At 38.1% G+C, this 65,587-nt stretch overlaps 2 protein-coding genes across 10 annotated transcripts; both read left to right on the top strand.

The window, feature by feature from the left end:
- Positions 1-7,066: 7,066 nt before the first annotated feature.
- Positions 7,067-14,860, top strand: endou2 (endonuclease, polyU-specific 2). The gene is made up of 7 exons (XM_052588489.1): positions 7,067-7,324; positions 7,574-7,685; positions 8,253-8,358; positions 12,291-12,412; positions 12,590-12,702; positions 13,267-13,420; positions 14,540-14,860. Exons 1-7 carry the CDS (start codon positions 7,212-7,214, stop codon positions 14,789-14,791), a joined length of 972 nt encoding a protein of 323 aa, XP_052444449.1. The 5' UTR covers positions 7,067-7,211; the 3' UTR covers positions 14,792-14,860.
- A 420-nt stretch (positions 14,861-15,280) lies between these two features.
- On the top strand, positions 15,281-60,544 carry LOC127985815 (E3 ubiquitin-protein ligase RNF14-like). 9 transcript variants are annotated; one of them, XM_052587988.1, is made up of 8 exons: positions 18,305-18,462; positions 42,248-42,277; positions 42,430-42,590; positions 48,716-48,846; positions 49,896-50,387; positions 53,997-54,225; positions 56,237-56,391; positions 59,293-60,544. In XM_052587988.1, exons 3-8 carry the CDS (start codon positions 42,440-42,442, stop codon positions 59,425-59,427), a joined length of 1,293 nt encoding a protein of 430 aa, XP_052443948.1. In that variant the 5' UTR covers positions 18,305-18,462; positions 42,248-42,277; positions 42,430-42,439; the 3' UTR covers positions 59,428-60,544. The 9 variants fall into 9 exon arrangements, with proteins under 9 accessions (XP_052443950.1, XP_052443944.1, XP_052443943.1 ...); XM_052587985.1 differs by lacking the exons at positions 42,248-42,277; positions 42,430-42,590; positions 48,716-48,846; ... (2 more) ...; positions 56,237-56,391; positions 59,293-60,544 and adding exons at positions 18,650-18,810; positions 25,524-25,654; positions 33,158-33,649; ... (2 more) ...; positions 38,164-38,294; positions 38,980-40,138 and having other exon boundaries at positions 18,309-18,497; XM_052587990.1 differs by lacking the exons at positions 18,305-18,462; positions 42,248-42,277 and adding an exon at positions 15,281-15,429.
- The last annotated feature ends 5,043 nt before the right edge of the window (positions 60,545-65,587 follow it).

Raw genomic sequence — 65,587 nt, 5'->3', positions numbered from 1 at the left:
TATAAATAGGAAGGGACTTTATTATATTTACAAGATAAAGAATGGGTCATACGTATCTTAATGCAATTCTTCATATAATCGGCAAACATAATTCTGGTTTATGCTATGCATAATTGAAACTGTAGAGAATGTTTTGATAATACATAAAATAAATAAAAAATAAAAAAACTAATACAAAACGGAAAAAAAATTACCTTATAAGAGTTATGCAAGCTTTGGGTATTATAGAATTTACCTTATATAATATGTTAAAGGCAGGAGTAGAATTTGATAAAACAATTACAGCTTCCTGAGAAATCGTGGTCTAAAGAACAGAATATAGAAATATCTATAGACTATATAGAATATCTTCCTTCTGTTCCATCGTCGACACACTCCAGTACAGTAGGTGGCAGTACGCTCTTTTCAAGTTGGTTTGCAACCTGCCAATAAATCCACAGAAGAAGAAGGTTATGGAGAAGGGACAGAGCGGTGCAGAATGAAGGCAAATTATGTAAAAAATAATGAAAAAAAAAAAAATTACAGAAAGCATTAACATGTTAGACTGCACCCTGTAAACACAATCAAGCCTCGGAGAGAAAAAAAAAAGGTCAACTGTTTGAATTTGATTCAATGACTCGCTCATAAATACTTGACTTATTTCATTACTAAGTGAATCGAACAAATGAATGAATCTTTTGAATGAATAATAAAATAGATACAAATACAACTACAAATACAAAATCAACACAATTTTTATTTAAAGCATAAATAGTGATCTGCTCCATTTTGATCGCCACCATGGACATCAGTGTTTGTATGCATAAACTTTTATTCCTTTTCTTCTGTGATAATATGAATGATTGTAAGAGTCTACCTGAAAAGCTTCACATTTTGAGCTTTTTAAATGACAAACATTAAAACACTCAAAGTCAGATGAAAACTTTGAACATAAAACCAGAAAAAAGAGCTTGCTTCAGATGATTGTCCTTTGAGAATCACACACTACAGCTCGACCACAGCATCTAAAAACACTCAGTTGCATTTTAACTGTACACAGAACGACTGGATTGGCCCCTTATAGTCCAACATACCCTAAAGCTAAAAGTAGACATCATGTCCTTCGAGATGATTGAGTGTCCAGCAACAATGAATTCTGAGCACAACTGCAGAAACTTCCCAGAAGCACACTCCCAATGAACAGACACATTGTGCTAATCTCTATAACCGCAGGGTCAGAGGTTCACCCAACATAACCTTGAGTGGAAAATAAGAGCTTTAATGGCCAGCCATGAGGACACAGGCAGGAAGAAAGTTATAGCAAATTTTCATTTTTCAGTGCACTGTCCTTTTAAGTGTTTTTTCCAGCTGGCAGAGAAAGGATTGTGCATAAGGACCTGCTGTTTCCATTTAGTATTTTGTTTATTTCATGTCGTGTTTGTCCCAGGTCCTATTAAAGAAAATTGAGCAACTATCCACTTGATCTCAAGTTAATCTTTACACACAGTGACACATTCAGTGTACGCCAATGGGTGCCAGTATTGTAAAAATTAAATCTTTTGTGTTCCACAGAGGAAAGAAATGCATTTAGACAGAACTGTGTTTTTGTTGTTGTTGTTGTTTTTATGGGTGTATTATTGAATTAATTGTATGCATGTCCACATCTCCACTCCCACTTACAAGCAATTTCCCATGATTACTCTTATTATGAAAAACCGTGGTGTTTTATACTCCAATTATTCACTTGTATACTTGATGCTAAACCAAAAAAAAAAAAGAAAAACAATTTTTTTTTACTGAAATTTAAATGCAGACGGCCTGTTCATTTTAAATCACCTTCTTCAAATGCAAAATGCAATCATGAAGAGTAATCTGATGACCATGGCCAATCCTATGTATCACTCTGAATCATGTTAACACAGCCGCAGTATCTGATTTGATAACATCCACAAGAGATTTGATCTAAATGTAGTGTTCCCCATCCATGTTAAACAGTTGCACACACCCATCTTTACAGCCTGTTCTATAATTCATCCAAAATGCTGTGACCTTGACTGATTATCACTCGGCTTGCAACATTTTTTCGTCCCAGTGGCTGTTGACTTGAGAAGAATATTAAAATCCCTCTTCAGGGCTCTGTGGATTTGACTGCCAGGGTTTGTCAGCGGTGTCTAACGGAGCCGGAGCAGACCACAAACACCTTCCTCTCACTGCTCTCTACAGGAACAGGGGAAGTCTGAGAACACATGAAAACACTGACCTTCGCTTGCTTCAACAACAACAACAAACAAAAAAAACTAATAATTTGATCAAATGTTGACATGGATTTTATTTCATTCAATCAGAAAATGATGATTTATGTGTGAATTCTGCTGAAGTTTGACCATAACTCTATCACATTGATCAATGTCATCTTCTGGACAGCTATCATCCATTGCTGCAGGACATGCTCGGTCATTCAACAGAATTGCAAACAACTGCATTTCTCAAGCTAATAAGTCACCAAGGTCATTCTGAAGATGCACAGCAGATGTGCGCCACCAAGTGGATAAAAATAGTATTGCTGACAAAATGTGACATTAATATTGCTCTTCAGCATTAATTTCCCCTGCTGAGTAAAAACTTATATATTTATATATATATATATATATATATATATATATATATATATATATATATATATATATATATATATATATATATATATATATATATTGTTATTAAATTACTTAAAAGGTGTGGGAAGCATTGCACAACACTGCACAGCCTGCTATTGAACTATAACTATAACTCTATTGTATTACACTTACTGAAATTGGCTTATTTTGGAATGAATTGCCACATGAAAGATAAACATAAAATAAACATAAATATAAACATACAAAGAAAATGTTTTTTTGTGTTATTTGTGCACTACAGAATACAACAACGTCAGCAGAGCTTCATCTGTGCTGTAAATCTTAAGAATCACTAGATGGCACTGCAGTTGTGTTTAAGACAAAGAGTCAAAGCACAAGACACTCCTCTTTAAATGCAAATGAGGCTTTCATGAACTATTCAAATATATGTAAACACATAAATGCAAACGCTCATATTCCCACAAGTGAAAGAAAGAAAGAAAGAAAGAAAGAAAGAAAGAAAGAAAGAAAGAAAGAAAGAAAGAAAGAAAGAAAGCAAGCTAGGATCAGCTCAGAAACTGTACAGGGCCCGGTTGCATAAAAGGTCTTTTTTTTTTCAATTCAGTTGAACCTTACACTAACCCTAAACAAAAATATATTTTTATAACAATTTCTGTAATGAGGTTTCAATTAAGAGTTCTTTACATTTGGACCTTTTTAGAAAAGTAAACGGTAGAGACATGTTACTGTGCTCAGAGGACTGGACTGTGACCTGTGACCCTGGCCAGCTGGGAGTCGAGGGATGGAGCACACAGTGCATGTGTTATCAGTTACCAGGCACTTCATTAAAACAGCAAACATGAAATCGTGCTTGAGACACAAAACAAGGCAATTGTGCCTAGTGTGAGGACATCCTAAATATGTGTGTTCCTACAGACCCTCTACATTAGGAGTGAATCACTCGCATGTGCAACAGTTTTGCACTAGTCAGCTGTCACGAATCTTGACGGTGGTTTTCCATCTGCTCGCCACCAGAGGGCGCCTTCTGTCTACATGTCTACGTCACTGTGTGGGAAGATTTGCATAACACCAAATGTTCACGCAAAGAAAGAAGACATAACTTTTATTCTCTCTGTTGCCGCCAGCACCATGTCGTGGAGTCGCTGTGTGTTTCGTTGTGAAAGTTAAACTACTTTGTTTGGTCTTCCAAACAAAGAGGACACGACTAGAAATCAGTGGTTAAGTTGTATTTCAACACTGTTCCAGATCCTCTTAGTGAACGAATCGAACCAGTTCACCAAATCGAACTGAATCGTTTGAAAGACTTCACGTCTCCAGTATGCACTAATACACAAATGACTTAAGTTATTCGGTTTATAAATGTGCCTAACACTCCCTCTGATGTGAAATAAACCAATATCCCGAGATATTCAGTTACCCCAAACAGTACATTGACCGAACTGCTAAAAGTGAACCGATGATGGGTTGTGCTCGAGCGGAGCAGCTGGACTGAGTCTCGTGCTGTTGGGACCAGAGATGTATAAAGTACTAGAGAACCATACTTGAGTAAAAGTACAAGTGCTCTATCAAAAAAGTGACTTGAGTAGAAGTAGAAGTGCTCTTTAAGCACCACACTTAAGTAGAAGTACTAAAGTATTCAACATTTTTTGTACTTAAGTATTGCAAGTAGTCTATTTTAAAATGTACTACTCAAGTACTGAAAGTAAAAGTAGAAGTATTGTGTTATGTAGCTATTAAAGAAAATAGTCAAAAGTTTGAACATATTGTTTTTACTATTTCAAATGATTAACCTAAAGGACAATCACAATTCCTTTGACTGTAACTTCTTGTAAACAAAAAACAGTTACTAGGGTTAGTTAGCCCAATTTGCAAAATGATGTCATTAATAACTTACCCTCATGTTGTTTCAAACCCGTAAGACATCAGAGGGTCATTTATAATTTTTTGAAGCATCGAAAATACATTTTGGTCCAAAAATAGCAAAAACTAGACTTTATTCAGCATTGTCTTCTCTTCCGTGTCTGTTGTAAGACAGTTAAAAACAAAGCAGTTAGTGATATCCGGTTCGCAAACGAATCATTCGATGTAACCGGATCTTTTTGAAACAGTCCACCAAATCGAACTGAATCGTTTTAAACAGTTCGCGTCTCCAATACGCATTAATCCACAGATGAATTAAGCTGTTAACTTGTTTAATGTGTCTGACACTCCCTCGGAGTTAAAACAAACCAATATCCCGGAGTAATTCATTGACTCAAACAGTGACTGACTGAACTGCTGTGAAGAGAGAACTGAAGATGAACACCGAGCCGAGCCAGATAATGACTCGTTCACGAGTCAAGAACCGTTTCTGTCCGATTCGTGAACCGAGGAGCTGATGATACTGCGCATGTGTGATTTAGCGTGAAGCAAACCGACACACAGAGCGTCTGGAACCGAACTGATTCTTTTGGTGATTGATTCTGAACTGATTCTGTGTTAATGTTATGAGCCCATGTGCAGTCAACGCCAATGACGCCATTGCATCGAGCGCAAAAGAATCGGTGAACTGTTTTCTTCAACTGGTTTATTGAATCGAACTGTCAGAAAGAACTAACGTTACTGGTCATCCGAAAACCGATGCAACCGGTTCTTGACTCGTGAACGAGTCATTATCTGGCTCGGCTCGGTGTTCATCTCTCTCTTCACAGCAGTTCAGTCAGCACGCGCAGTCTCGCTTGATTCGCTCAATGATGTGCCAGCTTCATCAAATCTGCCATCTACAGTTCTGGCAGTGGTTTGTAATGGAATGATTCGTAACATTATTATAATTGTAACGAGTAACGATGCAGCACATAAAAAAAATATCGGAGTAAAAGTATTAAACTCAGCGAAAATATGTACCGAAGTAAAAGTGGAAGTAGGAGAAAAAAATAATACTCTAGTAAAGTACAGATACCGCCTTTTAGTACTTAAGTACAGTAGTGAAGTAGTTCTACTTCGTTACTATACATCTCTGGTTGGGACACACATCACAGTACGGTGAGGGACATAACATTTCTGTCACACGCTTGAGGCATTCAGCCAATCACAACACACTGGATAGCTGGCCAATCAGAGCACACCTCACTTTTCAGAAAGATGAGCTTTGTAAAATCACTGTGTTTCAGAAGTCGGGTCATAGAGGAGCAACAATAATGTACATTATATGGAAAATAATGTGTTTTTAAACCTTAAACCACATAAACACATTGCATTACACCAAATACACAAAATAATGTTCTTTATAGCAGCAACATATGACCCCTTTAAATGGTCCAGATTGGTATATCCTTGAAAGCTGCTGGACTTGTTAGTTTTGACTGTGAAAAGTTCTGGAATGAATGAACTTCACTGAAGACTTCCTCTAGTTCTGTGTGAAATTCTAGAGCGACACGAAGGGAAGCATATTATTTTAGATGTTTATTGTCGGAATATCATACAGTATATATTAACAAATAACACAGTTTTGACTATCATGGTGTGCATAAATGAGTGTGAAATAGGCTAATTACTTTGTTTTGGATTATCTTAATCCGTTGCTTTTCCCGATCACTTATATTTTTTTTTTTTTTTTTTTGACTGATTTAACATTTAACATTAAAATTGATGCACGTGTCTTTTTCGAGGGTTTCAGTTAATTTCTGTATTGCCAGTTTAAAAGGGTCTGCTTGAATATTTTAATCATATTTTATCCATGGGAAATTTATTTATGGTTATATTATTTTGTCGTCATTGTTTTGTTTTAAGGAGTTACAAACAGCTCTCATCAACCTTAACTGACATATTATATCACATTCATTTGACAGGTTTGGCCATTTTTTATTTTCTGTTGTTGGAGTGAGAGGGTTTTGTGAGATTTTGGGCTGGAAATCATCCAATCTGGCAACACTGTGCATGCTAAACACATACGTGACGTCACCGTGCTACAGTCTGCAGTGAGGGGTGTCTCCATATTATTGTCTTATTCTACAAGAAAATATTTTAGATCCTTAATTCTGACCCTATACCTAAATCTAAAGGGGACATAACACATTATTGATTATAGCATCCTTCATCTCTCTAAAGAGTGTTTAGTTTTATCAGATTATAAAAGAAAGATACAGCTTTGAGCTGTGGCCAGAGTCACAATATAGCATTCCCTCCCATTTCTTATTGATTAAATGTTGATTATATGCTGGCGGTAACCTTTTCTAGAAGATTTTGAGGATTCCTGATCCTACTGGCCCCTGTTCTTCCAATAATATCCTGTTATGACTGTACTTTTGTGTAATAAATATGACCAAAATCATAAGAAAAAACTTCTGGAAGCTGAAACATTATGTTGATTTCACCAAAAGGTAAATATTAACCCTTTAAGACTGATAGACAATCGCTTGCATTTGAAATGAAGTTTGAATGTTTTGGGGGTTTGGTCAGGCTTTAGAAGATGTACACAGCATCAGGTAATGAGACAATACCTCAGGAAAACAAACACAAAGCGCTGGTCTGCTCTGTAGAAGCACATTCACCCTGCTCTAATCCCTTTGGCTAGAGTTGCTGACACTGGCTAACCCTTTAGAATAGGCCTCTCTCATGATGTGGGAAGGCCATGCATCTTACCAACCAGTCCATGTTCAGCAGCACCACTGCACTATTAAGAAAACAATACAAAATAAACCACTAACCCACATCGCTGAGAGGAGCAGGTATGTCTTTTTTATATAAATATTGAATAGTTAAAGTTTCAGTTCAGAATGTGATGTTTAGAAATGTATTAGTGTAAAAAACTGAAGTAGGTGTTATGAAAAAAAAAAGTTTCAGTTTATTTTCTTGGATTTGATATATTTATTACATTTTTTTCTCAGTTTTTAATTGAATATTGTCACTGTATTTTGAGTTAAGCTGTTCATTTAAAAATGTAAAAGTATATTTTAACACCTGTCGTGAATCCTCAGGAATTCAAAAATGATTGAAGGTGATCGAGAACTTTCAGCTTTGATTCAGGAGCTCTGGGACAACGACATAAATCGGCTGAGACCTGGGATGGATTATCGCATATCTCTGCAGGTAATTCTCACATCTTTCCCGTGTGAATTTCACATGTTCACTAGAAATATCTAAACGATAAATAGTGAACTCTGAATAATAGTTAACACTTGGTTTCTGTTTCAACCTTTACATTTTACTTTAATAAAGTGACATTTATTTGCTATTATATGTTTGTTGACCTAAGGTGTTAAGGTCAGAGAAAGCGCAAACAGACTGAAATAAGCATTGTTCTTCAGTGTGGTGTTTAGAAAATGATTCACAATGACACTTTTGGGCGTAATGTAAACTTCAATGCTTACTATACCATTAATGATAGAGTAATTACATGGTTTAATCACAAGTAATTGACTGCAGACTGCAAGTTAGTTAACTTTAGTTTTAGTTAGAATACACAACATATTCTGATTAAACCTCTATTCTGGTATTTACATACTAAACATCAACTGAAACTTTTGTGTGTGTGTGTGTGTGTGTGTGTGTATGTATGTTAAACTCCCTGTCTAAAGTTATTTATGCCAGGCACGCATGTAAAAACAGACAGAAAATACCTTTTGGGAGTTCCTCAAGGTTTGCTTTGTGTCACAGGGTAAAGCGGGTGATCTGGCAGGTTTTGCGGATGACAATGATGGAGCAGGACTGCCTTTGTTCACATTTGTTGATGAAAACATTTTCAAAAAGGAGACTTTCTTGGGTAAGAAATAAGCTAATACCTTAACGTTTTGTTTATTTAAAAGTAGACTGTGGAAAACATTTCACAAAAGAAAAGAAAATCTGGGTTTTAAAACGTGTTCTTGCCTCTTCCACACACAACTCAGAAAGTGACATCATCCAATTAATTTTTAATGAGAGTTTAAGACTTTTGGCGAAAAGTTTAAGTTTTCTTCTACTTTTTTTCAAAACTCTAAATCAACTGAACCAATTGATTTGCAAAATGATACATTGTTTTGATGCGCTCAACACACCAGTATTATATATATAGCCTATTTTTATTTTATTTATTTTTTTGTAGGGCTTGTTTTATGTGTTTTACGGAGGACTTGGCTAATCAGTCCATTGACAATTAATGGGGTCATGACATGGATTTTTTTCTTGTAATTTAATGTTCTGAGGTTTACTTATAATGTCAGTTTTTTGTACAAATTAATATGTGGAAAAATGCTTATGCTAAACCCTCATTCTGACCCGAGCTGTTTTCAGGGGCGTGTCCTTTAAGGTTAATCAGTAATCAGCTGCTGTTATGATTGGCTAACATCATTGCATAGGAAACAGTATCAACTAGTAGTCGACCGATATATTGCTTATGGCCGATATATCGGCCGATATTTTTCAAATATCAGCATTGGCTGATGTCTATTTTGACGGCGACTGTATTTTGACATACAGAGCTCTCTCTCTCTCTCTCTCTTGTTCGCCTTCATCTTTAACAGTTCTGTCTAACGTGGATAGAAGTCTGTTTAATAATCAGATAGAACAGTTAAACAAAGGAATCAATCTATACAGAAAGTATTATAATGATTGCTTTTATATTAGGCCTCTATATTTGCCATCACCATTAAGCAAATGTGCCTTTAATATAATTTAAACAAATCTTTGAATGACTAATGAACATTTAATTTCACAAACCTTGCAAACTTAGTTGAATCCAACAGTGAGATCTTCTAGCATGATCAAGTGTTCTCTGTGTGACTTTCAGTCCATTTGAAATTAATGCTTTAAAATTTAAACTTGTGATTTCAAATTATGCTGCGCTTTATGCATTTGCCCACTGTTATATTCATGTCATTTTCACTGTGTGCTGTGTGTAAAGAGAGGGTTAACCTGGCTTTATTTGAAAAATATGATTCCGAGTGCCCTGTTGGTTACAGTTTTACGTACTTTTTAATTATATTTTTTATTAAACATTTATTTATTTTTGAAAAAAGCTGTCATCTAAAGTATAAACCTGTTTCTTTTACACATTTATTTTTTTAATCCATTGTCAAATTATTTCACATTTCTTAAATATTAATAAGAATAATTTTAAAAATCTTATCGGCTTTATATCGGCTATCGCCCCCCCTGCTTTCCAAGATACCGGCATCGGCAGTCAAAAAACAAATATTGGTCGACCATTAGTATCAACGCCCCTCACTATTGCATGTTTTGAGTGTTTTGACAACATTCCCAGATGAAGCATTATGAAATCCTTTACTTACAGTTTGTGGTGCTGCTGCAGTTGAATCAGATCTAGTTCTGCTTCATATCTCAGATGTTTCTTTTTGTCTTTCCATGACACTGTGCCTCAATTACAAAACAAAATCAAAGACGCTGGGATCCTTCTGATATCTGTACAGCACCCACTGAGAAACCTGATGAAAGTGCTCTAGTTATCGACGATTCTATTGTACGGAACATGAATATAGAGACACCAGCCACCATAGTCAAATGTTTACTGGGAGCCAGAGCGCCTGACATCTTTGCAAATGTAAAAGTGCTGGCTAATGCTAAATATAAATACAGTAAGGTTCTCATTCATGCCGGCTCTAATGATGTTCGACTTCGCCAGTCAGAGATCACTAAAAATAACTTTAAAGAGGTGTGTGAACATGCAAGCACGATGTCAGACACTGTAATATGCTCTGGTCCCCTCCCTGCTTACCGTGGTGACGAGATGCATAGCAGATTGTCATCACTCAATGGCTGGATGTCTAAGTGGTGCCCACAGAATAACATAGGTTTCATAGACAATTGGACGAGCTTTTGGGGCAGACCTGACCTGTTTAAAAGAGATGGTCTTCATCCCTCCTGGGGTGGCGCCACTCTTCTCTCTAGAAATATGACACATAGTCTTAGTGTTTATACTTGACTAACTGGGGCCCAGGTCAGGAAGCAGACAGACTGGCTAAACCGACCGTCTGCTAGCTGCCTCCCGTCACAGAGGTCAGTTAATTCTCAGCACATAGAGACTCTTTCACCTAGATATCACACTATAGAGACTGTGTCTGTTCCCCGAACTAGAAAATACAAGAAACATCCAAACCAAGTTAAGACTTACAATTTAATTGAGGTACATCAAATAAAAAACAGAAGCAATATGGATAAACACATGATAAAGCTTGGCTTATTGAATATCAGATCCCTTTCTACGAAACACTTTTTGTAAATAATATGATCACTAGAAACCAGAAACATGGCTAAAACCTGATGATTACATTATTTTAAATGAGTCCCCCCCCAAGATTACTGTTATAAACATGAGTCGCGTCTAAAAGGCAAAGGGGGAGGTGTTGCTTCAATTTATAACAACGTTTTCAGGATTTCTCAGAGGGCAGGCTTCAAGTATAACTGGTTTGAAGTAATGGTGCTTCATATAACATTATCCAGAGAAACCAATGTTAATGATAAATCCCCTGTTATGTCTGTACTGGCTACCGTATACAGGCCACCAGGCCACCATACAGACTTTATTAAAGAGTTTGGTGATTTTACATCCGAGTTAGTTCTGGCTGCAGATAAAGTTTTAATAGTTTGTGATTTTAATATCCATGTCGATAATGAAAAAGATGCATTGGTATTCAGCGTTTATAGACATTCTGAACTCTATTGGGGTTAGACAACATGTTTCAGGACCTACTCGTTGTCAAAATCATGCTCTAGATTTAATACTGTCACATGGAAAGGATCTCTACTGCCCTGAAAGACAGCGGAGACCAGGACAACTAGAGCCCCAGATACAGATCCCATGTAAAGACCTTGTCTCAGAGGAGCACCAGGACAAGACCACAGGAAACAGATGATTCTTCTCCACAATCTGACTTTGCTGCAGCCTGGAATTGAACTACTGGTTTCGTCTGGTCAGAGGAGAACTGACCCCAACTGAGCCTGGTTTCTCCCAAGGTTTTTTTCTCCATTCTGTCACCGATGGAGTTTCGGTTCCTTGCCGCTGTCACCTCTGGCTTGCTTAGTTGGGGTCACTTCATCTACAGCAATATCGTTGACTTGATTGCAAATGATTGAACAGATACTACTTAAACTGAACAGAGATGATGACATCACTGAATGCAATGATGAACTGCCTTTAACTGTCATTCTGCATCATTGACACACTGTTTCCTAATGAATGATGTTCAGTTGCTTTAACACAATATTTTTTTGTTTATAACGCTATAACAAAGCAAACGATCTTTCACTGCGTTTGTCCTGATGACAGACTCGTATCAGTAACTGTATCCAGTGTAGAAAAGACAGAGCTGAGATTGTAATTTCTGTTTGATTTTGACACATTCACTGTGATCACATGTCGGCGATTAGCGACTGAACACCAGTGGGCGGGGCCTATGCTGAGAAGAAGACTATTCGTCGATGACTAGCTCATGCAAATGTTTTACCCATGTGACGTCATCTTGCCCCTCAGATCCAAACGAGCTGTTTTTTTTGGAGCTCAATTAAATAAATGCTTTGTTTATAATGCAAATACTCTTATGCCATTGATTTACCTGATCTGGTATCAAAACATCTGGTAAAAAGGACATTTAGGCACTGGTTTAATTAAGATAGCCTTAAGAGAAAATAAAATGAATCCAAACAAGTATAGGTACTAATTTAGAGATGAAGGTTGAAAAATTTGCATATGTGTCATTTCAGCTTTTATCTCACTTCTGGACAACTATGAAAGTGATACTGGTGAACCGGAGATTGTCACACCAGAGGAAGAACTGGAAAACCACAAGTTCCTGGATTCGATCCTAAAGACCCCCACTATGAAGGTAATAAATGGGTCAAGAAAAAGATTTATTACTGATCAGCTGTATTCTGTTTTTCATAAGACACTTTTTTTTTTTACTTCAATCTAAAAAGAGAAATGATTTTATGATTCCTTACCATCTGTGTAAGAAACTGTACTGAATAGTAAGTTGCAATAGATGTATATGTTCTCGTATTAGATGGCCCACAAATATCTCATGGGGAAGCGTCTCTCTCCAGAGGACACCGCAGGCTTCAAGAAGCAGCTCTATCACATTTGGTTTGAGCTGTACGCCAGGAGAGGATCCAGTAAGTAAGTACAGAGGATTCAGAACAACTTACAGGAGATAATTTGGGGCACGATTCACAAGATTTGTTAAAGAGATCATCCATCATAAAATCAGAACTCTGTTATAATTGACTCACCCACTTCATTCCAAACGGCTTTGTCTGTGGAATGTAAAAAATACAGGGTGAACCATCACTTAACATCACATAAATTCTAAAAAGAATGTTACAATTATTCCAATTACAAGTGCAATTATTAATTATGTTCAATAACATTAATTAGATATCATTGGCAGAAGACACAAGCTTGCATTCAGATCTGCAGGCCGCACAACATGTTCTTCTTCTTCCATAACTCTTTTCACTACAAAAGAAAAGATATTTTGCTATTTCTGTTACATCACAAATTAAAGACGACTTTTTGTTTATTTTTTTTTTTAATAAATTTTCTTCTGGTCACACAGACAAATCACTTTGACATACTCTTGTGTTCTTCTAAAGCAGTTTCCCCATTCTGAGCTTCATTAATTATACTGATGTAAGATTTTTTTTGAAAGCCATGTTTTGTTTGTTTCTCTCTCCACACAAGACCGGACTCATCAGGTTTCGAGCATGTCTTTGTAGGAGAGACGAGAGGAGGTCATACTGTCATTGGCTTTCATAACTGGATCCAGCTGTACTTACAAGAGAAACTAGGACACATTGACTACAAAGGATACCGTGTTAATGCCAACTCGCCTCAGGTACGTGACAGGATCATAGAGCGGCTCGATTCATTTACCTGCCTCAGGGCTTGCCTTTGTGTGCTTGTTTCATTATATACTTTTACATTTAGTCATTTTGCAGACACTTTTATCCAAAGACCCTCACATATATGGACAATAGAAGCAATCAAAATCAACAAAAGAACAATAATATTTGGCCCTGGAGCGCATAAGGTACATTTTTTGAAACTGAGATGTATAAATAACCTGAAAGCTGAATAAATAATCTTTCCATTGATGCCTGGTTTATTAGGGGGACAATATTTGTCTGAATAAATCTAAATATTGAGAAAATCATCTTTAAAGTTGTTCAAATTAAGTTCTTAGCAATGCATATTACTAATAAAAAATTATGTTTTGATATATTTACAGCATATCTTCTTTCTAATTATGTTTTATTCTGTATATTATATTTATTTATTATACTTATTACATTATAATTATTATTATACTAATATAATAGTGATAATGATCTTAATTCAAATTTTATTATATTTTATTTTGGTGCTTATTTCTTTTATTAATTCATTTTCATTTATATACAAATAAAATATGCACAAAATAAATAATAAAATACTAGTTATTATCATAATTACTATTAATAATAAGTATAAATTTAATAAGTAAGATAGATAAATACAGGGGTAAATAAAAAATTAAATAGAAAGAAAAATAAAGGAGAAAAAATAATGGAAAAAATATATATTAATAATCAAAATAAATTAAAAACAAATAGTAAAAAACAATATTGCTAAATTAGCATTAAAAGATATCGAAATGTGAAATTGTCATTGTTTACTCACCTTCACATCATTGCAAAGCATAATGTAATTCTTTCTTGTGCAAAACATAAATAAACATACACCGTCTATGCAATAGCTTTTTAAAATCTTGTTTTGCAACTTTAAATATTCTGAAAACAGAGCCGAATTGAAGTGCTTATTCTTCCTCTAATGACTTGCGGCCATGTCTCAAATGGCATACGTCTACTTTATGTAAAGTACACTTGGGTTCACTCTATCTAATACTCTTATATAGAGAGAGCATATTCATATTGTTCCTAATTTCCTTATACTTCATGTTCAATCTCGTTCCCAGCCAGATGAGAACAAGCACATTATGGCTTTGCAGTTCAGCTGGAAGAATGGAATCAAGCCCAAAGGAAGCATCTTCATCGGTGTGAGCCCTGAGTTTGAGTTTGCTCTGTACACTCTGTGTTTCCTCACATCTCCAAACGAGCGAGTCAAAGTCTCCTTCAGCATCTATGAGGTGGAGATCGTCTGTCACCACTACAACCAGAAGCACATCAGCACCACCTATCCTGTGCTCGTCAGATACCTCAATGTATAACCAGCTGCTGGGATTCAGAGTCCATGCATTCATAGTGGCTACTGATTTCATGTTTTCATTTAAAAAGAATAAACCGAAAGACTATAATCGCGTTTGTGGTGTCTCAATGAATTCTGAAGTCACCATCATTCTGTGGTCCTGAGGTCGTAATTTCTGAAAAAATCCCAAAGTCCCTCCCCTTTATTAGTATATATATTATATATATATATTATGAGAATTGCACTGGTTTTAATGGAAACTGTAAACTACTGGTAATTGGTTGCCTTCTATTAGTAGCTTGTTAAAACCACTCAACCTTGTGGAATATGTCCCAAAAACACATTACAGAACACCATTTTTAATGGTTTTAATGGTTAGAGGTTGTTGGTTTGTAATGGAAATCATTAGAATATATCTGATGGTTTCTATGGTTTTTCTCAGCAGGTGTGACTTCTTGTTTTGTCTTCTCCAAAACCAAGAGTATTGACGTGTGGGCTGTGATTTTATTAGGTTTGAGCTTCGGTGCATGAGTCGTCTCATTCTGCTTATTGACTTTGGAAATGCCTGAATGCTTAGGGAATACAAATGTAAATCTGGAACTTAAAACTGGCAACTGAGAAAAAGACCGAGCAGTCTTGTTTAATAAGGAGGCAAAGCAGGTATATGTTTAGTTTGACTGCACTTGTGTGGCATATTGATTGCTTAACTAAAAATGAGTCTTTTTTTTTTTTTTTTCATAACAAGGACAGAAAGGTTGTGTAAATGTGACTGATGAAACTGACAACACATAATGATAAGGCACTAATGAAATGTATTTTCTTTTTGGTATAGCTTGATCAAATCATGCTCGGTAATTCACACAGTGCTGGAAATCCTCAGTATACATTCATAGACATGCCGATAGTAATAAAAGATAATAGACTCTGTCATCATAACACATAAAAGCTCTCATTTGTCAACACCTGGTTGATATGTAACATCATGAAATGAATATGTGAACAAAGCTGAACAAATCTTTTTGGTGAACTGATTCAAATGACTGACCACTAAGGCTTGTGTCCCTAGAGTTTCTTTATTTTATTTTATTTTATTTTCAATTGAACCTATTACATCTGCATAAAGATGTAATTTAGATATACATCTACAATTACATTATTAAATGTTTTTATTGTTTTATTGTCTTCCAACTAAACTGAACTTTGGACCTTAGTCATAGGGTGAGGCTAGTTATTTTCTTCTTAAGGGATCGTCTGAAATTTCCACCCTTAGTGCAAAACGTAAGCCATGTCGAGTCATTAATTCAGTATTGGGACACAGCTTCTGTTCAACATCACATGCAAAATATAATATTATATATAAAAACACACACATACAGTACATATTTTGAATATATTAAAAAAAAGTATATATGCATAGTGAAGCGACATTCAGCCAAGTATGGTAACCTATACTCAGAATCCATGCTCTGCATTTAACCCATCCAAAGTGCACACACACAGCAGTGAACACACACCCGGAGCAGTTGGCAGACATTTATGCAGTTGTGTGATCGGTGCCTTGCTCAAGGGCACCTCAATCGTGTTATTGCCAGCCCGAGACTCGAACCCACAACCCTAGGAGTCAAACTCTCTAACCCAGAGGTTCTCAAACTTTTTCAACTCACGGCCCACCCAACCAAACACATATGTTTGCGTGGACCACTGCAAAAAGATTTACTGACCCCCTGTGGTTGGGTTAATAACTTAGTATTCAGAAACTAGATTGATAACTGTATTTATTGAATGAACTAGGGTTGTGCGATATGGACAAAAAAATGTTTTTGATAAATTTTGTGATTTCGATTTTAATCACAATTTTGATACACACATATATGCTTTACAATCATAAATGCATTCAGGATGTACTTGAAACATATTTCCAAAAGAAAACCAATTAGAGCTTTATCAAAAAGTTGTAACCTCTCTACCACAGACATAAGTCAAAATAATCACTATAGTAAAGGTGTAACAAAATGTATAGACTTATGGCAAACAAAAATATAAATAAATCCCGTGTCCGGGAACTTTTTTTTGCCATTCATTGTTCATAGAGCTCATAAATTGTAGCTGGGCCTCAGGTGTTGAAATAGATTTGTTATACATTATACAGGTTTACATGTAGCCTTCTCCGTTTGCAGTGTGTATACAGTATGCGGTGCAGAAGCAGCAGCGATAGTGCATTAATGTAACGTGAAATCACATTAAAATAATGCATGAGTGCGAATTGGATCGGAGATAATACTGCGGGAGGTCAGGGCAGCGGAAAATCGTGCTATTAAGCGATTTAGAAATCACGCACGCTCAAATCGTGATTTTATGATGATTTCAATTAAGCACACAAACATAGAATGGACTGAAAATGAACAGAAAATAAACCAGGCTGGCACCTCTCAGCAAAACGGAAAAACCAGATCCAGGCAGAGCTCAGCAGCGGGTAGACAGTCACCAGAGCAAGCAGTCAGGAGGGAACATGTTGACAGCCATTTATGCATGTTTGAATTTGTTGTTCTGTAGAATATGCAGCAAAAATATCTAAGATGAATTGGTGGTTTATTCTTAAACCAATCAGCGAGCTCAAATAGTGGAAGCATAGTATCAGTTTAATATATATATATTTTTTGTTATTTAATTATTTATATGAATTGGTGTTATTATGTTATGACTTAGACATTTTCACATATATGAACAATATTATTGTTTGGCAGCCCACAGGTTGAAAACCACTGCTCTAACCACTAGGCCACGAATTATATATATATAAATATATTTAATTTTTAAACCAATTTTTATTTTTAAATATGTACATGCATGTGTTTGTATTTATATATACATATTAAATATACACAGTACACACCCATATATTATGTAGACAAAAACCTTTATTTTGGATGCGATGAATTGCAATTTAAATTATTTTTACAGCACTAACTGCAAACATAGGCTACTGCAAAATTGTGAAATCTGAAAAAAAAAAAAAACATTTAGGTGAAATATAGTTTGTTCCCCTCCTATACTGTATTTGTATAAATGGATTATATCAGACTATATTGGCACAATTTCCCCTGTAAAAAGACTGTGGTTTATTTTGGGTAGTACAACAATAAATTAACATTTTGGTTAAATTTAGTGTTTAGTTTTTAAGCACTGTATTTTTATGGTTTATGGTTACAAAAATAAAGATTAAATTTAACCATTACAAAACATTCTCTATCGGTTCTCTTTTGGACGTCACCAAAAATAAATATATAATAAAATAAATAAATTGGTGGCTGGCTGTGGAATAAGTCAATAAACCCCACCTTCTGTGTAAACCAATGTGATGTTCACACTTTTTGTAAGTTTTGGTTGCTTGAACTACAAATAGATGCTATAATAGGATAAGGAAAGATGAAGTCTTGTGAAATGAGGGTGACTAAATTATGACTTTTTTTGTTAACACTCCCCTGGACACCGATTGGATTTTTGAGACGGTCCCTTAAGCTTTATGCGCTACTATGACGTGTCAAAACCTGTTTTTTATACAGTCTATTGTCAGAACACCCTCGAGTTTAAATAATATGCAGCTTTAAGCAGCAGATTTAAGTATGTTTGTGTACAATAGTTGAATATAATGTAAACGAACGGCGGTATTAATATCTTTCCAAGACTGTCACCTCTCTAGAACAGAAGGAGAACGCAAATATACTTAGGCAAGTAACTTATCATATTTGCCTATGTGTTTCTCTTCAGATTTAGTCAGAAATACAGCATTTATAAGTTCTGAACATGTATGGTAACGCTGTTTATTGTACATATAGTTTTTGTAGAGTTTATTAATTGTTTGGTTTCACATTCATCTCAGGAATGTTGCGATGTCAACCGACCAGGAAGCACAAGAAGATGAGCTGCTTGCTCTAGCGAGCATCTATGATGAAAAAGAGTTCCGCAGGGCCGAGTCAGCGAAGGAGGGCGAGATCCATCTGTGTCTGGAGCTTCCTCCGAACTTCACACTGCTAGTCAACGGTGAGACGATCAGCAGGTGGTGGAACTTTGTTCTAGCCGGTGGTGGGAAGCTTACTTTGGAAATGGAAATGTTACAGATTACAATTTACCTTTATTTAATTTCAATTACCATCTAAAGACATCCAACACCTTACCAATTAATTATAGCACTTTTCTTTTCTTTTCTATTCTATTCTATTCTATTCTATTCTATTAATTTTGGTCCTATTTATTAAATATACAGTCATGGCCAAAAATATCGGCACCCTTGGTAAATATGATCAAAGGAGGCTGTGAAAATTAATCTGCATTGTCAAGCATTCCAGCATGATTATAAACATGAAATTATCCAGCCATAGCTTCCTGTTTCTCAGAAATATAAAGAGGATGGGAAACAAAGCCCACATTCCCTTAATTATCCATCAAAATGAGAAAAACTAAGGAATATATTTCTGATGTCCAGCAAAAGATAATTGAGCTTCACAAATTATTGAATTGGCTTTAAGCAAAGAGCTGGAGTAGTGAAAATTCCCATTTCCACCATCAGGGCAATAATTAAGAATTTCCAATCAACATAAAATGTTATGAATCTGCATGGAAGTGGACATGTGTCTATATCGACCTAATGCACGGTGAGAAGGAGAGTTTGAGTGGCTAAAGACTCTCCAAGGATCACAGCTGGAGAATTGCAGAAAATAGTTGAGTCTTGGGGTCAGAAAACCTTAAAAAAATGTCAAACAGAACCTACATCACCACATGTTGTTTGGGAGGGTTACAAGAAAAATTATCCTAGCTCATCCAAAACCAAGCTTCTGCTATAGCCATTCCAGTCCTCTGACCTGAACCCTACGGAAAATGAGAGGAGTGAACTGAAGAGGAGAAGCTGGGAATCTGAAGGCTCTGGAGTGATTCTGGATGAGGGAATGGTCTATGATCTCTTGTCAGGTGTTCTCTAACCTCATCAGGCATTATAGGAGAAAATTTAGAGCCTGTTAAACTGGCAAATGGAGGTTTCAAAAAGTATTCAATAAAAGGGTGACGTTAATTGTGGTCAATGTGTATTAGAGAAAAACATTTATTTTCATAATTATATTTCCCATATTTTAAATTCTTATTATCCAATAAAAGGATACATTTTTGTGATTTTTTTTTAAATAAAAGATCAAAAGGGTTAACGATACAGATTAATTTTCACAGCCGCCTTTGATCATATTAACCAAGGGTGCCTATTTTTGGCCATGACTGTATATATATATATATATTTTATAAAACACCTTGTGAGACAAGCACTTTATTTATAAAGCACAAACAATTAAACACAACTTACGTTGACCAATGTGCTATACAGAATGCAAAAATTTTAAATAAGCACCATAACATGATAAAAGGACAATGACAAGCAGGCGAACTGCATCAACATTCATTTTGTATAAGACAGATCAAATAGAAAAGTGTTTAACCTCACTTTAAAAATGGACAGGGTGGGTGCAGTTCTAATTTCAGGTGGGAGATAGTTCCACAGTCTTGGAGCAGCAATAGAAAATGCTCTATCTCCTCTATTTTTAAGTTTTGATCTAGGAACCACTATGAGGTCTAAGTTTCGCAGACCTAAGAGCTCTTGTAGGTTGGTGGAGTGTCAGTAGATCAGAAAGGTAAGCAGGAGCTAACCCATTTAATGACTTAAAAACTAATAGCATGACTTTATTTTAATTAATATTAAATTAATTCTGTGACACACCGGCAGCCAGTGAAGTGACTGAAGGACAGGAGTTATTTGTTTCCGTTTACGAACTCCTGCCAAAACTCTAGCAGCACCATTCTGGACTATCTGCTGGCGATTTATGGATGATTGACTGATCCCCAAATAAAGCAAATTGCAATAATCTAGCCTTGTAGTGATAAAACATTTTCAAAATTGGAGAATGAAAGTAAAGACTTAATTTTCATCAGTGTTCGAAGCTGGTAGAAGCTTGCCTTCACAACTTGATTTACCTGTCTGTCAAGTTTTAGGGCACTGTCCAGTACCACTCCTAAGTTTGTAACTTAAGGCTTAACATAAGGTCCCAAAGCACCAAGATTCACATTTGTTGTGTCATGTACACTAGAAGATGTAAACACCATAACCTCAGTCTTATTCTCATTCAGTGACATCCATGCTTTAACATCCTCAATGCAAGCAGCCATCTGTTCTAGACTATTTTTATGTTTAAGGGGAAAAAATATTTGTGTGTCGTCTGCATAACAATTACAACTCAAGTCATATTTCCTAAAAATAGTACCTAAAGGAAGCATGTATAAAGAAAACAACATAGGCGCTAGTGTGGACCCTTGAGGAATTCCACACGTCAGCTTTACAGAGGAAGATCGATAGTTACCAGTGTTAACTGAGAAACTCCTGTTTGTCAGATAAGACTGAAACCAATGTAAGACTGAGCCTCTGATGACCACTACTTGTTCTAAATGAGACAGCAAGACATTATGGTCTACCATGTCAAATGCAGCACTTAAGTCCAGAAGTACCAATGCTACCGAGTCTCCAGAGTCAGTGGCTAAGAAAATGTAATTGAGCACTTTTACCAGAGCCGTTTCAGTAGAGTGAAATTTTCTAAAGCCGGATTGAAATATATAATTTTTTTTATTATCGACCAAAAATGTTTGAAGCTGGCACAGGACTACTTTGTCTAAAATTTTTGTCAAGAATGGGAGATTAGAAATAGGCTGAAAATTGTATAATTATAAGGAATCCAAGTAAGGCTTCTTAAGTCTGGGTTGCACTGATGTGTGTTTCAGACTCAGGAACAACTCCTAACTAAAGGCATTTGTTTATAAAATATAAAAGTGTTTGACCCATTGCATTAAACACTTGTTTAAATAATCGTGCCGGGATGGTATCTAATGGTGAACCTGTAGGTTTTAGCTGCTTCACAGTGTCATTTAAAAAAGTTATTGAGATAGGTGTAAACTTACTAAAGCCCCTTTCACACTGCACGTCGGACCCGCAATATTCCCGTAACATTGCCTGGTCGCCTTCTGTGTGAAAGCAACCACGTCCCGGAATTGATTACCGAATCGAATCCGGGTCGGGGACATAGTAACATTGCGGTAATCGATCCGGAACGAGCGCTGTGTGAACAAAAGCCAGATCTAATTCGGAATCGAAGTGATGACGCGCGTTATCGCGCGACTCTTTTACCGGCTGCTTTGAAGGAAGATCAACATTCGCGACGAAAACACATGTGCAAACTGTAATGAAGCAGAGATCAGTTAGTTCCTCACTTTCCGCGCTGACGCAGAGATTTTATTATCGACCAAAAATGTTTGAAGCTGGCACAGGACTACTTTGTCTAAAATTTTTGTCAAGAATGGGAGATTAGAAATAGGCTGAAAATTGTATAATTATAAGGAATCCAAGTAAGGCTTCTTAAGTCTGGGTTGCACTGATGTGTGTTTCAGACTCAGGAACAACTCCTAACTAAAGGCATTTGTTTATAAAATATAAAAGTGTTTGACCCATTGCATTAAACACTTGTTTAAATAATCGTGCCGGGATGGTATCTAATGGTGAACCTGTAGGTTTTAGCTGCTTCACAGTGTCATTTAAAAAAGTTATTGAGATAGGTGTAAACTTACTAAAGCCCCTTTCACACTGCACGTCGGACCCGCAATATTCCCGTAACATTGCCTGGTCGCCTTCTGTGTGAAAGCAACCACGTCCCGGAATTGATTACCGAATCGAATCCGGGTCGGGGACATAGTAACATTGCGGTAATCGATCCGGAACGAGCGCTGTGTGAACAAAAGCCAGATCTAATTCGGAATCGAAGTGATGACGCGCGTTATCGCGCGACTCTTTTACCGGCTGCTTTGAAGGAAGATCAACATTCGCGACGAAAACACATGTGCAAACTGTAATGAAGCAGAGATCAGTTAGTTCCTCACTTTCCGCGCTGACGCAGAGATCGTTTGCTTGCTTCAGTTAAAGTATAACGTGCCAAGTGTTGCCAACTCGTACATTACACGTCACGCGCTGATGTCACGTGTCGTTACGGGATCTTCAGTGGTTGTGTGTGAAAGCACGCACATATACCGGGTCATCACTGGCTGTGTGAAAGTGCCAAATCTAGCGACCAGGGAACAATTACAGGAACACTTTACCCCTGTATTTGCCGGAATGGCAGTGTGAAAGGGGCTTAAGCAAGCCGTTGTAATTTAACTGACCTGCAGGATCACCAGTGGTCAATTGAATATTGTGTCTAATTCCAGCTATCTTGTCTATGAAAACTAGCAAAACAGCTCACATATAGCCACTGACTCAGTCGGGTGAATAGAAACAACAGGGTTCAGAACCGTAATAATAACATTAAAAAGGATTCTAGGGTTATTGTAATTCTTGTCTATAAGGGTGGAAAAATAGTCTGATTTTAGTCTAAAGTAGTCTAAAGCATATACATAAACCTCACTAAATAAATCAGTTATTAAATAAGCATGTGTCATAAACTCCCGAAATATTGTTGTCTCATACTTTAGAGCAATCCATGCAATTTATCAAAGACATCAGTTAAAGTGTGTGTGTGTAGGTGTGTTTAGGTGTGTTTGTGTGTATGTAGGTGTGTAGGTGTGTGTGTAATGGGGCTGATGAGTCATGAGACGTGCAGATCCATTTGCAAGCTTTTATTACACAGAGACATGGTCATAGCAGGCATGGGTCAAACACTGACAAACAGGTATATAGAGGGCAAGACAAATAATTTTCCTAGGAAAAGCATGGGTCTTCGATGAGAGAGCAATATCCAGAGGGCTAAGCAAGAGGGGTAATCCAGAATCCAGAGCAAAGGGTCAAAACACGAGAAACAGGACAAGGCAAGAAAAAGACTAAATTATGAAAACTAGAAACCAAACAAGACTAAGAAAACAAACACAGAATGGCTTCGTATCGCAGGGAGAGGGATATGGGCAGAACAATACTCGACCGTGTGTGAGAGGAAGTCCAATGCTTATAAAGAGTGTCTGATGGTTGTGCTCTGTGTGTGTGTGTGTGTGTGTGTGTGTGTGTGTGTGTGTAATTGGTGGCAGCTGTATGTGATAGTTATCAGTTGAATGTGATTGGTGCAATGGAGCATGGGAAATGTAGCCCAGGGAGTTCTGTGTAGTGAGAGTCTGTGTTGTAGATGATGACCTCTGGTGGTGATTAAATGGAAGTCCAATGACCGGATCATGAAAGTGTGTGTGTGTGTGTGTGTGTAGGGGTGGGCATGTTTTTGTGACATATCAGGACACAACTCTGTATAATGACATGGGTATGACACAGGTATTACAAGGGGAGGGTGACTTATGAGGACATAAGCCATGTCCCCATTTTTCAAAACCCTTTTTCAAAATCATACAGAATGAAGTTTTTTTTTAGGAAGTAAAAATGCAAATTTCCTGTGAGGGTTAGGGTTAGGGTTGGTAGGGTAGGGTTGGTGAAGGGCGATAGAATATACAGTTTCTACATTATAAAAACCATTACGCCTATGGGATGTCCCCACTTTTCACAAAAACAAACGTGTGTGTTTGTATGTATGACAAAATTCAAATGTATCCCCTTTGTAATCATTAACATTTTCAAAAGTAGTGTAATTTAAGAAGACATTTTTTTTCAAGAACTGTAACTGATTACAGTTACATTTAATTTATAATTAAATTACGTAATTCTGTTTTATGTAACTCATTTCTCCCCAATACTGGTTCTAACAGTCAATATGCCCATTTCTCACAAACATATTTTATTAATGGATGTAGAAAACTATTAGTATAATTTTGCCAGAAAAAGTTATAGAATTGTTATCACTTGTGTAGAAAATTTTCCTGGCCAAGCAAGACATATAGATGTACATATACCGAATGAAGGAAAGTAAGGAAGAGAAAGGGAAGAGCAAAAGAATGGCAGTATTTCACATCAGTTAACCATAACCTAATGAGAATCATCAAAGAATCCAAAATCACCTTAAAGGGGACTCAAACTTCAACACACATCTAAATAGTTAGAAACGGTTACTTGAATTGGCTTCATTCCTGAACAATGGTCCTGATGCGGTAGACAACAGGGGTTCTTGATGAGTTATTTTAGAAGTAAGCTGGAGATTTTCCTCTGGTTCTTCTGAAGATAGGAAAGTCCGCAGTGGTTTGACGAAGTAAAAAAAAACTACTGGAAAATCAAACTCAAAAGGTAAGTTTGAGGAGTCTTGGATAGTTATTCGTCTTGAAAAGCAAGGGTTTCTGAGCGCAGATTATCCAAAGATAATGAATTTCTGTTCACACCCACCTTTAGGGTGGAATGCCCAATCACACAATGTGTGTTGTGTATTGAGAAGAGGTCGATAAGAAGTCGGATGGGGAGACCCGAGAGTTGATCTGTTCATCATCTTCCAGATAATGGGAGTAAACATTACTATTTACCATTAAGCATCCATATAACTGCATACCACGGGGCCAGATTCTGTCATTTATATGCAAATGTCAAAAGTCTAAAGGAATCCCTATGACAATCGTACATGACCCTAAGCAGATGCTACACACGTTCATGTAAAAAATCTTGTGTAATATAAATAGTGTCTGTTTGTTTGCTGGTTTTTATTGTATTTGTTATAATACAATAGTTTTTGGCATGAAAATAGCCTAAGATGCTGGCATGGCATTAAATAAACAATATACTACTACTAATAGATTCTGTAATGTTTTCTTCTTATTTCCAGGACACAACTCCACAGAGCATCATCTATCATATCTAGGTCCACTGGTTCTGAGTTTTGGATTCCCGGCTAATTATCCTTCAGCTTCGGCTCCAGTTTTTGCTCTAGGCTCCAATTGGCTCACAAGAGTCCAGGTGAGTCCTGTTTACGCTTAGTGAGAGACTTTGTGCATTGTGTTCATATTCTGCTGTTCTGGCCACGGATTTGCCAGTCTTGTCTTTTTCTTGCAGGACCCTGTACGTTATAGTTCTAAATTAGGTTTAATCGTTTAATCACCAGCACAGCGTCTTGTCTCCATCGGCAACACGATTTGTGTTGATTACAAGTGACGTCACAGGTAGCGAAGAGTGCAAGTAGCGATTGCAAGTGACATTGTAATTTAGTTTCTTTTTTCTTGTCTTCGCCACCTGGCTACTGTTATAAAATTTTGGGAAATTCAAACAAAAAGTAATCAAAAAATTCAACAAAATAAAAAATAAAGACTGCAAGTGATGACACTAATGGAAGTGCAAGTATCTGAGAATGCAAGTATGAGAGTGCAAGTGCAAGTCTGCAGCCAGACCCTCTTGGAGAATCATAAAGGTCTTGGACCTGTGCATGGATACATGCAGACTCAAGCTACACACACACACACACATACACACACACACACACACACACACATACACAAACAAACTATTTTGAGCATTACGGCCTTTCTTTTTCAAATAAATTCTTTATCATCAAATCATTGAGGCTCAGATCAATCTGTTAGAAAAGTAAATACAAAATCTTTCCTAATTTAAAGTAAACATGATTATATGTAATCATATATTTCGTGATTATTAAGCATTACAATTGTATCATCATGATTTTAAAACTCTCCAATATTTTTTCTATATCCTAATGTTTCTAACAAGTGTAAACTAATTTACACTAATTACATCTAATTACATCATTTTAGAAGAGTACACTACCAGTCACTTTTTTAAACAGCAAGATTTTATATATATATATATATATATATATATATATATATATATATATATTTTTTTTTTTTTTTTTTTTTAAGAAGTCTCTTCTGCTCACCAAGCCTGCATTTATTTGATAAAAAAGAAGCGTGATAAAAAAGAAGCATATTTTAAAGCTGAATTTTTTGCATCATTACTCCAGTCACATGATCCTTCAGAAATCATTCTAATATGCTGATATGCTGTTCAAAAAACTTGTATTATTATTTTTATGTTGAAAACATCTCAGTAGAATTTTTCTCAGGTGTCTTTGATGAACAGAGTGTTCAGAAAAACGTCTTGGTTACGTATGTAACCCTAGTGCCCTGAAGGAGGGAACAGAGACGTTACGAATGGGATCTCGCCCGAAAGCCCAATCACCTTTGAGTGGTACAAAACGAGCCAATGCAATTGGTCTGTGGAATTTGCATCTCATCTCCGTCCCGCAGCTCGCATTCAAGTCTTCACTGAGTAGCTGAGCCAGTGACCCGGTCGTTCTGCGGAACAGCGATGTGGCAACGGGACGTAACGTCTCCGTTCCCTCCTTCAGGTAAACAAGGGTTACATATGTAACCAAGACTTTCCCTTTCAGTCAATCACGTTCGACGTTACGAATGGGGCCCCTTACAAAATGCCACTTGGCTGTCTTCCAGCGACCCGTTTGAGTGATAGCACCCTGTGGTGAGGCCAACACGAGTGAGGGCCTATAGCTCACACAGAATACACTGGGTAGCATATTCCAGCTGGACATATGCTAGCAGGCTGCCTGCCCGTGGGAGGACTTACAGAAGGCAGGTATCTACCAAGGTTGTGATACATAAGAACTCTGAGGTACCCAGCCTGCAGGGTGGAAGTTTCAACGACAGAGCTGGCAAGGGGCTTGCCAAGGTAAAGACACATGCTGCGGAGAGACTTACTGTGGACATACACACGTGGGATTACCCAGAAAAGGGGAATCAAAACACATGGAGACACCTAGTCCCACACAGAGCTGACCAAAGGGCATGTACGCAAGTGTTGGACATCAACAGTGCTGGAGGAACCCAGGTTTCTGACTGAAGAACTCACCTGAGGGAAATAGCTCATGCATCCAGTCCGCGGAGTGGAATGGCACAGCAAGCGGATGGACACCGAGCAGGTCCTTATTGGCCCGAAGGGGCGAGTCCCCGGAAGGACACGGACTCTACACGGAGATTATAAAATCTCGCTAATGTGTTAGGTGTCGCCCAGCCCACAGCTCTACAGATGTCTGCTAGCGAAGCGCCATGCGCCAGCGCCCAGGAGGAAGCTACGATCCTAGTTGAGTGAGCTCTCACCCCTAGGGGGCATGGCAGGTCTTGTTTTCAAAGATAAAAACTTTAGCTCTACTGAGAGCAAGGGTTCGAAGGGAGCTCTCTGCAGTGCTGATAGAACCACTGCGAGGTCCCAAGAGGGGACTTGCTGAGGGTGAGGCGGATTGAGCCTCCTTGCTCCTCTCAGGAACCTGATGATCAGATCGTGCCTCCCAAGAGACTTACCTTCAACAGGGTCATGGTGAGCCGAAACGGTGGCCACATAGACCTTGAGGGTGGAAGGAGACAGCCTTGGTTCCAACCCCTCCTGAAGAAAGGAAAGCACTGACCCAATCGGACATTTCCAGGGGTCTTCACGCCATGAAGAACACCAAGTGATGAAGAGGTTCCACTTCAAAGCATAGGCATGTCTGGTGGACATGGTTCTAGCTGAAGTGATGGTAGCTACCACCTGTGGTGGCAAGGTACCTAAACCTTCCATGACCCATCCAGAACCCACACATGTAGGTTCCACAGATCGGGACGTGGGTGCCAGAGAGTGCCCCGTCTCTGAGAAAGAAGGTCCTTCCTCAGAGGAATTGGCCAGGGAGGGGCTGTTGCGAGGAGTACAAGTTCGGGGAACCAGGTCCGGCCAGGCCAAAAAGTCGCAACCATGAGGACCTGCTCCTTGTCCTCCCTGATCTTGCACAACTTCTGTGCAAGAAGACTCCCTGGGGGAATCGCATACTTGTGCAGGCCCAGCGGCCAGCTGTGTGCCAGGGCATCCATGCTGAGGGTGCCCTCGGTCAGGGAGTAAAACAAATGGCAGTGGGAATTTTCTGGAGAGGCAAACAGGTCTACCTGAGCATCTCCGAAGTGCTCTCAAATCAGCTGAACAGACTGGGGGTGGATTCTCCATTCCCCGCGGCAAGACTGCTGCCGTGAAAGCTTGTCGGCTGCACGATTGAGCCTGCCCGGAATGTGTATGGCACGAAGCGAGCTCAGATGCTTGTGACTCCACAGGAGGAGATGGCGAGCGAGTTGTGACATGTGGCGGGAGCGTAGACCACCCTGACGGTTGATGTACGCTACGGTCGCAGTGTTGTCCGTACGGACCAGAACGTGCTTGTCCTTCAGCAGGGCCCTGAAGCGGTGCAGAGCAAGACGTACTGCTAGCAACTCAAGGTAATTGACATGCCACCAGCCCATGCCAGAGGCATCTGTTGACACAACAACATGTCTGGACACCAGTTCTAGGGGCATGCCAGCCCGTAGAAATGAGGGGTCCAACCACGGGGTGAAGTATCTGCGGCAGGCCGGAATGATGGTCACTCGGAGTGGCCCTGTTGCCATGCCCATCTCGGGACTCGGTCGTGGAGCAAGTGCTGAAACGGTCTCATGGAGTAGCCCGAGCGGTATGACCGCCGCCGCGGACGCCATATGCCTAAGGAGCCTCTGAAACAGTTTCAGTGGAACCGCTCTCTTGCCCTCAAATTGTCGAATTGTCGAATTGCTCTCTTGCCCTCGAATGGCAACCGAGTCTATTTCCATACCGAGAAAAGAGATCCTCTGCACAGGGGAGAGCTTGCTCTTTTCCCAGTTGACCTGAAGACCTAGTCGGGTGAGGTGTCTGAGCACCAGATCCCTGTGCTCGCACAACCACTCTCGAGAGTGAGCTAGGATCAGCCAGTCATCGAGGTAGTTGAGGATACGGACACCTTGTTCTCTGAGAGGAACCAGGGCTCCCTCCGCGACCTTCGTAAAGACTAGAGATGTTCCGATACCCTTTTTCTCTTCCCGATACCGATTCCGATACCTGGGCTCAGGGTATCGGCCGATACCGAGTACTGATCCGATACCTGGGTGTATATCTGTATATACAGCTGTATATACTACTAGCCCTGTGTAAATTGCTAGAATTTTTTTATGGTGTGCTTCAGACAGATCCCTCAATAAAACATGAACAAATACATGGTGAACTACTGTATTTATTACAGTATTTTTATTATCTAACATGAATTTGACAGTATTATTTATTTTCTTATGCAAAAAAGAACTTCAAATGCAGCCAAAAATCTAACACCGCAAACTAAAAAAGGTATTTAAGTTTTACAATATAACTGTATAAAAAAACTGCAACAAAAAAGATCTATTAATCAGATAATCTCTTTACAACAAAACAAGTAAAAAACAAGCAACCATCTAGGCATAATTATTATTATTATAGAGACGTATTATTATTACTGTAGGCTACAACAGTAGCTTTATATATTGTCAATTTACTCATGTAAACCAAACATTTTTTTTAATGGGCTGCCATGAAGATCTTTGAGTGTCTGTGTTTATGATATGACAGTATTCTCAAATGAAACGGTAAATTCTCATGAAGTGACGGTTTATGCGTTCGTGTCCTCATGACACACAGCAGAGACTACAAAACAGCGAGCTCTCGCGCATCTGTGCCAGTCACCCACAGAGATGTAGATTTTGCGGGAGTAATATTTAAATAGTATTTTGCAGTTTAATATTCACAGACACTAGTATATATTCGGCTACTGTCTGGAGCCCTGCGCTTTGACTTACACGGAAGCGACTGAACGCAGCTGCCGGTACTGAATATACTCGAGAGTCTGTAACTACCGGTACTACAGAGACATACTGCTAACCACTGATCTATAATATAGTAGCGGCTTCACTGTGTTTTGGCAGTTTAGAATGTGATGAGTGATCCAGTCATATATAGATAAGGGCTGCTAACGCGTTTTCATTTCTTCTTCGCTGCTCTAAACAGGGGTTGCTTGTGGCAACACAGCACAACTTCCTGTGTTTTCAATGCATTTTGAGCAGCGAAGAAGAACCGTGCAGCGGTTAGGCAAAGCTTGCGGTCATAACTAGGTCTTTTTTAAGAAAATGGTATCGGATCGGTATATGGGTTCATGTACTCGCCGATGCCGATGCCAGAATTTGTTGTGGTATCGGAGATATTTCCGATACTAGTATCGGAATCGGAACAACTCTAGTAAAGACACAGGGAGACAGGGCCAACCCGAATGGAAGAACCTTGTACTGATATGCCTGCCCTTCGAAAACAAACCTCGGTCTGTGTCGAGGAAGGATGGAGACATGAAAGTACGCGTCCTTCAGGTCGATCGCTGCAAACCAATCCATCAGACGAATGCATTCGAAAATGCGCTTGGGCTTAGCATCTTGAACGGGAGTCTGTGCAGAGCTCGGTTCAAGGCACACAAGTCCAGGATTGGCCGTAACCCACCTGTCTTCTTGGGTACTATGAAGTAAGGGCTGTAACAGCCGGACTTCATTTCGGCTGGAGGGACCGGCTCTATCGCGCCCTTTGTCAGCAGGGCCGCGACATCTGCGTGCATGACAGTGGCATATTTGCCCACCATCGTCACGGGACACCCGGAAACCTGGGGGGACGCTGGGCGAACTGAATCCCGTAGCCGAGCCTGAGCGTCCGAATGAGCCAGCGGGAAGGCCTGGGGAGCTCTAGCCAGGCTCCCACAAACCGAACCAGCGGGGTCAAGGGGACTACAGGCGTACCCACAGTGGGGCAGCGTGGTGGAGCAGACAGCCCCGGCATGGGAGGCATAGCATCCCTTAGCGGGGGCGGAGTGCAGGCACTTGTCTGACTCCATGTAGTAAAGAGGGCATGAGAAGGCGAAGCATTCTTGAGCCGGCTTTGCATGGAAACTGGCAAGGGGAGAGGAGAACGAGAGCGGCGAGGAAGCACGTCGCCAACTGTCATTCATGGCCTCTTGGGACCCGGAGGTAGAGGAAACAGCTCTTTTAGTGAAGGTTTGGGTACCAACGGCCGCAGGGCCAGTGGCGGAACAAAAAGAAAACAAGAACAAAGGATTCTCCCCCGGCCCTCCTTGCTACCATCTCCTGATGAGCTGACGTCTCCAACTCCGGGTCGCCCGTCTCGGCTTGGCCTGGCGTTTGGCAGGTTTAGGGGCAGAGACGGGTTGCGCCGCCCTTCTGCGGCCATCTCCTCGCTGCGGCCGGTGCGAAGGCTGCTGCTGTGGCCAAGCGGGAGTGGAGGAGGAAGCAGCAGGCCTTGGCCACAAGCGTGGATGAGAACTTACAGGCCTTGGAGGGCAGCTTGGGAACCACCACGCCAAGCGGAGGTGCTCTGTGGACACAGTTGCATCGCAACAGAACGCTCCACCGGGGGAATCCCAGCATACCCCTTGGCCGCCCCACCATCGAGGGCAGTGACGGTGGAGGAAGTACCAGAACGGTTTCAGGCAGTTAAAGGTGTCTTCCATGAACTGGTTACTTCCTGGTGCACTTTCAGGAAGAAAGGAACCAGAGGAGGGTGCTGACTATCCGCATGAGCAGCCCCCAGGAACCAATCATCCAGCCTCGATCGCTCGGGACAGGGTGGAGGATTCCACTCAAGCCCGATGCTCTATGCTGCCCAGGAAAGCACGGCCGTCAGCTCGGGATCGGACTCGGACAATGCTGGCACTCCCGAGGGAGGCAATGCAGCCGAACACTCATCTCCCGAAGTCTCAAGCCCGCCTTGTGATGCGGCGATTGACATACGGTCCTCTTCGCGAGCCCCGAATGAGATGTCAGGAGCCTGAGAGGGTCCAGCAAACTCATCCAGAAACTTAACCGGCTGCGGCGTATGTGAGGGGGGTGTGGCCCGGGGAGGTGCGCTCGTCGGGGAAGCCCACACAGTAACCCTCAGATCACCCTGGCCACCAGCCGAAGTAGCCCTCTTAAGAGAAGAAGAGCTAGAACGGGGTGTGGCAGAGGGGACTCTATACCGCTGAATCGCGCCGTCACACCAACACCAGCTCTTGCTTGTAAAACTCCAGTGATTGCAGCAAGCGATATGCTCGGCTCCGAAGCGAAAGCTTGAATGCGAGTTGCTCGCGTTGCTCCTTATATACCCGCTCTGCGGGGCGGAGCTTGCGATGCAAATTCTGCACTGTTTTGTACTTTGTGTACCATTGGTTTGTTTTGTACCACAAGAAGGTGATTGGGCTCTCGAGCTAGATCCCATTCGTAACGTCGAACATGACCGACTGAAAGGGGACAGCATTTATCTGACATATAAATATTTTGTAACATTATTGAGGCTGTCAGTCGATTCAAATATTTAATTGCAATTAATAGCATGATTGTCATGCAAAATGTACATGTATTATTTATTATTACCTTTCTATGGCCACATGTTGTATTTTGATGCAGCCAACTGCTCAATAAAACAGTTTCTTTGATATATATTTTAATGTTTCTGTTGTCAAGAAAGTGGAATGAATATGAAACAGTGACTGAAACACGTATCATTAAGCCACTTCTAATCATGGTTGATTACAATAACCTTCCGCTGTCACTCCATCAGATAACTGCGCTTTGCAGGAGACTGGATGAGCTTTGGGAGGAGAACCAAGGCAATGTGATTCTTTTTACCTGGATGCAGTTCCTCAAGGAAGAGACTCTGGACTTCCTGGGAATCCAGTCACCGCTGGAAATCCAGAGCATTGAGAGTGAATCTGGCTTAAAACAAGCAGCGGACGTTTCCGGAGAAAAATGTCAAGTGCAAGATTTAGACCCAAGAGCTGTGCAAGAAGTTGATGCTCGCACAGATATACTGAGTCAGCTGCTAGATTTTGACGAAGCTCAGAATCAGAAGGTGTTTGATGGGAAGGTGTTCTGCTGCGGCATCTGTTACTCAGAGAAGCTCGGATCGGAATCACTGCTCTTCAAAGAGTGTCAGCATGTGTACTGCAAGTCCTGCATGAAGGAATACTTTCAGATCCAGATTAGGGACGGAAAGGTCCAGTGCCTTACCTGCCCTGAGCCAAAGTGTGTGTCCATGGCCACTCCTTCACAGGTATCTCCTATCTGCTCTGATATAATTATGCCATAGTGTAAGTATGAATAGATTATGTAATCTATTCATACTCTTTTAAAAATGTACAAACATTTTTTTTATCCAAATATAAAACTCTTTCAGATTTCGAGGGTCCATTAGGTCTGTGCAGTTCCTTTATTTCAGTAATTCAGCTCAAATTGTGAAACTTGTGTTTTAAATTAATTCAATGCACACAGACTGAAGTAGTTTTAGTCTTTGGTTCTTTTAATTGTGATGATTTGGCTCACATTTAACAAAAACCCACCAATTCACCAAATCTCAACAAATTAGAATACTTCTTAAGACCAAATTTTTTTATTTATTTTTAAAGCATTCGGTTCTAAGAGGCTTTTTATCTGAGATATATCACACACCCCTACTGGTAACTACAATTTTTCTGCCTTAACCTATATTTATTACAATAATGAGTCAAAGAAAACAAAGCAATTATTTCCATTTATTTATTTTTGTGGCAAGGCCAGTAAATATCTGAACCTTGAATGAATATTTGTATTCTGAATGTAGACTGACAGTCTGCTCGTGTAACAGGTGAAACTTCTTGTGAGCAAAGACGAGTTTGCACGCTATGATCGTCTCCTGTTGCAGTCGAGTCTAGACCTGATGAAGGATGTGGTGTATTGTCCTCGTAAAAGCTGCTGTATGGCGGTGATGGTGGAGCCAGACTCAAACATGGGCATCTGTCCCGCCTGCAAATATCCCTTCTGTACACTCTGTAAGCGGAGCTATCACGGCCTCAATCACTGCATACCGACTGATGGTGAGATATTCACACCTGTTGCAGATTAACCCTCTGGTGTTGGTTGGTCATTTTAGTCTGGGAAATTTTTTTATTGAAATGTAAAAATCTAGGGATGCACAGTATATCGGCAATATCGGTATCGGCCAATAAATGGTCATTTTAGTGTTATCGTTATCGAACTGATAAGAACATTTTGCTGATATATTAAAGCCGATATTAAATAATGTTATGGAATCTTTGTGCGCCCGTTAAGCACGTTGTAATGGGAGGAGCGCATTACACAACATAAGTTATAGTCTGGTTAACACATAACTTACTTTGAGTTCACCTGTACATTTGAATCTTTTTGTACATATATAAGTTGTATTATCATGTTTATGTTGTATAAATATCTGACAGTGTTACAGTTTACCAGTGTTCATTCAGCTCTTCAGAAACAACGCACGCAGCTTAAATAGTAATGCTGCTATTAGAAACAATGGCAGCTTTTAATTTAAGATTCTTCTTTTCCAAAATAAGTGATATATTAATAGTAATAACCATCACTTTTATTTTTAATTTATTAATTTCATATGGTTTATGTATTATTGTCAGTGGGGAGGTTATTCCATTAAAATTATCCATGTCATATGATTTTTATTTTATTTTATATTTTACATAATAATGTTGTCCAGTGACTAGATTGCATAGTTTTATTTATTTGTAAGGCTGATTTATGTTTGATTTATGTTGAAGTGTTTAATGGCATTTAATGATGAGACCTTCTTGTAATCAGGCTCTCAGAAATTACATAAAAATTTGGATTCAGATTTATCAGCCAACATATCGGTTATTGGTTTTCATATATATAAAATGAACGGTTAACGGTATCGGCCAAAATTTTCCTGTTGGTGCATCCCTGAAACATTACTACTTCATCAGAATGGCTTTAGACGATAGTCACTATTTGCCCAGACAAAAAAAAATTATGGACTTGAATCAGAAAAGCTCAACGGTCTAGAGACTTATCTTGCTCACTTCTCTACATGTCAATGTGAAGACATGGTGTGTCTAATTAGTAGGTTCCCTATGCTGTTTTCAGATGTTCCCAGTCAAAGTACTGTCATTTGTCATGACATTGATGTTGGACACTCCCCTCCTGTCAAGCAGCACACATATTGGGTTAACTACCAAAAACATGAGATAATGAGAGAGGAAGTGCGATACTTGTTGCAGCATGGTTTCGTTCAACCTAGTCAAAGCCCCTGGACCTCACCCTGTTTGCTGGTGCCGACGTCTGACACTACGTATAGATTCTGTACAGACTATCGCAAAGTTAATAGTCTTACTAAACTGGACTCTTTCCCACCTCGGATGGAGGATTGTATGGACCGAATTGGTGCAGCCCGCTACATCACTAAACTTGACTTGCTAAAGGGCTATTGGCAAGTGCCACTAACAGACCGGGCCTCTGAGATATCTGCTTTTGTTACTCCAGATAACTTCCTGCAATATTCTGTAATGGCCTTCGGGATGCGAAAAGGACCAGTCACCTTCCAGCGTCGGATGCAGAGAGTTTAATCTGGAGTAGCCAACTGTGAAGCTTATCTGGATGATGTAGTGATCTTTTCAGATACATGGGAAAACCATCTAGATACACTTACTGAGGTTTTTAGTCATTTGGCTGAAGCTTCGTTGACGTTGAATCTGGCTTAGTTATATACTTGGGTAAGCGAAAATGTAATTGCAGATGCACTATCCAGAACCAATAGTGCAGACAGTTGACCTGTGGATACTTTGCCCCTTTGGATGTGAGTACATGTTATGTTGAATTATTACAATTATTCCTCTTCTAATACAATTGATAATGCATGTAAACAATCGATCGGATTGAACCACGAAGCTGAAAGGATTGTACATGTGCAATGATGCAGAAATAACGTAGGCTAATGGTGTAGGACGCACAGAACGATCAGCTCCTCCTTCTGATTAAAGTTTTGTATTAATGTGTGTCCTGTCATTATAAAAATCTCCTTTCACTCGGCAATTGTGGAGCAGGACAACCTTGTTTTGGATACTCATCCACATTTTGGCTGCGGAGAGGGGCTTATTTTTTATTTTATTTTATTTTTCGTGAAAAATATGAGTATCACAGCCCTGTGGTTTATATGTGTATTTATCCATAAATTAGTAAATATTATTTCTGCTAGTAATAAACAAATAAAAAACTGTGTAGGGTCACTTTCACTGTTTGAGCAGTGTGCACATGTCAAAAACAAACAAAAAAACATTCCGATTTGAAGCTTGAGACATAAAAACATGCACATCAACTCGATCACTTTAACAAGCGTTTACGTAAACACTACAATCAGATTCATCAATCATGAGTTCAGTCCAATTCAGCACAAAAATTGTACATGTAAATGTAGCCATTGTCTCTATTTTAACACGAAATACTCCCATAATGGAAAAGTAATAAAAAAGTTTTTTTTTAAAATAGAATTTTTGAATTGGTCAATTGATCATAATTTTTTACCTATATATGTATTAGTAATATTTTTTTTTTAATACAAAGGAAAAAAAGAAAACATATTATTGAACAAAAATATATTACCCTGATTTTACTTAAAATAAAAACCAATTACATTTTAGGTGTCTGGTCACTTTAGACAGCAACAACACAAGTGTGACTCCCAACACCAGAGGCTAAAGAGTAGCTTGTGTCGGATGTTAGACATAATATCGTATCGTATATTAGATGCTCAGTGCTAAAGAATGTGAAGTCCACACACTTTGTTAGTTTGTTCAAAAGCTGTGTGTTTCTTTACCAGATGATATCCGTAGTATGCATGATGAGTATAATTCTGCGAGCAAAGAGAGGAGGAAGTTCCTTGAGAAGCGTTTTGGCAAGCAGGTCATTCAGAGGGTGTTGGAATCTTACAGCACAGACTGGCTAAATGTTAACTGTAAACAGTGCCCTTGCTGTGGCGCTAACATACAGGTCAGTACTAAAGACACGTGCATACATTGGTTTCCCATTTCTTCACTGACATATTTTATGTCCCATGTTGAGAGAAATCAGGAGTTAGGTGTAAAAGCACTTCCCTCAGCCTGAGACTTATTAATTTAACTTTTGATGTGATATATAAAATAGAACTTTATATAGAATATATATATAAGATATAAGCCATATATAAACATACTGTATATAAGCAAGACTATTTCAGGTTACGTATTTAATTTCAATATGTAAAGCCATATTTAAAGTCAAGAAAATAATCAGTATAAAAACTGTATATTAGGGATGTTTTTGGTCCAGTGATTAAGAGCTATGGAACTTTTCCACAAAACTGCTAGCATTGTAAATCCTTAAAAATATTTAGATTTGTATTTTTTTTTTTTTAAATGTATGCACATTTATAGCTCTATTCTTTGTTTTATATTACCTTTGCATCAAATTACAAAAGGTTTTCGCTTAATGCGCTGGTGTTTCTAATGCAGCGAATGGGATGCAATAAGATGAATGCATACATGGAAAAGTACTAGTCACTGCTTTAGTAATAGTATTGCAAATGTTATCATATACACCTATTAATTAAATTGTTCCTGGCATTCAAATGCAAAACCCCCAGAGATCTCTATAAAACAATTTAAAAAGAAATTGTGGCAAACTGAAATCTCATGTGTTGTGCTAAGCTCTGCTCTTTGTTTATGCTCATGTGCTCATGTGTTCTGGTGTTTCCCTCTGGTGCAGAAGAATAAGGGCTGTAATAAGATGACCTGTTCGATGTGTCAGGGCTATTTCTGCTGGATCTGTCTGAAAGCTCTCGGCAAGGAGGACCCTTACAGCCACTACAAGGACCCCAACTTGCCCTGCTACAACCAGTGAGAACCGTCTCCACTGCTGAGTCTTTCTACATTCACTTAAGACATAACCATCTGTGCTCAAATTACAGGAAATCTGTATCATGCACTACAAGTCAAACGCTTTTATCATTTTTTCCCTCAAGTCTCTTCTGCTCACCAAGTCTGCTTTTATTTGTTCCAAAGTACAGGAAAGGCAGTAGAATTTTGAAATATTTTTACTATTTAAAATAACTGTTTTCTCTTTGAATATATTTTCAAATCTAATTTATTCCTCTTATTTCAAAGTTGTATTTTCAGCATCATTCCTCCAGTCTTCAGTGTCACATGATCTTCAGAAATTGTTCTAATATGATGTTTACTGCTCAAGAAACATTTCTGATTATTATTATTATTATTATTATTATTATTATGTTGAAAACAGTATCATTTTTTAAGGTGTCTTTGATGAATAATAGAAAGTTCAGAAGAACAGCTTTTATCTGAAAATAGAAATCTTTTGTAACAATATAAATGACTAAAATGATACTGACTGAATTTGGTGCATTTTCTGGTGTACAAATCTGAACATGTTTAGGATGAATTCTATGCACAGTTTTACACACAAGTCTCCTTGCTCTTAAAGTCACATTAAATAGATTTCAGATGACTGAATGTTAATGGCTGGTGCACTGACGGCGTATTTGATTTTTTTTCTCTGCTCTAGAATGGAGCGTATAAATGGAAATAGATGAAGAATAAGGCCTTGGGAGTGATGAAGATAACTGATCCACTATAAAGCAATGCTTAAAGGATGTTTTCATGCACATCAGTGGACTATAGATCCAGACGAGAGATGCAAGCGTCTCACATAGAACTAGCCCTTTTTTGCATTTCATTTGCACAATATACAAATCCAGTTCACAATGTTTCTGTTGTGCGTACTATCTTCCCATCAAATTGTTTTATTAAGTACTCACTAAGTACAGCCGTGCAGAAAATGTGCATGCAAAACTAGAAAAGATGAACAAGCTTGCATTCAGCAGATGGAAATATTGTCTTTACACTGATTCTATGAGAAGAAAAGATGATCTGAACACTGACAGAAATTGTGTGCATTTTTTTAGAGAATTAAATATTTACTTATGAACCTAAATTATTTATTTTGATAAAGTACGTTGTTGAATATAATAGTATGTAGGTATAAAAGATAAATTATTAGCTTCACAATCAATGAGATTCATAAAACATTTTTACTTAAATGTTACTATTAATAAGTGTGTAATAACTACTGACTGCGATCAATGTGGATTTTTGGTCGATTAATGAGGCAGAAATATATTGTTAGTAAGATTTTAGAGGATTCTTATGTGTGGGGTGAAAGAAAAAGTAACTAGTAGTAAAGTCATAATATTAGTTTTGAAATGAGATGAACTAGTAATGAGTAATATATTACTTCTTAGTAACTATAGCCCAACACTGGTCGACAGACTATCATCAAGACTGTTTGTTTCTGAATAAATCATCTCTCCACTGATGTCGTGATTGTTAGGAGGACAATATTTGTGTGAGATACAACTATTTCAAAATCTGGGGGAGCAAAAAAATTGAAATATTGAGAAAATCATCTTTAAAGTTAGCACTCTTCAGAGATACTAAATATGATCATATTTTGTAATTATTATTTAAATCTGACTACTTTTCAGGAAAATGTGATGGGGTTTCAAATCAAAATATGATCTGTTATGAAACAGGGCATCAGTTTTATACTCCAGGACTCAAAGCATGTTTATTACACATTGTGGGAGACACAACAAATTAATAGAGAATATATTTCTATTAAATATTAAACATTGTTAATAAAATCTTGCAAATTATTACTACAATGTTTTGCTCTTATTTGTTCTTTTTATTTTGCCACAAAAACACATTCATATGCAAATTAGATATACATTGTATGGAAAAACTATTTTATGGCCATTTTACACACATTTTGCATAAAGAAAAATGTTTTTCAAATATATATTACATAACATAGTTGAGAATCATCTTTATATACATTTTGGTATAAAACAAATTAAAACTAATGTGTGATTAAAACAAAAATCCCAATTTTTGCCTTTTCATGTCTTCTTATTACAAAAAAAATAAATAAATAAATAAAAAAACAGGACTTTTTAAAGTCCCAATGGCATAACATATAACTAATTTTTCAACTATTTTATTTTTCACATTTTTTTGTTTTCTTGTTTTTTTTATGTTTTGTTTGACTGCACTTGTGTGGCATGTTGATTGTGATGATATGTAATAATGATAAAGACACTTCTGAAATGTATTTTCTTTTTGGTAAAGCTTGATCAAAGTCATGCTCGGTAATTCACACAGTGCTGGAAATCCTCAGTATACATTCATAGACATGCTGATATTAATAAAAGATAATAGACTCTGTCATCATAACACATGAAAGCTCTCATTTGTCCACACCTGGTTGATATGTAACATCATGGAATTAATCTGTGATTAATCAATTAATTCAATCAATTAATCAAATGACTCACCAGGCTTGAGTTTATTTTCTTTTCAATTGAACCTATTTCATCTACATATAGATGTAATATAGATATCTACAATGGCATTATTAAATGTTTTTTTATTGTTTAATTGCCTTCAAACTAAACTGAACTTTGGACCTTAGTTAGGGTGAGGCTAGTTATTTCTGCTGTTCTTCCTAAGGGATTGTCTGAAATTTCCCCCCTTAGTGCAAAATTTAAGTCATGTCCAGTCATTAATTCAGTATTGGGACACAGCTTCTGTTAAGCACTGCAGTGCCGTCAATCAACTAATTCCATGCAAAATAAAATATTATATATAAATACACACACATATATATTATGTGGGCAACATTTATGCTGCAGCACCCGGGGAGCAGTTGGGGTGTTCGGTGGGCACCTCAGTTGTGGTATCCCCGGCCCAAGACTCGAACCCATTTATATATACATATTAAATATACACAGTACACACACATATATTATGTAGACAAAAACCTTTATTGTGGATGCTATTAATCGCAATTTAATCATTTGATAGCACTAACTGCAAACATAGGCTACTGCAACTTTTGAAATGTGAAAAAAAATTGGGGGGATGAAATACAGTTTGCTCCCTTCCGATACTATATTTGTATACATGGATTATTATATCAGACTATATGGACACAATTTCCCCTGTAAAAAGACTGTGGTTTATTTTGGGTAGTCCAACAACAAATGAACATTTTGGTGAAATTTAATGTTTTGTTTTTTTCTGAAATAATTATTAAGTACATTCATTTTAATAACATATTTCACCTTTTGACACTTGTTATTTATTTCACTTTTTTTTTCTTTTTTTTAAAGCACTGTATTTTTATGAAGGGATGGTCAAAGATATAAATATTAAATTTAACCATTACAGAACAGTCTATCGGTTCTCTTTTGGACATCACCAAAATTAAATAATAATAATAAAATAATAATAATAATAATTATTATTATTATTATTATTATTATAAAGTGAAGCTACGACATTTCAGTCGCCCCCTGATGGATGGCTGTGGTAAAAGCCAATAAACTCCACCTTCTGTGTAAACTAATGTGATGTTCACACTTTTTGGTTGTAAATTTTGGTTGCTTGAACTACAAATAGATGCTATAACAGGATAAGGAAAGATGAAAAAAAGTCTTGTGGGGTTGGGATGAAATTGGGAGTAACTAAATGATAATTTTTTTTGTTAACACTCCCCTGGACACTGATTGGATTTTTGAGACGGTCCCTTACGCTTTATGCGCAACCATGACGTGTCAAATCCTGTTTTTATACAGTCTATGGTCAGAACATCCTCGAGTTTAAATAATATGCAGCTTTAAGCAGCATATTTAAGGATGTTTGTCTACAATAGTTGAATATTATGTAAATGTGCGGCGGTAGTAATATCTTTCCAAGACTGTCACCTCTCTAGAACAGAAGGAGAAAGCAAATATACTTAGGCAAGTAACTTATAATATTTGCCTATGTGTTTCTCTTCAGATTTAGTCAGAAATACAGCATTTATAAGTTCTGAACATGTATGGTAACGCTGTTTATTGTACATATAGTTTTTGTAGAGTTTATTAATTGTTTGGTTTCACATTCATCTCAGGAATGTTGCGATGTCAACCGACCAGGAAGCACAAGAAGATGAGCTGCTTGCTCTAGCGAGCATCTATGATGAAAAAGAGTTCCGCAGGGCCGAGTCAGCGAAGGAGGGCGAGATCCATCTGTGTCTGGAGCTTCCTCCGAACTTCACACTGCTAGTCAAGGGTGAGACGATCAGCAGGTGGTGGAACTTTGTTCTAGTCGGTGTTGGGAAGCTTACTTTGGAAATGGAAATGTTACAGATTACAATGTAACCTATTTAATTTCCATTGCCATCCAGTGGCGGAGCTAGACTTTTAAAACAGGGGTGGCAAAGGGGTGGCAAGGTATTATTTTGGGGGGTCAATATACAAAGTGTTCAATTACACTAAAAATAAATTATTTTCCACAAAATGTATACAGATTAAATTTAAGTTGTTTATTTTCCAAAATGTATTAAAGGGTTAGTTCGCCCAAAAATGAAAATTATGTCATTAATAACTCCCCCTTATGCTGTTCCAAACATGTAAGGCCTCCTTTTATCTTCGGAACACAGTTTAAGATATTTTAGATTTAGTCCGAGAGCTCTCAGTCCCTCCATTGAAGCTGTGTGTACGGTGTACTGTCCATGTCCAGAAAGGTAAGAAAAACATCATCAAAGTAGTCCATGTGACATCAGAGGGTCCGTTGGAATTTTTTGAAGCATCGAAAATACATTTTGGCTGGATTTCCGGTTCGCGAACGAATCATTCAGTTCACCAAATCGAACTGAATCGTTTTAAACGGTTCGCATCTCTAATACGCATTAATCCACAAATGACTTAAGCTGTTAACTTTTTTAATGTGGCTGACACTCCCTCTAAGTTCAACAAACCAATATCCCGGAGTAATTCATGTACTCAACAATAGACTGACTCGTTCACGAGTGAAGAAGCGGTTGCATCTGTGTTCGGATCACCAGTAGTTCTTTCGGACAGTTCCATCCAATAAACTGGTTGAAGAAAAGGGTTCACCAGTTCTTTTGCACTCAACGTTATGGCGTCATTGGCGATGATTGCCCTTGATTCAAGCCTTCAGTTTACCCGCGCTCATAACAATAGCACAGAATCAGTTCAGAATCAATCACCAAAAGAATCAGTTCAGTTCAGACGCTCTGTGTATCGGTCTGCTTCATGCTGAATCACACATGCGCAGTATCATCAGCTCCTCGGTTCACGAATCGGACACGTCTGACAGAAATGGTTCTTCACTCGTGAACGAGTCAGTCTATTGTTCGTTATCTGGCTCGGCTCGGTGTTTATCACAGCAGTTCAGTCAATGTACTGTTTGAGTACATGAATCCAGCTGCTTTGATTTGAACTCTCTCTCACACAGACACGGAAGAGAAGACAATGCTGAATAAAGTCGTCGTTTTTGCTATTTTTTGACCAAAATGTATTTTCGATGCTTCAAAAAATTCCAACGGACCCTCTGATGTCACATGGACTACTTTGATGATGTTTTTCTTACCTTTCTGGACATGGACAGTATACCGTACACACAGCTTCAATGGAGGGACTGAGAGCTCTCGGACTAAATCTAAAATATCTTAAACTGTGTTCCGAAGATAAAAGGAGGCCTTACATTTTTGGAACAGCATAAGGGTGAGTTATTAATGACATAATTTTCATTTTTGGGCGAACTAACCCTTTAAGTATACAGCAAAAATAGAACAAGTATTCAAAGTGCTCCTTGGACTAATCAAGTCCAGTAGTAAACAAAAACTGAGGTAAACTTGGACCTGTCAAAACAAGGCAGGACAAGGCAGTTGAGTACACCGTAACTAATAATACAAATACTAAAGTAATACATTACGACAAAATCTGAGCATATTGAGGTCTAGCCTATTTGACAACACAAGTAAAATTGCTTAAAGACGTCTAGACATGTTATGTTAAGTGCTAATAAATTGTATGTCTACACAAAGTTACCTTGGGAATGGTACGCCAAGGCGATGGCATCCACTATCCATTGGGCCAACCTCTGCTTGGAGACAGCCTTCCCCTTCTGCTGACCTCTAAAGCAGATTAGGAGCTGCTCAGAGCTTCTGAAGCTATGGGTGCGGTCCACGTATATGTGAAGCACTCTTATGGGACACAGCAACGGCAAGGCTGTTGTGACAACAACATGCCGGGACACTTGTTCTAAGGGCACGCCGGCCCGTAGAAAGGCAAGGTCCAACCAGGGGCTGAATCGGCGCCGACACATCGGTGTGATGGTGACACGATGTGTACCATGACTGCTGCGTGACTGCAGCTGAGGATGCCATATGCCCCAGGAGCCTCTGAAAGTGTTTCAGTGGTACCACTGTCCTGCCTCTGAAGGAACTCAGGCAGTTCAGCACTGACTGGGCATGCTCGCTGGTAAGCCATGCCGTCATACTCACTGAGTCTAACTCCATACCGAGATAAGAGATTCTCTGCACAGGAGATAGCTTGCTCTTTTCTCGGTTGACCTGAAGCCCCAACTAACTGAGGTGCTGGAGCACCAAGTCCCTGTGATCGCACAACTACTCTCAGGACAGGGCCATAATGAGCCAGTTGTCGAGATAGTTGAGGATCCTGACGCCCACTTCCCAGAGTGGGGCAAGGGCACCCTCCGCAAGCTTCGTGAAGACACAGGGGGACAGGGAGAGCCCGAAGGGGAGGACTTTGTACTGCCATGCCTGACCCTCGAATGCAAACTGCAGAAATGGTCTGTGGCGAAGGAGGATCGAGACATGAAAGTACGCTGTTAACTCTGGGTCAAATTCGGCAGTGGCGATAACACCCAAGGGGGGCAGCCCCGCAGAATCTTCATCCACAGAGGTCAACAGCCCATCCCCGATGCTGCAATCGACATCTGATCCCCGCCGGCAAACTGAATGACCCGTTGGGACTGCCAGAAGACAGCCCAGCAAAATCACCCAGCAGCCGCACAGGACAAACACTGCGGAAGGGGTAAGAGGTCCGTGAGGCGTGGCCCGGTGGAGAAGATCTCATTGTCACCTTCAAATCTCCCAGAGCACTAGCCAGCGGTCCTCTGCTCATGACAGAGAAACCGTAACGGGTAGTGACAGAGGGGTCTGCTCCTTTCCCTTTAAGAAAGGAGAGACGCGATCGCAGCGTTGCCATGGTCACACACGCAGTACGTGCATGAACCATCCACGAACGCGCCTTCAGCGTGCTGAATGCCCAGACACGAAAGACAACGATGGTGGCCATTGTCAGAGAACAGGAAACAACCGTATCCAGAAGGATGTGGATGAAACGGCGTTTTTAAAAAGATGCAAATCGTCTGTGATTTGCTCTTTTAGGAAATCTGCTCTCTTAGTTGAAGCGCCCAGGGGAATCAGTGAAAGGGACACCGTTGTTTGCGCCGTACCGCCAACCAGAACAGCTTCCCGACACAGCAGACGAATGGCTTTGTGGAGTATAATAGCTTTCATACCACCACTTGGCTCCAAAGCAAAAATCTAATGAGTGGATGCACCTGTCGCCCTCTTTATACCCGTTGGCACAAGGAGTGGCTCATGTATGTTAAATCCACTAGCCAATTTTCATTGGCGTTTTCTCTTAAACTCAGAGATGATTGGCCTCCCAGGTGAGACCCCATATGCCGTTCGACATAACTCGTAGTGACCGACAGATAGGGAACTGATTACTTTTCTAAACATCTATGTTTTCAAACCTTAACCTTACGGTTAGTGCTCAACACTGATCACCTTCATCACTTGAATTAAGATTATAGTAATTTAATTTAAAACACAGCCACCACAAAATCGGATTTTAGCACCCTTATTACTTTGAGATTATTCTGAGGTTAAATACATATTTAAAAACTTAACACAAAATAGTTTAGTTGCTATGATACTGTTTTTTAAACAAAATATTTGTTTATAGATAGGAAACATTGGTATCTAACAATTCCTTGGGGGGCAAAAAACTGTTAATCATGTGTTGTAAACTCCTGAAATATTGGTATCTCATACTTTAGAGCAATCCATGCAATTTATCAAAGATATCAGTTAAAGTGTGTGTGTAGGTGTGTTTGTGTGTATATAGGTGTGTAGGCGTGTGTGTGTAATGGGGCCGATGAGTCGTGAGACTTGCAGATCCATGTGCAAGTTTTATTACACAGAGACGTGGTCATTACAGGCATGGGTCAAATGCTGACAGACAGGTATATAGAGGGCAAGATGAATTTTCCTAGGACAAGCGTGGGTCTTCGATGAGCGAGCAATATCCAGAGGGCTACGCAAGAGGGGTAATCCAGAATCCAGAGCAAAGGGTCAAAGCATGACAAGGCAAGGCAAGGCAATAAAAAGACTAAACTATGAAAACTAGAAAAACTAAGATGAGACTATGAAAACTATGAACCATAACAAGACTAAGAAAACAAAAACAGAATGGCTTGGTATCGCATGGAGAGGGATATGGGCTGAACAATACTCGGCCGTGTGTGAGAGGAAGTCCAATGCTTATAAAGCATGTCTGATGGTTGTGCTGTGTGTGTGTGTGTGTGTGTGTGTAGGGGTGTGTTTGTGTGTATGACAAAATTCAAATGTATCCCCTTTGTAATCATTAACATTTTCAAAAGTATCTGTAATTTAAGTAGACATTTTTTAGGAACTGTAACTGATTACAGTTACATTTAATTTATAATTAAATTACGTAATTCAGTTACATGTAACTAGTTTCTCCCCAACACTGGTTATGTGTCTATATCCCAATTTCTCACAAACAGATTGTATTAATGGTGGATGAAAACTATTAGTATAGTTTTGACAGAAAAAGTTATAGAATTGTTATCACATGTGTAGCAAATTAGCTCAAAAGGGAAATATTTACGATTAATTATAACTGGTTATAATTAATAATGAATATTTAGATTAGATTTAAGAATTAACTGTAGTACAATTGATATTACAATTATTTGAATCAATTGGTAATATAAGGGATTTAATAAATGAACCTAAACCTAACATATTACTAAACCAAGCAAGACATATAGATGTACATATACAGAATGAAGGAAAGTAAGGAAGAGAAAAGGAATAGCAAAAGAATGGCAGTATTTCACATCAATTAACCATAACCTAATGAGAATCATCAAATAATCAAGGGGCTCAAACTTAAACACGCATCTAAATAGTTGTAAACGGTTACTTGCATTGGTTTCATTCCTGAACAAGAGTCCTGAACGGAGGTTCTTGATTAGTTCTTTTAGAGGTAAGCTGGAGATTTTCCTCTGGTTCTTCTGAAGATAGGAAAGTACACAGCAGATTGACAAAGTTCTTTTGAAGATAAAAAAACAGCTGGAAAATCGAACTCAAAAGGTAAGTTTGAGGAGTCTTGGATAGTGTTCGTCTTGAAAAGCAATGGTTTCTGAGCGCAGATTATCCAAAGATAATGAATTTTAACAATTTCTGTTCACACCCACCTTTAGGGTGGAATGCCCAATCAGAGGCATGAATTTTAAGCAGGAAAAACTTTCTTTTTCTCTGTTTATGGTCCATTTGCATGTTTATTGCTAGTCTGGGGAACTTGTGTAGTTTTACCCAAAACTATGGTACAAACAGTAAGATGCATTTGACAATCACATAGTGTACAGAATTGTTTGAGGAATAAAAAGCAGATCAATTTGATACCAAGGACAATACATCTAAAAAGATCTTAAAGCAGATATACACTCATTTACCTAAATATAAGTATTGAGAGTCTAACTAATACAAATAAAGAATTGTTACTAGGCTACTGCAATAGTGAAACATACAAATAATACATGCGTATACCAGATACATTTGTAAATGATTAATTATATTCTAAATGAAGAAAAGTTTTTGTGTGTGTGTGTGTGTGTGTGTGTGTGTGTGTGTGTGTGTGTGTGTGTGTGTGTGTGTTGTGTATTGAGAATAAGTCGATAAGAAGTCGGATGGGGAGACCCGAGAGTTGATCTGTTCATCATCTTCCAGATAATGGGACTAGGGTTAGGGTTAACATTACTATTTACCATTAAGCACCCATATAACTGCATACCACGGGGCCAGATTCTGTCATTTATATGCAAATGTCAAAAGGCTATAGGAATCCCTATAACATAAATCCCAAACAATCGTACATGATCCTAAGCAGATGCTACACATGTTCATGTAAAAAATCTTGTGGTTTTCTTCTGGTTTTTATTGTATTTACAATAGTTTTTGCCATGAAAATAGCCTAAGATGCTGGCATGGCATTGAATAAAAATATACTACTATGAATAGAGTCTGAATGTTTTCTTCTTATTTCCAGGACATACCTCCACTGAGCATCGTCTATCATTTCTATGTCCACTGGTTCTGAGTTTTAGATTCCCGGCTAATTATCCTTCAGCTTCGGCTCCACTTTTTGTTCTAAGCTCCAACTGGCTCACAAGAGTCCAGGTGAGTCCTGTTTAGTAATGTGCTCTTTTATCATTCTGATTCATTCTTTTTAATTGGTAATACTGAATCAAAACTGTTTCTCTAAGCTGTTTCACTCAGACAATACATCACTTCACTACTATACACTCTTAAAAATAAAGGTGCTTAAAAGATGCTTCACAGCGATGGCAGTTATTTTTGGTCTTTGGTCACCATCTTTCTTGGCTTGTTATAATCTGATGAAACTTCTTTCGCCACAAAGAAGCTTATGTGAAAGAGAAAGGTTCTTCACATGTTAAAGGTTACATTTAGACAAAAACAATTTTATATGGCATCGCTGTAAAGCTCCTTTATTTTTAAGAGTGTACTGAACACTCTGGTAGTGTTTAGGTCATATACATAAAAATCATTATTTGTTGATAATGTTGTCAATATTAGTAAAATTTTAACAATTGTCCCACTAGTGTACATTAATGTTTAACCAGTAAGTTTGTTTTGAAATGCTTTTATCTTGTACAAAATTACACAAAGTAATGCTTGTGGTGTTCTCGGTCAAAAATTACCAATGAATGAATGAATGGGTCATACTGAAAAACATGAACATGTTTATGTTGACATAATGTTCAAGTGTGCTTGAAATTATAAAGGTCTTGGACCTGTGCATGGATACATGCAGATTCGAGCTACACACACACACACACACACACACATACCTTTATGTACACAAAAAAAAACTATTTTGAGCATTAAGGCCTTTCTTTTTCAAAGAAATTCTTTATCATCAAATCATTGAGGCTCAGATCGATCTGTTTGAAAAGTAAATACGAAATCGTTTTTAATTTAAAGTAAACAATTAAATTTAATCATATATTTGGTGATTATTAAGCATTACAATTTTATGTAGACTTAAAAGGGCAAAGAATGTATCATCATGATTTTAAAACTCTCCACTATTTTTCTCTATCTTAATGTTTCAATGGAATGAAAATGAAATAGTGACTGAAACACGTCTGTTTAAGCAACTTCTAATCATGGTTGATTACAATAACCTTCCGCTCTCACTCCATCAGATAACTGCGCTTTGCAGGAGACTGGATGAGCTTTGGGAGGAGAACCAAGGCAACGTGATTCTTTTTACCTGGATGCAGTTCCTCAAGGAAGAGACTCTGGACTTCCTGGGAATCCAGTCACCGCTGGAAATCCAGAGCATTGAGAGTGAATCTGGCCTAAAACAAGCAGCGGACGTTTCTGGGGAAAAATGTAAAGTGCAAGATTTAGACCCAAGAGCTGTGCAAGAAGTCGACGCTCGCACAGATATACTGAGTCAGCTGCTAGATTTTGACGAAGCTCAAAATCAGAAGGTGTTTGATGGGACGGTATTCTGCTGCAGCATCTGTTTCTTAGATAAGCTCGGATCGGAATCACTGCTCTTCAAAGAGTGTCAGCATGTGTACTGCAAGTCCTGCATGAAGGAATACTTTCAGATCCAGATTAGGGACGGAAAGGTCCAGTGCCTTACCTGCCCTGATCCAAAGTGTGTGTCCATGGCCACTCCTTCACAGGTATCTCCTATCTGCTCTGATATAATTATGCTATAGTGTGAGTATGAATGTAATCTATTCATACTCTGTTAAAAATGTACAAACATTTTTTTTTTAATCCAAATACAAAACAAAACACTTTCAGATTTTCTGGGTCCATTAGATCTGCGCATTAGGTCTTAAAGTGACAGCAGTTTAATATACAGGTGCTTCTCAATAAATTAGAATGTTGTGGAAAAGTTCATTTCAGTAATTCAGCTCAAATTGTGAAACTTGTGTATTAAATAAATTCAGTGCACACAGACTGAAGTAGTTTTAGTCTTTGGTTCTTTTAATTGTGATGATTTGGCTCACATTTAACATTTAACAACCCATCTCAACAAATTAGAATACTTCATAAAACCAATAATAATAATAAAAAAGCATTTTTAGTGAACTGTTGTTCTTCTGGAAAGTATTTTTGCTGGCCAGTCAAGCACACCAACACCATGGTCATTTTAACCAACTTTTGGTGCTTTTGGCAGTGTGGGCAGGTGCCAAATCCTGATGGAAAATAAAATCAGCATCTTCAAAAGGCTGGTCAGCAGAAGAAGCATGAAGTGCTCCAAAATTTATTGGTAAAAGGGTGCAGTGACTTTGTTTTTCAAAAAACACAGTGGACCAATGGAGAGATGACATTGCACCCCAAATCATCAACGACTGTGGAAATTTAACACTGGACTTCAAGCAACTTGGGCTATGAGCTTCTCCACCCTAGCTCCAGACTCTAGTACCTTGGTTTCCAAATGAAATACAAAACATGCTCTCATCTGAAAAGAGGACTTTGGACAACTGGGCAACAGTCCAGTTCTTCTTCTCCTTAGCCCAGGTAAGACGCCTAAGGAGTTGCTTAACAAGAGGAAAAGACTACTGTAGCCAATTCCTTGTATTCCTTGACATGTCTGTGTGTGATGGCTCTTGATGCCTTGACCACAGCCTCAGTACATTCCTGGTGAAGTTTACTCAGATTCTCGAATTGATTTTGCTTGAAATTCCTCATAAGGCTGCGGTTCTCTCGGTTAGATGTGCATCTTTTGCTTCTATACTTTTTCCTTCCACTCAACTTTCTGTTAACATGCTTGGATACAGCACTCTGTGAACAGCCAGCTTCTTTGGCAATGAATGTTTGTGGCTTACCCTCCTTGTGAAGGGTGTCAATGATTGTCTTCTGGACAACTGTCAGATCAGCAGTCTTCCCCATGATTGTGTAGCATAGTGAACCAAGCTGAGTGACCATTTTGAAATCTCAGGAAACCTTTCCAGGTGTTTTGAGTTTATTAGCTGATTAGCTTGTCACCATATTCTAATTTGTTGAGATAGTGAATTGGTGGGTAATGTGAGCCAAAAACATCACAAAAAAAAACAAAGACATAAACTACTTCAGTCTGTGTGCATTGAATTTACGTATTACATGAGTTTCACAATTTGAGTTGAATTACAGAGATCGGGTCGTCGGGGGTCTCGCCTATGACTGTCGCCCGATCCACTATGCACCGGCCCCTTACGCTCCCTCCTGCAGGTGGTGAGCCCACAATCAGTCGGAAAAGGGTGGATTGCTCACTTCAGGTTGGTGGAGAGTTCCTGCCTCAAGTGGAGGAGTTCAGGTATCTTGGGGTCTTGTTCACGAGTGAGGGAAGGATGGAACGTGAGATTGACAGACGGATCGGTGCAGCTTCTGTAGTAATGCGGTTGTGTACCGGTCTGTCGTGGTGAAGAAGGAGCTGAGCTGTAAGGCAAAGCTCTCGATTTACCGGTCAATCTACGTTCCTACTCTCACCTATGGTCATGAGCTGTGGGTCATGACCAAAAGGACAAGATCCCGGATACAGGCGGCCGAAATGAGCTTTCTCCGTCGGGTGGCTGGGCGCTCCCTTAGAGATAGGGTGAGAAGCTCAGTCACTCGGGAGGAGCTCAGAGTAGAGCCGTTACTCCTCCACATCGAGAGGAGCCAGCTGAGGTGGCTCGGGCATCTATTTCGGATGCCTCCTGGACGCCTTCCCAGGGAGGTGTTCCAGGCACGTCTCACCGGGAGGAGGCCCCGGGGAAGACCTAGGACACGCTGGAGTCTATATGGGACTATGTCTCCCGGCTGGTCTGGGAACGCCTCGGGGTCCTCCCGGAAGAGCTGGAAGAAGTGGCTAGGGAGAGGGAAGTCTGGGTGTCTCTGCTTAGACTGTTGCCCCCGCGACCCGGCCCCGGATAAGCGGAAGATGATGGATGGATGGAGTTGAATTACAGAAATAAATGAACTTTTCCAAGAAATTTTGATTTATTGAGAAGCACCTGTACTTGCTGCTGTTTATGTCATTAATCAACAAATGAAAAAGATATTTACTTATTGCTCTTGACTGAATAATTTTGTGGCTTTAATAAGCATTAATCTATGCAGTGAAGACTGTAGTGTATGTTATGTTTGATTGATCGAGACTAGAACTCACAAGCCTTCGATTGGGAGTCCAACCCTCTAACCATTAGGCCACGACTTCCCCAGTGTGTTAGTATTTTAATATTCTTTTGCTAGTAGTTTTTCTGGTGATATCAAAAATTGTATATATATATATATATATATATATATATATATATATATATATATATATATATATATATATATATATATATATATATTAGGGGTGCTCCGATCACGATCGGCCGATCGTTAATGCGCATCTCGTCAGTAAAGCCGGTTTTCTAATCAGCGGTTAATTCCATCAGGTGCGTGATTTCACATAGAGCAGCTGTTACTACACAAGGCCGTTGTTAACCGAGAAGATGCGCCAAAAAACGCTGAAAATTAACGTGATTTGTGCATCTTTTCTATTAACAATGGCTCTGTGTAGTAACAGCTGCTCTATGTGAAATCACGCACCTGATGGAATTAACCGCTGATTAAATAACCGGCTTTACTGACGAGATACGCATAACGATCGGCCGATCGTGATCGGAGCACCCCTAATATATATATATATAATTTCCATTTTAATTCATTCATTGAAGTGATTTATTCAAACAGATGTTTCATTTCATTCTTCATGAATAGATTATTGAATCATTGACTCATAGATTTATTTAGGACTGAATGCTCTGAGTTGCACTAATGTTCTGATCTGGCTTTGTTAGAAAATATTTTCATGGCAAAAAAAAAAAACTAAAAAAAGATAATATCTTATCTAAAATGCAACTCACTCAATATTCACTTAATTATTTTTGAATTGTTGTATAAAATCAATATCTCATTCACTATCGCACTCATGGGCTAATATTCAGGAAAATTAGCGCCACTTTTCCTTGTATGATATTACTTAACCACATCATAACGTGCCAAAAAAAAACAAAAAAAAAAACATACAGAGATATTTATCTCTGCATTCTAACCACATTCGGTTCTAAGAGGCTTTTTATCTGAGATATATCACACACCCCTACTGGTAACTACAATTTTCATGACTTAACCTTATTCATACCAATAATGAGTAAAAGACAGCAAAGCAATTCTTTCCATTTATTTATTTTTGTGGCAAGGCCAGTAAATCTCTGAACCTTGAATGAATATTTGTATTCTGAATGTAGACTGACAGTCTGCTCGTGTAACAGGTGAAACTTCTTGTGAGCAAAGACGAGTTTGCACGCTATGATCGTCTCCTGTTGCAGTCAAGTCTTGACCTGATGAAGGATGTGGTGTATTGTCCTCGTATAAGCTGCTCTATGGCGGTGATGGTGGAGCCAGACTCAAACATGGGCATCTGTCCCGCCTGCAAATATCCCTTCTGTACGCTCTGTAAGAGGACCTATCACGGCCTCAATAACTGCATACCGACTGATGGTGAGATATTCACACCTGTTGCTGATATATTAAAGCCGATATTACGTAATGTTATGGAATCTTTGTGCGCCCGATAAGCACGTTGTTATGGGAAGAGTGCATTTCACAACATAAGTTATAGTCTAGTTAGCACATAACTTACTTTGAGTCCACTTGTACATTTGCATATTTTTGTATATATATATATAAGTTGTATTATCATGTTTATGTATAAATATATCTGACAGTGTTACAGTTTACCAGTGTTCATTCAGCTCTTCAGCAACAATGCACAAATAGCTTAAATAGAAGTGCTGCTATTTGAAACAATGGTAGCTATTAATTTAAGATACTTCTTTTCCAAAATAATTGATATATTATTAGTAATAACCACCACTTTTATTTTTATCTTATTAGTTTCATATAGTTTATTAAAAATAATTATATTATTGTCAGTTTGGAGGTTATTCCATTAAATTTATCCATGGCATATGATTTTTTATTTTATTTTTTACATAGTAATGTTGTCCAGTGACTTGATTGCATAGTTTTATTTATTTGTAAGGCTCATTTATGTTTGATTTATGTTGAAGTGTTTAATGGCATTTAATGGTGAGACCTTCTTGTAATCAGGCTCTCAGAAATTACATAAAAATTGGGATTCAGATTTATCGGCCAACATATCGGTTATTGGTTTTCATATATAAAAAAATATCGGTTAACAGTATCGGACAAAATGTTCATGTTGATCCATCTCTAAAAATTTACTACTTCATCAGAATGGCTTTTACGATAGTCGCTATGTGACCACACAAAAAAAAATTGTTGACTTGATTCGGAAGAGCTAAACGATCATAAAAAAAATGTTTTAATTGTTTTATTTGAAATGAATGGGAAATATGCAAAAGTACATTGTGTGTACAATATACAAATTATTCATGATGCTGAAAAAATGTGCACAGCAATGAAGGGGCGACACTCTAAAATATCAAGAGTGCAAAATAGACCAACCCCATTTCGATCAGATTGAAGGGGGAGGTTTATTCCTCTTCTAATACGATTGAGTATGCATGTAAACACTTGAACCATGAAGCTTAAAGGATTGTGCATGTGCAATGATGCATTATAAAATGCTCCTTCCACTCAGCAACTGTGAAGTGGAGCAGGACAGCCTTGTTTTGGATACTCATCCACAGACAGACCATTGTGGCTGCGGAGAGGGGCTTATGTTTTTTTTTTTTTTTTTTTTTGTAATAAAGTATCACAGTATCACAGCACAGTGATTTATATGTATATTTATCCATAAATGAGTAAATATCAATTTGCTGGTAAAAGCAAAGAAACTGTAGGGTAGAATTATTATGTGCAAACAGTGAGAAACTCGATATTATCTTTATGTCACTTTTCATTTTTTGAGCAGTGTGCTCATGTAAAAAAAAAAAAAAAAAAAAACACATTCCGATTTGAAGCTTGAGACATATAAACATGCACATCAACCCGATCACTTTATTAAGCATTCATGTGAGCACTACAATCAGATTCATCAATCATGAGTTCAGTCCAATTCAGCACAAAAAGTGTACATCTAAATGTAGCCATTGTCTCTATTTTAACATGAAATACTGCCATAATGGAAAAGTTATATATATATATATATATATATATATATATATATATATATATATATATATATATATAATTTTTTAATTGGACAATTGATCATAATTTTTTTACATATATATTTATTTGTAATAATAAATTCTATAAAAATACAAAAGAAAATTGAAAAATATTATTGAACAAAAATTTATTACACTGATTTTACTTAAAATTATAGACCAATGACATTTTAGGTGTCTGGTCACTTTAGACAGCAACAACACAAGTGTGACTCCCAACACCAGAGGCTAAAGAGTAGCTTGTGTCGGATGTTAGACATAATATCGTATCGTATATTAGATGCTCAGTGCTAAAGAATGTGAAGTCCACACACTTTGTTAGTTTGTTGAAAAGCTGTGTGTTTCTTTACCAGATGATTTACGTATGCAAGATGAGGATAATTCTGCGAGCGAAGAGTGGAATAAGATCGAAGAGAGGCATGCCATTCAGAGGGTGTTGGACTCTCTCTGCACAGACTGGGTAAAGGTTAACTGTAAACAGTGCCCTTGCTGTGGCACTAACATAGAGGTCAGTACTAAAGACACGTGCATACATTGGTTTACCATTTCTTCACTGACATATTTACTGTCCCGTGTTAAGAGAAATCAGGAGTGAGGTGTAAAAGAACTTCCTTCAGCCTGAGGCTTATAAATTTAACTTTTGGTGTGATATATAAAATATAAGTTATTTAAAAAAACATATATGAGATATAAGATATATATAAACATACTGTATATAAGCAAGACTATTTCAGGTTACGAAAAAGCAACATAATGCATTACTTTCAATAAATATTAAGTAATGCATTTAGTTGTTATTTATGGAGTAATGCAGTATTGTTATGTAAAAGTGACTTTCCACAACACTCTTATCAACAAAGAAAGCTTTATATATTCTAAATACTATAGTGCTGCTGTCTAAACTAAACTGGCTTCTTCAGGACAAGCTGACAGTGATTTAAAGCCAATACAACAAACCGTTTAAGCTGGAAGAAATTCTGAATGCTAAACAGCAAACATAAGGTATCATCAGGGCATGACCCAAGAATTCTGCAGATGCAAATGTAGAAGCATTTTCTTAAAAACTTTTCAAGAGTTTTGAGCAAAAATAAAAAATGTTTGGATCTTTTGACCTGTAGGTGGCGCCAAATTTAGCAGGTCCTCATGAAGTTTTGTTCATTTTGTGTTGCTGAGAAAGACCACCTCATAATTTGAGTTCAACATATTTAACTTCAATATGTAAAGTCATATTTAAAGTCAAGAAAATAATATCAAAATTGTATATTAGGAATGTTTTTGGTCCAGTGATTAAGAACTATGGACCTTTTCCACAAAACTGATATATTGTAAATCCTCTAATTTTTTTCTATTTGCCTTTTTTTATGTATGCACATTTATAACTTTATTCTTTATTTTATATAACCTTTGCATGAAAAAAAAAAAAAGGTTTTCACTTAATGCACTGGTATTTTTAATGCAGCAAATGGGATGCAAAAAAATAGATACAGTATTGTTCAAAATAATAGCAGTACAATGTGACTAACCAGAATAATCAAGGTTTTTCGTATTTTTTTTATTGCTACGTGGCAAACAAGTTACCAGTAGGTTCAGTAGATTCTCAGAAAACAAATGAGACCCAGCATTCATGATATGCACGCTCTTAAGGCTGTGCAATTGGGCAATTAGTTGAATTAGTTGAAAGGGGTGTGTTCAAAAAAATAGCAGTGTGGCATTCAATCACTGAGGTCATCAATTTTGTGAAGAAACAGGTGTGAATCAGGTGGCCCCTATTTAAGGATGAAGCCAACACTTGTTGAACATGCATTTGAAAGCTGAGGAAAATGGGTCGTTCAAGACATTGTTCAGAAGAACAGCGTACTTTGATTAAAAAGTTGATTAGAGAGGGGAAAACCTATAAAGAGGTGCAAAAAATGATAGGCTGTTCAGCTAAAATGATCTCCAATGCCTTAAAATGGAGAGCAAAACCAGAGAGACGTGGAAGAAAACGGAAGACAACCATCAAAATGGATAGAAGAATAACCGAAATGACAAAGGCTCAGCCAATGATCACCTCCAGGATGATCAAAGACAGTCTGGAGTTACCTGTAAGTACTGTGACAGTTAGAAGACGTCTGTGTGAAGCTAATCTATTTTCAAGAATCCCCCGCAAAGTCCCTCTGTTAAAAAAAAGGCATGTGCAGAAGAGGTTACAATTTGCCAAAGAACACATCAACTGGCCTAAAGAGAAATGGAGGAACATTTTGTGGACTGATGAGAGTAAAATTGTTCTTTTTGGGTCCAAGGGCCACAGGCAGTTTGTGAGACGACCCCCAAACTCTGAATTCAAGCCACAGTACACAGTGAAGACAGTGAAGCATGGAGGTGCAAGCATCATGATATGGGCATGTTTCTCCTACTATGGTGTTGGGCCTATTTATCGCATACCAGGGATCATGGATCAGTTTGCATATGTTAAAATACTTGAAGAGGTCATGTTGCCCTATGCTGAAGAGGACATGCCCTTGAAATGGTTGTTTCAACAAGACAATGACCCAAAACACACTAGTAAATGGGCAAAGTCTTGGTTCCAAACCAACAAAATTAATGTTATGGAGTGGCCAGCCCAATCTCCAGACCTTAATCCAATTGAGAACTTGTGGGGTGATATCAAAAATGCTGTTTCTGAAGCAAAACCAAGAAATGTGAATGAATTGTGGAATGTTGTTAAAGAATCATGGAGTGGAATAACAGCTGAGAGGTGCCACAAGTTGGTTGACTCCATGCCACACAGATGTCAAGCAGTTTTAAAAAACTGTGGTCATACAACTAAATATTAGTTTAGTGATTCACAGGATTGCTAAATCCCAGAAAAAAAAAAATGTTTGTACAAAATAATTTTGAGTTTGTACAGTCAAAGGTAGACACTGCTATTTTTTTGAACACACCCCTTTCAACTAATTGTCCAATTGCACAGCCTTAAGAGCGTGCATATCATGAATGCTGGGTCTTGTTTGTTTTCTGACAATCTACTGAACCTACTGGTAACTTGTTTGCCACGTAGCAATAAAAAATATACTAAAAACCTTGATTATTCTGGTTAGTCACATTGTACTGCTATTATTTTGAACAATACTGTATGTGGTTCTCTCCCTTTCACTGCTCTTGAAGTTAACCAAACGATGACGACTACTGTTGCTTAGAAAGGTCCAAAAGTGGAAAAGTACTAGTCACTGCAATAGTACTGTTAATGTTATCATATACACCTATTAATTCCATTTGTGCCTGGCCTTCAAATGCTAAACCACCAGAGATCTCTATAAAACAATTTAAAGAGAAATTGTGGCAAACTGAAATCTCATGTGTTGTGCTAAGCTCTGCTCTTTGTTTATGCTCATGTGCTCATGTGTTCTGGTGTTTCCCGCTGGTGCAGAAGAATATGGGCTGTAATAAGATGACCTGTTCGGTGTGTCACGGTTATTTCTGCTGGATCTGTCTGACAGCTCTTTGCAAGAAAGACCCTTACAGCCACTACAAGGACCCCGACTCGCCCTGCTACAACCAGTGAGAACCGTCTCCTCTGCTGAGGCTATCTACATTCACTTAAGACATAACCATCTGTGCTCAAATTACAGGAAATCTGTATCATGCACTACAAGTCAAACGCTTTTATCATTATATATATATATTTATTTATTTATTTTTTCTCCAAAGTACAGAAAAGGCAGTAAAAATTTTTAATATTTTTACTATTTAAAATAACTGTTTTTTATTTGAATATATTTTCAAATATAATTTATTCATCTGATTTCAAAGTTGTATTTTCAGCATCATTCCTCCAGTCTTCAGCATCACATGATCTTCAGAAATCATTCTAATATGATGATTTACTGCTCAAGAAACATTTCTGATTATTGTCAATGTTGAAAACAATAGAGTATAATTTTTTTTCAGGTTTCTTCAAAGAATAGAAAGTTTATCTGAATTGATCTAATTCAAACTAACTGAATTTGGTGCATTTTCTGGAGTACAAATCTGAACATGTTTAGGATGAATTCTATGCAAAGTTTTACACACAAGTCTACAGTATAATAGATTTCAGATGACTGAAGGTTAATGGCTGGTGCACTGACGGTGTATGAAGAATGAAATATTTACTTTTTAACCTAAATTATTTATTTTGATAAAAACTAGTAATGAGTAATATATTACTTTTTAGTAACTAAACACTGGTGGACAGACTATCATCAAGACTAAATCATCTCTCCATTGATGTCTGGTTTGTTCGAAGGACAATATTTGTCTGAAATACAACTATTTCAAAATCTGGGGGAGCAAAAAAATGTAAATATTGAGAAAATCATCTTTAAAGTTGTCCAAATGAACTTCTTAGCAATGCATATTACTAATCAAAAATAAAGTTTAGATATATTTACAGTAGGAGATTTACTAAATATCTTAATGGGACATGATCTTTACTTATTATCCTAATGATTTTGAAAGAGTTGAATTCATGATTGATTTGTTTCATAACTTTTTACACACGTGGTTCTGTATGGGACGACTCAAGAAATCTCTAGTGCTGTTAAAAGTTTAGGCACTTGTGTAAAAACACTGAAATAAAGATGCTGTCAAAACTAATGTCATGAATAGATTTTCTTTATCAATAAACTAAATGAAATCAACATTTGGTGGAGCATCCTTTGAGTTTCTCACTGGATTATTACATGTAATGGAACACTGACTGTTTGGAAATCTTAAGTTATATTTCCTACTTTAAACACTGATCTTATAATCTCCTGAATAATAGGACACACTGTAAAAAATTGTGCCGTTAAATAACAGTAATTTACTGGCAGCAGGGGTAGTGCCAGTAAAGTACTGTTAATTTACAGCTCTCAATCATTAATTTACCACTCTTATTTTTTTTTTTTTTCAGTATTTTACCGTAAATTCTACCATGGAAATTAACTTCACTCCCACTGCTTCAAACAGTTTGAGTTTAAAAACTAGCATTCCTACGATGTTGCTACTATGAACTTATTTCATTTGAGTCCACTGAGAAGGAATATTTCTTAATATAAAACTGCAAACACTTAATGTGTAATAGTAAAGTAACTAAATGCATGACTTTTACTCAAATCACTGCGGCTCACACGTATGTGCTGAAATACTTAACACAGATATCACCACTGTATCAGGAGAATCAAAATTTACTGTCTTTATATAAACCAGCAAAAGATCAGAATTTGTGGCTCATCATTGACTGAAGCACAGGTCTACTCTCCAGCACAATGGTGAACAATAAAACTACATTAAACTAACAGATGTCTCTTGTGCAACACACATTAATACAGTTGAGTTCAGTATTTACTCTCATTATCAGTGTATGACTTTGCATAAATACTTTTCTATGGATGTTCACAAATATTTTAGTTAAATTATTATTTTTTTTTTCATTTGGTAAATCTGACATTTACATTTTACAGTATATTACTGTTTTTCCTTTACTTAACGGCAAAAAACTGTAGACAAACACTTTTTTACTGGCAACCATTAATTTACGGCAACAGCCTGTAGAAAAACAGTTATTTACTGGCAGCAGGGATGGCAGCAGGGGTGCCAGTAAATAACTGTTGTTCTACAGTTTGTTTCCTGTAAATGAATTGCAGTTTATTACTGTTAAATTATGTTTCATGCTCTTTTTTCTTCATCTTAAATCTTTAACCCTTTAAACCCCACAACAAAATCCTCAGGTTTAAGTGAACACTTATAATGTGTGCACACTACAGAGTGTTTGAGTAACACTGAATTAGTGAAGTTGATGAGATAATTCTGTGATTAATTGATGATTGAGCATGAGTGATGAACACCTGCTATTAACAAACAGAATCACTAAAGGAAAGAGAAACACAAGAACTACAAATGACTTCAGCCACAGCCTTGAATTCATCAAATCTCTCAAGATCTGATTAAACAACTCCTAAACCAGCTTTACTAGATTCACATTACTAACCAAACTTTATTCCTTTACAGTGATTTGAGTAAAAGTCATGCATTAATTTCTTTACTACACATTAAGTTTGCATTTTTATATTAAGAAATATTAATTCTCAGTGGACTCAAATGAACGAAGTTCACAGTACTAACATTGTAGGAATGCTAGCTTTTAAACTCGTGGGAGTGGAGTTAATTTCCATGGTAGAATTTACGGTAAAATGCTGTAAAAAAATAAGAGTTTTTTTTATAAGTGATATTTTTGTAACAGTCTTTCATAACTTATGGCTAAGCAGAGTTCTTCTTTAGCTGTAGGTTCAACATTCAACAAGAGAGGGAACATGGGATTGGATCAGAAATAAGAGAATGTTTGTTCTTCTAAACCTATAAACAACTATATTAGATTTTTTTTTCTATTGAAATGTTTTGCTATAACAAGTTCCAAAGATGCATTGTTACAACATGTAAAAAAAAAAAAAAAAAAAAAACCTCGAAAAAGCATTCACAGTTCAAGAGCCCAACTAAAGGGGCTCACCATTTACACCTCTTGCATCCCCACTCTCCCCCACACCTGCAATTCAGATAAGCGAGGATGTGGTGCGCCAGGTCTTCCGGAAGCAGAAAAAGAAAAAAGCACCAGGCCCAGATTGTGTTACACCAGCTTGTCTGATATCCTGTGCTGACCAGCTGGCCCCCATCCTTCACACAGATCTTCAACAGATCACTTGAGCTGTGTGAAGTCCCTTCATGCCTCAAATGCTCCACCATCATCCCCATCCCTAAGAAACCCAAAATTACAGGACTAAATGACTACAGGCCTGTGGCTCTAACGTCTGTAGTCATGAAGTCATTTGAAAAACTGGTGCTGGGCCACCTGAAGAACATAACTGGGCCCTTGCTGGATCCTCTTCAGTTTGCCTACAAAACAAACAGGTCTGTGGAAGATGCAGTAAACATCGGACTGCATTATGTTCTGCAACACCTAGACAGACCGGGGACTTATGTGAGGATTTTTGGACTTCAGCTCGGCCTTTAACATGATCATCCCAAACCTCCTCCTGCCCAAACTAACTCAGCTCTCCGTGCCCACCTCCATCTGTCATTGGATCAACAGCTTCCTGACAGACAGGCAGCAGCTAGTGAGGCTGAGAAAATACACATCCAGCACCCGTACAATCAGCACCGGAGCTCCCCAGGGCTGTGTTCTCTCCCCACTGCTCTTCTCCCTGTACACTAACGATTGCACGTCTAAGGACCCCTCTGTCAAACTCCTGAAGTTTGCAGATGACATCACACTTATCGGCCTCATTCAGGATGGTGACGAATCTGCTTACAGAGAGGAGGTTAAACAGCTGGTTGTCTGGTGCACTCTCAACAATCTGGAGCTTAACATGCTCAAAACAGTGGAGATGATCGTGGACTTCAGGAGAGACCCCCCTGCACTCCCCCCACTCACCATCATGAACAGCACTGTGACTGCAGTGGAGTCATTCAGGTTCCTGGGAACCACCATCTCTCAGGACCTGAAGTGGGACATTCACCTTGACTCCATTGTGAAAAAGGCCCAGCAAAGGTTGTACTTCCTCCGCCAGCTGAGGAAGTTTAACCTGCCACAGGAGCTGCTGAAACAGTTCTACTCCACCATCATTGAATCCATCCTCTGCACTTCAGTAACTGTCTGGTTCAGCTCAGCTTCAAAATCGGACCTCAGAAGACTACAGAGGGTAGTCCGAACTGCTGAGAGAATCATCGGTACAACCCTCCCTTCTATTCAAGAACTTTACTTATCCAGAGTGAGCAAAAGGGCTGGCAAAATCACTGTTGAACTGTTGCCGTCTGGTCGACGCTACAGAGCACTGAGCACCAGAATGACCAGACACAGGAACAGTTTCTTCCCTCAGGCAATCCATTTTATGAACAGCTGATAATAACTGTGGAACACACTACACTATTTATATTTATATACACATACACTTATTTATCTAACACATACTTAGCGTACACTTTTTGCACATAATATACATGTACATACATAAATGCTCATTGTAATATACCTGCCATACATTGTCAATTTGTATATTGTCATTCCCTACCCACCTATTTGTATTTTTATTTTTATTTTGTATTTTTTATTCCTTATTGTGTTTTTTGTTCTGTCGCTGTTATGTTGCACTGTGGAGCTTCTGTCACAAAAACAAATTCCTCGTATGTGTGAACATACCTGGCAATAAAGCTCATTCAAATTCTGATTCTGAAGTAAACACTGATCTCCATCATGGTAGTGAAAAAACAAATAAACCTCTGTAACTCTCAATAAGATCTTCTGTAGACATCTGACAGAAATAAAGTCGGTCTGGTTAGTAATGTGAATCTGGTGAAGCTGTTTTAGTAGTTGTTTAATCAGATCTTGAGAGATTTCTTGTATTCTTTTATTTCAGTTGATTTAATCTAAGGCTGTGGCTGAAGTCAGTTGTAGATCTTGTGTTTGTCTTTCCTTCTGTGATTCTGTTTGTTAATAGCAGGTGTTCATCACTAATGCTCAATCATCAATTAATCACATAATTATCTCATTAACTTCACTGATTCAGCGTTACTCTAACACTCTGTAGTGTGCACACATTATAAGTGTTGTCGTTAAGTCAAGGAAAAACTGTAATATACTGTAAAATGTATAAATAAAACAAATTAGTTAATTAGACTAAAATATTTGTGAACATCCATAGAAAGTTATGCAAAGTCATACACTGATAAAGAGAGTAAATACTGAACTCAACTGTTTTAACGTTTTTTTGCACAAGAGAGATCTGTTAGTTTAATGTAGTTTTGTGGTTCACCATTGTGCTGGAGAGTAGAGCCTGTGCTTCAGTCAATTATGAGACACAAATTCTGATCTTCTGTTGCTTTATATAAAGACAGTAAATTTTGATTCTCCTAATACAGTGGTGATATCTGTGTTAAGTATTTCAGCACATACGTGTGAGCCGCAGTGGTTTGAGTAAAACTCCTAACAGTCCTGCAGAGACTCATGTAAATGAATTTAGGAGGGGCTGCTTCATTTAGGACTGTTGCACCGCAACTGTCTTCTAGCCATGTTTCATTTAGAAACATAAAATCCAGATTGTTTGTGGTTATAAAGTCATTGATTAGAAATAATTTTTTTTTTTTTTTTGTGAGGGGATGTTTAAAAGTGTAACTTGATGGCAGTGCTTTGTGTCTTTACATCAATCTTAGTCTGATGTATAATAGGCCACAGATTAGATGAGTTTGCCCTTCAGCTTGAGAAGGCGTTAGACTTTCTAAGTGAAGTGAAAAGTGAAAGTGACGTGACATTCAGCCAAATATGGTGACCCATACTCAGAATTTGTGCTCTTCATTTAACTGCATTGCAGTCTTGTGCTTCATCAGAATGTTCTTAAGTTCCTTGTTCACATCAGAGACTGTTGTTTGAGGAAGGCAGCATGTTGTTGTAGTCCTGCTACTAATGTTTCTGATAACAGAGTCACCCACTCTCAGAGTCCATGGCTCGGCTGCGCTCTGAGCTGCTCGTCTTTGAGCGCCTGTTAGTAGTGGTGTTAGCTGCTGGCTTATCCGATCCATGTTTAATCAAATTTGGGGGACGTTTGTATGGTTTTTAACATGAAGTTTTAAGCTGTGTAACGTAGTTCTTCAGTGATGTTCAGCAGTATGTGGACACATCAGTAATACTTTGTTGTGTTGTGTTCCTCTCTCAG

This window comes from Carassius gibelio, chromosome B21 (genome assembly GCF_023724105.1).
Source record: "Carassius gibelio isolate Cgi1373 ecotype wild population from Czech Republic chromosome B21, carGib1.2-hapl.c, whole genome shotgun sequence".
Taxonomy (NCBI): domain Eukaryota; kingdom Metazoa; phylum Chordata; class Actinopteri; order Cypriniformes; family Cyprinidae; genus Carassius; species Carassius gibelio.
The sequence above is the reverse complement of the archived record's forward strand: the minus strand, read 5'-3'. Positions and strand labels throughout refer to the sequence as shown.

Bases quoted from the DNA above. Each gene is read 5' to 3' on its own strand.
- LOC127985815 (XM_052587984.1), top strand. From the start codon at position 18,660: ATGTCAACCGACCAGGAAGCACAAGAAGATGAGCTGCTTGCTCTAGCG. The intron at 18,811-25,523 runs GTGAGACGATCA...TCTTATTTCCAG, and splicing joins CTTCACACTGCTAGTCAACG to GACACAACTCCACAGAGCAT. The intron at 25,655-33,157 runs GTGAGTCCTGTT...TCACTCCATCAG, and splicing joins ATTGGCTCACAAGAGTCCAG to ATAACTGCGCTTTGCAGGAG.
- endou2 (XM_052588489.1), top strand. From the start codon at position 7,212: ATGATGTGGGAAGGCCATGCATCTTACCAACCAGTCCATGTTCAGCAG. The intron at 12,413-12,589 runs GTAATAAATGGG...TTCTCGTATTAG, and splicing joins TAAAGACCCCCACTATGAAG to ATGGCCCACAAATATCTCAT. The intron at 12,703-13,266 runs GTAAGTACAGAG...TCTCCACACAAG, and splicing joins GCCAGGAGAGGATCCAGTAA to ACCGGACTCATCAGGTTTCG.